The sequence below is a fragment of the Canis lupus genome, chromosome 7, assembly GCF_003254725.2.
Source record: "Canis lupus dingo isolate Sandy chromosome 7, ASM325472v2, whole genome shotgun sequence".
Taxonomy (NCBI): domain Eukaryota; kingdom Metazoa; phylum Chordata; class Mammalia; order Carnivora; family Canidae; genus Canis; species Canis lupus.
Window position 1 is genome coordinate 14,195,647 of NC_064249.1, and position 71,350 is coordinate 14,266,996.

The following is a 71,350-nucleotide window of genomic DNA, read 5'->3' on the forward strand; positions in this document are numbered from 1 at the left end:
TCAAGCACACACACCTTTCACAGATTCTGGGCTGGACGTAAGTTAGATTTCAGCTCTGCTCCCTTTTCACCAGCCTGCACTTTCTGGAAAGTAGTTTTTAAAAGTAGAAATTCCGGGCGACATAGATTCATATTCATTTCAGCACATTTCAAAGCAGAGAAGTAAAATGCGCTGCCAACAACTTAATTCACAAATATTTACAAAGCTCCTACCATGTGCCAAGCTCCCTGCGGTAGGCCTTGGCAGGAACCACAAAGGAAATAAGCAAAATCCTCAGGTGCCTTAAGATGGGGAAGGGAGTAGCAGGTAAGCATAGAGAATAGAAGGGAGAATATGATAACTATTGATTTGGGGATAGTATTTGTACTACTGCTTCAATCTCTGGCTCTTATTTTTATAAGAACCAGCACTTTTATGATGACAGACTCTTATGCCCAACTTAAGAGGCTTCTACTGTGTTGCTTCCTCATCCCAAGCCTCATTCCCCACCCCCCCAGCCCCAGGAAGAAAAAGGGGAAGGAAAAAGCTGAAAGCAATGAAAAGGGGCCTTGGAGCTTCTGCTCTGCCCAGGCCCAGGGAAAGCTAGACTCCCTCGTGCTCAGCGCTGCAGCTGACATGCAGGATACCGCTCCAGGGAGGGGCCCGCGGGCTGTGCCTACTCTGAAGGCTGCCAAGCTGCCCCCACCCTGGCTCCAGCAGCAGGGAGAAAGGAGAGGACAAGTCTGTTTTAAGGGAACTGGCTCAATCAGGCGGAAGGGACCCTGGCAGACCCAGTTCAGTCTCAGGGTATCCTGTCTTCCCTTATAGTTAAGGTAATGATATCTAGTTCTAAAAGACAGTCTACATGTTTTCAGAAACAGTTTTAGGAAAAAGGAAAGTATAGATAGACTTGCAGGCACCAAAGCCGACCCAGCAGTTTTGTGAGATGATTTTTTTTAATTTGATATTTTTTTCTTAAATAGATATTTATAAATAAGGAGGAAGAAGTAAACCTCATGTATAGTATTCAGCATGGGGAATGGGAGCCTGGCATGGTCCAGGGTTCCCTGAAGTGGCAAGGGCCACATGGGAAGAAGATCTGAGGGCCAGGGGAGTTCACAAATGGACAAAAGCATTTAGCTGGGCAATCTGGAAACACTGTGGAGAGGTGGTGTCTAGTACAGTCCTTAGGCAAGAGAAGTCTCTGGATATGGATGTGGCCTCACAGGTTAGAAAGCCCCACTCATCCACAGTCTTCCCCCACAGAGCAAAGAAAAGCACTGTGCTTTTTTTTTTTTAAGATATTTATTTATTTATTTATTTATTTATTTATTTATTTATTTATTTATTTATTTATTTATTTATATTCGAGAGAGGCAAAGACGTAGGCAGAGGGAGAAGCAGGCTCCCTGCAGGGAACCTCATGCAGGACTCGATCTCAGGACCTGAGCCGAAGGCAGATAATCAACCACTGAGCCACCCAGGTGCCCTAGCACTGTGCCTTTAAGGCACTCTTTCTCAGGAAGCCTGAGTCCTGATATGGATTCTCTGATTGATCTGGTGTGTGTGTGTGTTGCGTGTGTACCTGCACATGCACACTCATGGGTAGGGTGGGAGCCCTCATTTATCCACTTAGAACCTTCATTCATGAAACAAGTGGGTGGGTTATCAGGACTTGCAAGCCCTCAGACAGCAATCCCACAGGAATGAGTGGTCCCAGGCCCATCCCCCAAAGTCCAGAGCAGGGCTCTCTGCTTCATTTACAAATTGAGATTACCTATAAAATTTCATCCAAAGGCTTCCAAACCAGGACAAAAAAAAAAAAAAAAAGGCTACAGTCTTGGGCTGGAGCTCTTAGGTCCTTTCCAGGCTCCAGTTCCTGGGGTTCTGTGACTATGTAAAACGAAATAGCAGCTAGGTCCCAAGAGGAATGTAGCTGACCACGGAGCACTGCTGTAGGTCGGGATTGTCTGTGAATATAAATGTCTTCCTTCTTTGCCTCCCTCCCAGGGACCCACTCTCTGACGTATTTTTTCCTGGGCATTTCAGATCCCAGCCATGGACTCACAGAATTTTTTTCTCATCCCATCATTATATATACGTGTTGTTGGCAGAAAGAGCTGTGGGCTCTGTGGATGGTGGAGAACTCCATGCCTGGGCACTGGGAGAGGTACACTCAGAGCCGAGGGGCTGAAGCTGGAGCACCTGCAGAATTATCTCGACCACTCAGGTGGTGAAGGCAGCACTAGCCTCCATTCCTGCAGAGAGCTCCTGGGCTGACAGTGAACATGAGCAGTTGCTGAGCTGAACTCTTTTTTGGCAAAGCCTGAACAATCTGGTTGATGGCGTTCGGTGCCTGCCATCTGCCTGAAGCATCTCTAAATTATTTCTTCCTCAGGATCCCTTTGTCCTTTGCCCCCCATAACCCCTATGCCACTCTCATACAGGCTTCTTTTCTTTTTATTTATTTATTCATGAGAGATACAGAGAGAGGGGCAGAGACATAGGCAGAGGGAGAAGCAGGCTCCCCGTGGGGAGCCCAATGCACAACTCTGTCCCAGGACCCCAGGATCATGCCCTGAGCCGAAGGTAGATGCTCAACCACTGAGCCACCCAGGTGCCCCCCTCATCCGCCACTATCCAGGCTTCTAATCTGTACCTTCTCCTTTCTCGTTTTACATTTGGCCATTCTGTGTCTCATTTCCTAGTGGCCAGGCTTTGTGAGCCACTTGCTTATGCACAATGACTCACTACATTAACTTTCCCAGGATATTTCTGGCTCTCGCTTATCTTTCTCTCCTTTATTGCATTATAAAGTTTATCAATTGATCATTCTCATTATAGGATAATTCCCCAAGGCAAAAATTAACATGTTCCTATGGCATGCAGTTCCTATGGCATATTCCTACAAATATCTGTTGATAGGTGGGTTGTGTCCTAGGAACTTCCTGGAGGCACGCCTGTGGGGTGATGTATTCAGGAGCAGATGATGTTTCCATCCATACCCCCAGTCATCAACTGGATGATGATGTTTAGACAGGGACCTCCATGTGTGTGCCAGGGTTTCACACTTACCAGAGGATGGTTGGCTAGGGGTCGCTGGAGGACAGAAGCACCATATTTCTCCAGCATGCATATGATGGACAAGATTTCATTATCCTCAATAAAGATCTCTTTTTCTGGATGGCTACAGATAATATGGCTCGAATCACCAAGTGGGCACAGGAGGCCAATTGGCATGAGTTATAATATCAAAAGAACTGGCTGGAAGAACATATTACCTCATTAAAGAAGTTCCTGGAGCTTAGGGAAGATATTTACAAAGGGCAGGTAAAGTGAAGAGAGAACACCAGGTTCCCAGAGTCCTTGGTTTTATATAGAACTTTCTCTAATCTAGGTTATAGTCACTCTATTCTGAAATCTATCTTGTTAGTTGGACTACGGTGATCTGTAACTCCCTGTGAAAACTTCCCTTTGTTACTTTTTATCGGCATCTAGACAAGATTTAGCAATTTCTGCTTGTCTTGACAGTGGAGCACCTCCAGGGACACCTCTTTTTTGGCATATTCAGTGACACAAATCCTTACGTCTCCTTTCAGTGAAAAGCTGGGAAATACATTGGGAGGCGGAGCAATCCTTATTAGTTGTTTGTTAACCAAGCGCTCATACAATACCAGTATGGGTGAAAATATCTTCTTATGGGGACGCCTGGGTGGCTCAGTGGTTGGGCACCTGCCTTTGGTTCAGGTCTGGTCCCAGGATGCGGGATAGTGTCCCACACCAGGCTCCCTGCAAGGAGCCTGCTTCTCCCTCTGCCTGTGTCTCTGCCTCTCTCCCTCAGTCTGTGTCTGTCATGAATAAATAAATAAATCTTTAAAAAAAAAAAAAAAGAAAATGTCTTCTTACAAAGAAGACAAATGGAGGGGCTTTGCTTTACTAAAGGATTTATGTTAAGATTTCCTTCAGTAAAAAGCTCCTCTTATATATTAAAGATGTGACTCAATTGGTCAACTTCTGGTTAACGGAGACTTTTCACTTATAATCTTGATATTTAAGAGATCTTACTATGTAAAATGCATTTATGCCTGTATCATGCTATAGGTAACGCCTGGACACAATATGCCTTTTGCCACGGGAGTTATCTTTACTGGTGGGATGTTCCAGAGCAGCAGTGGGCCTTGGGGAGACATCTGGGTCACAGTTAGGAATATAGACTATCTGTTTAATGGGAGTATTGGCTTTGGAAGCATATGACTAGACTTTGAACTTCAACCCTTCCCCTTGTTAGGCTGAATAGCCATCTGGATTGCAATGGTCGCAGGTGACAGAAACCTACTCAAATTGGCTTAGACACAAAGAAGGAAGTTCTTTGAAAGGCAGGAGTCAGGGCAGTGTGAGGACCCAAGGAATTAAAACCAAGATTCAATGGGGATGTGGCAGCCAGCATAAAGCTCAGAGATACCCTCATCGCTTCACCATTCCCAAAGAATGGGCTTCTCTCTCCCAGCTCTAGTTACAAAATTTTTTTCACAGAACTGTGATTGGTATGAATTGGATAGTGTACCACCCTTTGGGCTAATTGTTGTGACCATCAGGATGAGTTTCTAAGACTAACAGAATCCTGGTAAGAAATAAATGGCACGCTCAAAGTGATTTAGCCGAGGAGAACTCAATCGTGGGACTATTCATAGAGGTACAATCGGGATTGAGGAAACCAGAAGTGAAGTACCCAGAGACTCACAGCAGAGGAAAGCCGTTACATCCCCAAATCTGAAGGGACAAGTAAAGGCTGGTGGCCTGGAAGAAGCACCTTCTAGCAAGTCCTGTGCCTCTGAAGAAACACGGTTGCTGGCAGACTGCAGTGAGGTGGTTGGAGAAGAGGGGCCTGAGAACCCCAATCTCTCTATCCTCTGACTCTCTGACATTTGCTGAGGATGTTCCTCCTAGCGGCCAAACCCACCCAGGCAAAGGAGCCCCGAGGGGCAGTCTGATGAGCCTAATGTCCCCGGGCACAAAGCAAAGCAGAGACTGGATCTGGGGGCTGGCAAAGATAGCAACAAGTATGCTGTGAGCTATGTTTGGGTGGCAGGATTAAGATCAGTACTTCTTAACAGAAGCACACATTGGAGTCAGGAGAATTAAATTTCCGATATATGATATGTGTTTGTCCGGAGCACAGGTTCTTATTATCAGAAAAAAATGGAGCTAATAAATGCTAAGCTGGCAGGGCAATAATCTTGAGTAAAATAAACAGTTGTGATGATGCCTACATCGCAGACATTGGTGAGAAAAATGTACATAAAAGCACTTTGTACACGGTAGTTCTCTGCTTACACATTACATAGATGCCATTATTGTTGCCAGGCCGAAGAACGTCTGATACCTTAGGATCTGGCTGAAATCTACGGCCAACTGGGGGTGGTACTGGACCTTTAATTACCGAGACATTGCAGGCCAAGTCTAGGCAGGTATGAAGAGGGGCCCTAGGAGTCTCCACTCCCACATTGTGATGAGTGTCATAGCCTTTGACTGCAAACAAGGAGAACTCTTAGTTTCCCAGCCTCCTGTTCTTGGTAAAGGGAGGCAAACAGGGGAGATGGTAGGAAAACTGGAACAAAGCTGCCATCAGTTGGGATTTGAGGGTTAAGACTAATCCTGTTGATTCTCTCTGGGATGAGGAGCTCTTTGGAAAGACAGGAGAGACCCTGGACTCCTGGGCTGTGTGGAAAGAGTATGGGAAGTATGGCTTCAGTATATCTGTTCCCCCTCCAAACCTCCTCTCTATCCTAATAGGTTCTCAACCCTTTGGTCAAAACTCACTCCCTGAAAAGTATCTGGGAACAATTTCTTACAGCCAATGTCAAAAAGCAGTATCTTTCCTTGTGGCATATATACTTTATTTTTAATATTAGGAAGCTTTTTTCTCCTACTAAATCTCATGCCTCAGGAAAAATAGAAAGAAGATAATTGTTGAGGTAAGTCTTCCCTGTATCAGAGTACCAGATAGCAAGGGGGGAGGTAGTGAAAAGATGAGGCCTACAGACAAGCAGGAGGCAGCCCTGCCAGGATGCTGTCAGGCTCTGTATGGCTCACATCTGGATGGGACCCAATTCAGTGGGAACATTCAGGACAGCACCATCTGGAAAATTAGCAGAATAGTCAAGAGGAAGCGAGGCCACAAATGGACAGTTTTTTGTTGTTACTACTGGAGCCCCTTTGTGATATGAATTTCTGTAGTGCCTTCGATGGCATAACCATGACACAAGCTACTTATTACATATGTTTGTTTCTGGTGACAGTCACCGTTTAAGTCTGTATTTGGCTGTATAACAAAACACCATAGGCTGGGTAACTTATAAAAATAGGAATGTACCTCTCATAGCTCTGGAGGCTCCAAGGCTGAGATCAGGATGTCAGTATGGTCAAAGGAGGGCCCTGTCCTTAGGTGTAGACTGTGGGCTTCTCCTTGCATCCTAGAATTGGGCCAGAGATCTCTCAGAGCCTCTTATAAGGCACTAATCCCATTCATGAGGGTTCCACTGCCATGACTTAAGCACCTCCCAAAGGCCCCTCCTACTAGTATCCATCACCCTTGCTGTTAGGGTTTCAACATGTGAAACCGAGAGGTGCGGGGGGAGGGGAGGAGTACAAACATTCACACCATAGCAATCACGAAAGTGCCAGCCCAAGGACACAAGGATATTCAGTGCCAAAGCAGAGCTGAGGTGGCTGTGATATCTCTTTGCACCAGTACAGAATTGAGAAAAAGGAAGGCTGAGTTCTAGTCTCCCGTCTTTTGCTGAATTCCTCATCACCAATAGTCACACATTTTGTAACTCAGTTTTCCTTTTCTGTGACTCATAAAAGTATTTCAAAGGTTAACAGTAAATGATCCTGACACACTTTCCAAACACTCAAAGCTATGAGGCTCCCCCCGCCCACCCCCTGCCTTAGAGGACAGAACATGGCTCAGCTCCACATTCGTCATTCCTCCAGCACGCTGCCCTAGTAGGAGGTACAAATAAATAAGTTTGTTGTTGATGGACCTGGGCTCTGGGTCATTCTTGGTTTTAGAAGTTTCCTGCAATGAAGAAATTAAATTGGGAGACCCAGTTGCCAAGTTCTAATACCGCATGCTCTGTACCTACGATACTTCTGCTTTATTTCTCCTTTCTACAGCCCCCATGGGATGGAGTAAATCACTTTTCCAAGGATAACAACTCCTTTCTGCAGAATTCATGGCTTTTACCCCCCAGGAATTTGCATGATCTGGTTGAAAAATGGGGAAGAAATTGTCCAAGAAATAGGTAAAGGAGACATTCTTCCCAAGGGGGATGGAAGCTATTGGACATGGGGATCCATTGAGCTGGATCCTCAGAGCGGCGACCTTTACTCCTGCCCCTGTAGACTGTGGCCTCTGTGTGGTTCCTTAGGTCCCCCGGGGTTAAGACGGGTTGTGGCCGTGGCTGTCTGCCAGAGTGAGGAAAAGGCAGAGCAGGAAACGTGGCATACTTTTCAAAATCAGTGGTTCTCTCACTCTTTGGCCTCACAGCTCCTTTATCCTTAAAAATTACAAGCTGCCAAGGATCTTTTTTGTTTATGTGGGTTATATCTATTGCGATTTACTACATTATATATTAAAAGTTAAAAAGATTTTAAGTACAACAGAACACAAGCACATATCTATTAGCCATCAGAGAGGTGATGTCATTGTGTTCTCCAGAGAACTCCATTGTGTACATGTGAGAGATAGAGATTTAAAAAGAAAAAAGGGGGGGGGTGGAAATCATGACTTAGACCTCATGGATTCAATGAAAGGGTCTTGAGGCCCCTGGAGCATTCAGATCACACTTAAAGAACTGCTGTGCCTCTGTTTTCATGTATTACCCTACCCAGAGCTGTGGAAAAGTGACACAGTAAGAAAAGTAGTTTTGGGCTTCCTGCTGATCACGGGGACAAAAGTCCCCAAAAGTTAACAGTAGAAAGGGAAGAGGACTTGTGGATCTTTCCTTACTTGTTTGCTTTCAGAACCAGAAACTAAAAAAAAAAAAAAAAGAACCAGAAACTAGCCCTCTGAGGGTCCACTGCGGGAGGGGCTGGAGTTGGTGTCCTAGCCTCGAGCAGAAGGCTTCAGCTGGGAGGCAGGTGGAGGGCGGGATTCTAGGGGCCCCACAGCCTACCACTCCTACAGCTCCACACAGTTTCATTTTCTGCACCCGCCACTCCAAGCTCCGTTTACAGATGGGTTGGGTCTCCCTTTCCGATCACAGGAGGACCAGGAACACCTCTCCCATGTTATAGGAAACACACACTATGGGTATCGCTTACAAAGAGAGTGGTCTATTTCATAGGTGATGCCGGACACCTGACATCAATGAAGAAGCACAGCTCCTGTCCCTGTGAACTGTCCTAGAAGTTCAGTCAGAGAAGATAGGATGATCTCGATTTGTCTTTTGCCAAACTACATTCTTATGATTAATTAGTATAAACTTTTGAGGGAATTTTGACCTTTGTTTCAAGACTGCAGTGAGTTTTCCCATGTTGACACTTTTATCTCTCAGTCATGTGAAAATCTTTTTCCTCCTATTTTAAAAAATTTTTTTTAATTCAAGGAACCTCCTTTTCCTTCTAAAATCATCTTTTAACACATGAAATGTTGAAGAGCAGATACCTTTGGAAAATGGGATTCCAGGTAAGGAAAAGGAAAAGGGCGAAATGGAAAATATATATGCTCTTGATACTTTGGGGGAAATTAATTTGTTGGATAAGCATGTATTTAATACCTACTGTGTTCTAGGCATACACTATTAGGATGCTGGGATATAGCAGTGCAAAGGACAGACGTGATTCCTGCTGTAAGAGTGTTTACAGACTAGTGTTATAAAGTCATTCCCTGGGTTCTGGCGTCTTTAGGTACACAAGTTGATCACAGCATAATATTGATGAGACCTGGATTATGGGTTTGAACCCACTGTGGGCTAGGAGGGCTTTGCTTCATAACCACAGACTTTAATCTCAATTCAGATGATACTGTACAAAGCATGTTATTAGATCAAAGTAAAACCAGCCCCCCTACTAGAAAATCAGCTCAGGAGTTACTGAGTCATTGATGTTGTCTTTATAAAGTAGAGCACTAATCCCAATCCAATAAGAAATAGCTGTTAAAGCAAAAAAAAATTAAAAAACAGTGACGCACCCCTTTCAAGAATGATACACACTGTGAGTTCCTTCTTATCTTATCTTGTGGAGTTTGTGAATTCGAGTTAAAATTTGTCAAGTACTAAGAGAATCTTGACAAAGCAGGCTAAAAATGTCAATGCTGGTTTCATGGATTTTGCTGAACATCGTGTAATTTTGTTTTGAGGAAAAATTGCATATATCTCACTAAAAACTTTTCCTTTCAAAGCAAAATGGAGTCATCAACCTTTTTACACCAGATCCATGACTGGAGATAGCTCTTTTCCAGTTGTTTTCCCTCAAGGAAGCGTGGTCCCCCTCTGCCCTATGGGCTCGGGTCCAGTGCTCAAAATTCTTGACTCCATGCACGATATATATGGATATCATAAGTTTGAGCATTTATGGCAGAAAGATAGGGAATCGTGACCTTTTTGTGAGATTAGAGAGTCTCAGAGCTGGAAGGAGCCTTCTGATCCAGGGCAGAAAATGCCTTCTACAGTGCCTCTGACTTGAGCATCCAATCTCCGCTGGAATACCACCAGAGCAGCTCACTACATCATAACATGGTCTTTCTCTTCTTTCACAAGAATGTTTATTATGTAAGTAAGCGCTTTGAACATCACAGGTGCCTTTGCTGTGACCCTGCAGACGGGGTTGGATCAGCCCATGAAATCAGCCAGTGAGTTTCTACAATGGCCTGTGAATGGCTGGATCATTTTACACATTTCTTGGCCTGAGAGAAAGTGAAAGTGCCCTGTTCTTATGGCAAATCTGCCTGATAGCTTGGAATCTTGGAAGTATGCCTGGTCGGATCTGTGGAAGTGATCTCATTCTTTCTGATGTTTGTGGGAAAGTAAGAACACTAATTATCAGACATTTTACCACCCTCGGTGGCACTACGGTGACCTGGACCCAACTGCAATCCTTAATGCAGAAATCAAAGTATGTCTCAGTCTCAGGAGGGGCTTCAATTCTTCCTCTATTGGCTTCTTGTAGATGGGCCTGACTCACCTTTATACATATGCTTATTCTTTTTTTTTTAATTTAATTTTTTTTATTTCAAAGGGAGAGAGAGGGCATAAGCATGAGCAGGATGGGGGTGGGGGGCGCAGAGGGAGAAATAGACTCCCCCTGAGCAGCAAGCCAGATGCGGGGCTCCATCCCAGGACCCTGGGATCATGACCTGAGCCTAAGGCACATGCTTAACTGACTGAGACATCCAGGCGCCCCTGGGAATAAATAAAAGCCTCACAGGGGGGATGAATATCCACTCCATCCTCCTTACTCCCCTAAAATTCTCATCACAAAAAAAAATAATAAAAAAATAAAAAAAATAAAATTCTCATCACTCTTTATGTCTTATCCTGCCAGATTGCTGGTCCTAGGATTGCCATCAGCTACATTCATCTGACCCTGTCTGACCACACACCTTAGCCCTGATACTTACTTTAGTGGCCCCAACTTTGACTACTGGCTCTGAACATGTACCTCAGGCTTGGCCTTTCCTCTCCTTGATCATGACATTTGCTCTCTGGCTTTAATATCACAACCACACAGAAAGACATTCTCAGTGTGCCATGCCTTAAAAAACCCACCTGCCAGGGCTACTTCTTGCTTTACTGCACCCACCTACTTCCAAGGATGAAGCTCCTACTGGATGCTTCTCTTCTGGTTCAGCCAGCTGAACTACAGAAGAGTACCATTGTGCCCGCTTATTTTGTTTTTAGAGTTGTCATGGGAAGTTTCTATGCCATTTTCTGAGCAGTGCTGCACTGTGAAGAGAGCAGCTTTATTTTGGGAATGGTTTCTCACAATTAAACTAGTCAGGACTTAATATATTTCTGATTGGACATGTCAGTGATACAGGTGATACGGCTATGTAAACGTCTTATCTCTCCCTCCAACTGCGTGGTCTCCTCAGAGGTCTGAATGATCAAAACCTCCTTGTGCCCCCACGGCTTTACCCTGTACTTCACACAAAATGAAAATGTCCAAATGGATAAAGAGGAAGAGGCAGAGGCAAGGTCAAAGATGTGGCGATAAGACCTCCTATAATGTGCTTCCTGCATTTCTGTTTCTCCTTTGGGCATTTTCTAATTTAAGAGTCCTATAAATGTAATATAAAGGGGTGCTTTTAAATAATACCTCACATTTTTAAAAAATATTTTATTTATTTATTGATGAGAGACACACACAGAGAGAGGCAGAGATACAGGCAGAGGGAGAAGCAGGCCCCATGCAGGGAGCCCGACGTGGGACTCAATCCCGGGTCTCCAGGATCACGCCCGGGCTGAAGGCAGGCGCCAAACCACTAAGCCACCCAGGCTGCCCAATACCTAACATTTTGTAACCTTTGTTTTTTTAGTTATTCAAAGTTTCATTATTTCTTAATAATTATAGACCCGAAATGGCTCTATTAAGTCATGTTTGCTAATGACAGATGCTCAGTAAGTGGAATCTATGAAATATTTGATGACATAATCTAAATACCAAACCCAACAAACTGTGCTGTCACCAGAATCATGTTTGGACTTTGGGTTGTCTTTACTTAATATTTGGGTTAAGGACACTGGACAAGAAATCAGCTCGACTCTTGTCACCTCTTTCTCTTCCCTCGTCCTTCCTTGTCCTCCTCTTCCTCCCCTCCCTCCCTCTGTCCTCCTCCCTCCTTGTCACCCTACTTCTTCCTCTGCTCCATCTATTATCTGTTTTCTTTTTAAGCGCATACAGACCAAGATGTAGTTGGTTTCCATGGCAGTGCAACAGGGAGGGAAGGAAAGCAGCTTGGCGAGCGGTGTGAAGGTCAGGCAAGGTTTTCCCGGGCCAGACTGCTCTGCCACAGGGGTCCTGAGCTGTCCTGTCAGAGGGCCGGCCTCCCTCTTCTTGCTCCCATTATTTCTGAGTTTTTCTGAGCCTTCCCTTATTTCTGAGAAGATGCTTGGTTTTCCCTTTTCTGTCTATTTTTGGCCTGAGCCTGTTTGTGCAGTTGCAGCCATAAGGAATCGTCCTCTACTAGGGAGGTGGGTGATCACTGTCTGGCAGGGTCCCTCAGCGTGGTCACATCTTATTTTGATCACCCACGTCTGGGGGCTTTGTCTTCACAGGTGCAGGTCAAGTGTCCCCACGCGCTGATCAGATGAGCGCATCAACACCAAGGCCCATGGATTAATTTACTGTGAGAAACACATTTGCCAAATGGGTCAGATATTTGTCTCAGCTGGTCAGCACATTTTCTGGCAGCAGAGTCTACGTGAGAACAACCAATCAGGATCAGAAGAGTGCTTGGTGGCCCCAGAATTGGGAAAGGGGAGACATTCTTGCTTTTTAGCTTTTTAGCTCCTCCTTTAAAAAAAAAAAAAAAAAGGGTGACAAAACATGAGAGACACCTAACTCTGGGAAATGAACAAGGGGTAGTGGAAGGGGTGGGTGGGTGGGGGGTTGGGTGACTGGGTGATGGGCACTGAGGGGGGCACTTGATGGGATGAGCACTGGGTGTTATGCTATATGTTGGCAAATTGAACTAGAATAAAATAAATAAATAAATAAATAAAATTTTAAAAATGTTTATTTATTTCAGAGAGGGAGCATGAAAGAGAGCACGAGTGCATGAGCAGGGGGGAGGGGCAGAAGGAGAAGCAGACTCCCCGCTGTGCAGGGAGCCCAATGTGGGGGACCCTGGGATCATGACCTGAGCCAAAGGTCGACACTTAATTGCTGAACTGACTGAGCCACCCAGGCGCCCCACTTTAGCTCCTCCTTTCACACACAATTTATCAGTTCACAGAGCTTTCTCCAGGGAGGAGGAGGCACTTGCTCGAAGACTCAGCAAGCAGCAGTGCTAGAAGGGAGGGCAAGTCTCCTAGCCTGGGTGTTTTCCACTTGACTGAGGAAGAGTCCCTCACCACCCTTTCTGAATGCCTTCACTACCTCTCTTTCTTTGGACATTTGCCATCTTTTAGCCTTTTATCTCTCTGGGACATCTCTGCATCGCCCTTTCCCACTGGGCTGTTTTTCTCTGCTGTCCTTTTGGCTTCTGGTTGCCCCAAACCCTGCAGGCTGTGTAACAAATCCCAACTCTAGTGGCTTAAAACAGCAGCAATCATTTTATTATCTTGTGTAGTCTGTGTGAGTCAGGAGTTTAGGTAGGGCTTGGCTAGGCTTTTCCAGCTTGGGCCTATAGTCAAATACTGGCTAGAATTGAAGTCATGCAGGACTGGAGGAGCTGGGGGCAGGGGACAGGCATCTCTTGCTCCTGGTAGACTCAGGGACTCTTCATGTGGTTTCTGTATAGATGAGATTGGGCTTCCTCACAGCATGGTGGCCTCAGGGCAGCAAGTCGGCTCATGGCAGCTTCCCTCAGTGAGTAACCCAAGAGATCAAGGTAGAGGTGCATAGTATTTCCATGACCTAGCCTTGGGAGTCACATAGTGTGACTTCTGCCATTCTCTAAGTCAAGAAAGTTACTCAGTTTCAAAGGGAGGGGACATAGACCCCAACACTCAATGAGAAGATTGTTAAAGTCACATAAGAAGAACATATGGAAGGACACCTGGGTGGTTCAGTGGTTGAGTGTCTGCCTTCAGCTCAGGGAGTGATCCCAGGATCCAGAAGAAAGTCCAACTCTCCCTCTGCCTGTGTCTCTGCCTCTCTCTCTGTGTCTTTCATGAAAAAATAAATAAATCTTAAAAAAAAAAAAGAACAAATGTAGAGGAGATACTGTGGTCACCTTTGGAAAGATACAATCTATCACAAGCACCATGCCCTACCATCCTCTCCCCATTCCACCCTGTATTGGTTTCTTAGGGTTGCCATGACATTGTAAGACAAACGGGATGGCTTCTAAAACAACAGAAATTTGTCCAAAATCAAGGTGTTGGCAAGGCCATGCTCCTTCTGAAGGCACCAGGGAAAGAATTGTTCCAGGCTTCTCTCCTAGCTTCCAGTAATTCCTTGGCTTGGGACTATATAACTTCAATCTTCACATGGTATTCTATGTGTGTGTGTGTGTATCTCTGTGTCTGAATTTCCCTTTTTAAATAAGGACACCAGTCATACTGGATTAGGAGTCTATGCTACTCCAGTGTGACCTCATCTTAACTAATTTATATTTGCAACAACTATGTTTCCAAATAAGGTCATATTCATAAGTACTAGGGGTTAGGACTTAAACATGAATTTTTGGGTGGACGCAATTCAACCCATAGCACATCTTTATCAAACCTCTGTGGGATTCCATCAGTGCAGCAAAGTTCCTTTTGCTCCAGCATATCAGCTAGCAGTTAGGAAAATAAAGCAATGAGATGAATTCATCCTGTAATGAGATTGACTAGTAGTGTATCTTACCTTAACTCTCCATGAAGAGTTAAGTCAAATGAATCTGGTGGAAGTTTGGATGGTTCTGGAGAAATCTGAGGAACAGTAACTTTTCAAATCATTCACTTACTTTTCTTCTATCTATAAGGCTTACCACCCAACCCCTGCTGGACTGGGAAAGGTGTTCTTGGTATCTTAATGGTGAAAGGAGTTGCTCATTGGTGCACTTGCCCAACAGCTTCTCCTCTTGAGGCAGAGGCTTCTGTTGCCTGCCATCTTTGATTAATGGTACGAAGGTCTCGTTTTACCAGAGGGGGACGCTTATATCTTTCAGTAAGTTAAATATAAGTTCAGACCCCAGGACCCTAGACTCCCCTGGACATAAGATTTCTGGAGACATTCAGAGCATGGGGACCCCCCTGCTGAGGAGGAACACCCACCCACACACATACTCCAACTGTTGCTCTGGGGGAATGCACCAAAGCTTTCACTGTGGCTTCCTTCTTCAATAAGTTTCCTTCTTGCTTTCCCACGTTTGCTTGGGTGAGTAAAAACAAACAAACAAACACCTCAGCAAATACGCAGCTTATATGAGTGACTTATCACATAGCAAGATAAATACCATCTACATCATCAAATGTATCTTTGTTGTAAATCTCTTTTTGATAAACTCTATAAACTCAGCAAACTCTGCCCCTGTATTCTATTTCTAGCTCATGAACCAACTAAGGACATGAGCAGGGCCACAGCCAACCCATATAGGACATTCACGAAAATTAGTACAATTGTTGTTTCTCTGGTAGACACTGACCCAGGCCAGGTCATGGCTTAGCCCAGCAGAACATATAGAGCGGATTTCTATCCTATTTGCCCTCTTGGTGGGGTATTCTTGTCCAGGGCTCAACCTTCCATGGCAGCTCTGGTCATACCATTAGAAAATAGGTGGAAATTGGCTGTAGACTCAGATATTTATTGCTTTGGAAGGGAAGAGTGATGGTAGAAAAAAATAGGTCAGTTCATTCAAAACAGTAGAACTAGAAGCCCTGTTTGTATAATCAGAATGGCTAAAATTATCCAAAAGGTTTTACATAATCCTATCATGGAGTTTATTTATGGCAATCTATTTTTAAAATTTTATGTCATATCACACAGTCTGTTTGCACAATGCCTTGTATGTATTAGCGACTCAGTGAATGCTTCTAGAATGAACCAGTACAGTATTTTAATTAGCTAGTCCTCATATACTGGCACAAAAGAACAGTGTCATCTTACAACTGAAGTCACAGAGGGTAAATATCCCACCCAAGAGGGTGTGACATTCCAGGGGCCCCAGAATGAACACTCCAAAGGCTTGCCTGAGTTCTTCAAAAGTTTTAGCAGCATTAACATTCTTTATTTAATACTTCATCTTGTTATTGCCTTGTCTGTGAGATGAGTGATCCCAAACATTCTAACTTACACATCCTCCTCCCCACACTCATGTCAGGGACAAAAATGGAATTCAGAGGTTCTTCCACAAGGCACGGTTTTTCTTGAAGGTTCTGACAAGGGGTCCCAAGAAATAAATCCCCAGCCATCCTGGGGGCCCCCAAATCTGAAACCTAATATACATCTTTTATTCTTCAGACCAGTAGAGCTGTACATAATCTGAATTTTCCTTTGTGTTGTTACATGGATATTTAGTTAACGAAAGTTCTTGAAATACAAATTTCATCAATTCATCTCAGTGACCTGGGAAACGTGTACGTGAAAGGGTTCTTTCTGAGCAGAACCACTCACGTATGACTTTCCCTTTCCTCTTTCCTCCCTTCCAAGTAGCTGAACCCAGCAGGAACTTCTGCATTTGTCCTGGGTGGGGGTGGGGTGTGAGAGAATGTTTGAGACCAGAAGGTTCTGAGTCGGTTGGAGCTGGACAGTTGGAGCTGAAGAATGGTGGAGTGGCAGCCGGAGAGCTGGGTTGGCCTGGAGCCCTGGCAAGCCCGGACTGGGGCTGAGGCGAGTCCCGTGGCAGCAGCCAGACCTCTGAAGGAGCAAAACATGGGCCGGAGAGTGGAGACAACCAAGGAGAAAAACAGCTTCTCAAATGGAAAATACATTCAGGGAACAGGAGGCTACAGACGAAATGGGAAGCCACTCAAATGGAAAGGAAGTGAAACCAAGGGAGAAATGAGACATTCACCCCAAGCTCAGGCAGTCTTTGCTTTTTTTCCCTTTTGAGGTATCAGTAGGGATTCTAAGGTGAATCGGTTATCTGAACTGAGTAAAAGCTCTATTTTTTTTTTTTTCTGAGCAATGCGACAGTGGCATAAATAGGGAATTGTGGGAACACACCAAGGAGATGCAAACTCTAAAAGGTGACAACTCCTGGGGAATTTGAAAGGTTGAAATATAAAAAGTAAAATATTTGGACCCCATCAGCTGCTAAAATACAACCCCTTGATGCACTTTAAAAGACCTACAAGCATGTGTTCTGCATATTACTCACAAAATGGCTACAAATACGTGGTCTGTGCATTACACATGACAGGAAGTTGCCAAACCAGATGCAACCCCCAGAGGCTGAGTACTTGGGCTACCTTCCACCTTACTTTTAAAAGACTGAATTAGTTATTGATCCCTGAGGATCAAGGAGGGTTGAAGAGGAAGGCAAGCTACTCTAACCCAATTTAGGCCCTTGCAACTGAAATTGAGATCAAATTTCAAAGATCTGTAAACTTGCCCAGCTTCACAGATTTGAAATCATTCCACAGGATGACTTGTTTATAGCCCCCATGATGTAATGTTCATGGATTGTCCCCTGCCAAAAGAAATTAGCAGTTTATCTGCGTGGCACTACATACGCTGTATTTTCATGAAAGCCACGAATTTTATTAACTCTAATTTCTTACCAATAATCTGCCATGGATATTGACATTCAAGTTAAATCCTTATGGCCTTCATAAGTTAATCAGCTATTCATAGAATGTATGTCCTATGAGGCCTGAGACACCAGTACCCGGCACATGGTAGGCACTCAATATATATATGCATACAGACTAAAAGAATTCCCACAATGCCTACTAGGAACCAGACTATACACACAATGGAGTCCAATGACATTTTAAAAATTAGCAAGTGCAGAAATGGCTCAGACATAACGCTTATAAGCAATTTAAGCTCACATCACAGTAAAGGATTTTGGAGAAGTTAATCTAGAATGAATTTCTATAACATAGACCCTAGGCTTTATGTTAATAGAAGAAATACAACCTTGACAGTGACTCTTTATGGTCATGCTGAACGATACAGGTTGGATAAAACTTTAGAGTGAAATAGGAGGGCCTGCATATCAATATTCCATTAATGAAGGGGAGGAGGGAAAGAGGGATGGATTGGAAGAGCCAAGAGCTGTCTCCCTCCCTGAAGCAGCTGTGCTGGGCTTCCAGGGCCAACAGGCGGTTGTGACTGTGACATCTAGGAACTCAGAGATGTCTGGTGACGAAGAGTAAGTTCTAATCCGTTAGGTTCCTTTTGCCTCCCCCATTCCCCAACCCGTCAATCCTCAGAATTAACTCCCTCTCTAAACTTCTAAATGCTTTTTGGCTCTGCCACTCCACTGACACTTGCTACCCTGTGTTGGTATTTACGTGTTTCTACACAGCATATCACTCCAGCTAGACCCTCGCTAGCTTCCAGCTTAACTGCTTAAGAACACGGTTTGCTTTATGTGGAGAAAAAAACAAAACAAAACACAGTTTGAATTCCACCTCCTTCACTTAAAATCAGGGTGATATTAAATTGTTTAATGCCTGGCTCCCAGTGTTGTGGTAGGAACTGAATGAGATGTGTGAGTTTGTTAAGGCACAGAGCAGAGGGCATGCCACATGCTGCATCTCTCTTTGTCCAGGAGTGACTCCTCCCGCCCCACATAATCAGAGCAACCATTCATCGAATGCTAACTGTGAACCGGGCACTTTGCATATATGATCTCTGTGTTTCGTAGCAGCTTTGGCAACAGTTGTTATGTCCATTTTGCTGAAGTTCAGATGAGTTATGTTTCTTTACAAGGTCAGTTACTAAGTGGCAAAGGCATGATTCAAAAATCAAGTCCTTCTCCACATACAGCTTGTGCTCTTTCCCTTACACCACCCTATCTGTGCACACGAGGCACTCAAGCAACGCATCATGAAAATTGTATAAGCTATGCAAAATCATGTTCTATAATGAACCATGGGAACAAACTGAAAACATCCTTACAATGAGTCAGAAAACTAATAAAGTCCCTTATAAATTTGTGAAAGTGTGAATCTTTCTGCTTAGCTTTTGATAACGCGACTTAAATGCTGAATGAGGTCCATAGGGCCAAATGAAGCATGCAGGGGGTTGTCAATGAAGGCCACGGATAACATTTGTTACTTGTCAATGCACGGCAGATACGAACAGGGGAGGCACAAAGAGAAAATTAAAAGCTCCTTACCTTGCAAACAAGCTCACCCAGGGTAGAGTCAGTGGTGCACAGAATTGTAGAGTTGGAGGGTTATATAGATAAATTCTTTTATTTTACAAATGAGAATATTGAGGCTTGGAGGGAGTAAAATGGTTTGCCAAAAGAAACTCTGAAACCAATTATAAACCTCAGGTGTTTACATAAATATGTTCAACATCATTAGTCATTAGGGAAATGCAAATCAAAACTACACATCTATGAGAGCAGCTAAAACAAAAACGTAGTGACAATACCAAATGCTGGAAAGGGTGTGGAGAAACTGGATCACTCACCCATTGTTGGTGGGAACATAGAATGGTACAAGTACTCTGGAAAATCATTTGGCCATTTTTGAAAAACTAAAGATATGCTTATCTGGCAACTGCACTCCCGGCAACTTACCCCAGATGAATGAAAATTTATGTCCACATAAAAAACTATGCACAGTGTTCATAGCAGCTTTATGTATAATAGCCTGAATTTGGAAACAAAAGTGTCCTCCATAAATGAATTGTTAAACAATGGTATATCCATGCTATGGAATACTAGTCAGCAATAAAAAAGGAATGAACTATGTATATATGCAACAATTTAGGTGAATCTCAAGGGCATCATGCTGAGTGAAAAAAGCCAATCTCAAAAGTCACATACTATTTAATTTATACTGCATAATTTCTATAGTATTCTCAAAAAAATGACAAAATTATAGAGATGGACATGGACAACAGGTTGGTGGTTGCCAGGGTTAGGGCTGGTTGCACGGAGAGGGGAAGGCGTGACAATAAAAAGGCAGCATGACAGATTTTTGCTGTGCCGGTAGCCCTGTATCTCTGATTGCAGTAGTGGTTGTACGGATCTACACGCGTGGATAAAATGACATAAAATGAATGAATGTGAATGAATGAGATAGAACAATACACATATATGGGGCATCTGGGTGGCTTAGTCAGTTAAAGGGCTGCCTTGGGCTCAGGTCATGATCTCAGAGTCCTGGGATCGAGCCCTATTTGGGCTCTCTACTCCAAGGGGAGCATGCTTCTCCCTCTCCCTGTGCCTCCCACTCCTCCTGTTTGTGCTCTCTCTATCTCTCTCTGTCAAATAAATAAATCTTGAAAAAAAAGAATAATACACAAATATTGTCTCAGCTTCTTGGTTTTGGTAGTATATCATGATACAAGGTATAACCATGGAGAAAATTTGGTGAGAGTACATGGAATCTCTGTACTATCTTCGTACTTTCCTGTGAATTTATAATTATTTCATAACACAGTATCTTTTAAAGATTGAAGGACAGTGCAGCTACTTGGTTCAGTTAAGATACAATGATCTGGCTTACATGAAACTAGTTCCATGCAGAGATTAGACAAATAGTGGAATTGACAGTTTTAGCTTGTTAAAGTGATCAGTACCTATTATGACAATAACTACCCAAATACTCTTTTTTCGAAGAATCCCATTTAGTTTGCAATCAGTAGACTATAAATTAAGATAGTAAAGGGGACCCATTAACAGTGGAGTAATCAGAAAAGTCTGTATTATTAGAATTTGGTAATTTCATTACATTAAAAGTAATTCCTTTGGGGAGTATTGGGAGCATTTCCACTGCTTTAAAACCCCATAGAAGAAAAAGTGCAAGGCATTTGGTGCCTGGATCTTGCTGCTTTCATAATTTGAAGATGCCTCCCATCTGAGGTTAGCATCACCTGCCTATGTGACCAAAAATCTCATCACTTGGTGGTGAGCAGCTCAAGATGATTTGAACTTTAAGTTTCTTTTTGCACAGGCAGGAGGACCACATTTAAGACCAACTACCCTTCAGCCATCTGATCGTTGGGTTCTTTTTTTTTTTTTTTTAAATGTTTTGACTTCAGATGACAAGATCCTTGGATTTTTATTTATTTATTTATTTATTATTTATTTATTTATTTATTTATTTATTTATTTATTTATGAGAGACACACACACAGAGAGAGAGAGAGAGAGAGAGAGACACGCAGAGACACAGGCAGAGAGAGAAGCAGGCTCCACGAAGGGAGCCTGACGTGGGACTCGATCCTAGGTCTCCAGGATCATGCCCTGGGCTGAAGGTGGCGCTAAACCACTAAGCCACCTGGGCTGCCCTGATCGTTGGGTTCTTGAGTGGGTTTCCTTGCAGTAACTGTTTCCTAAAAGGTCAGAGCTGTGCCTGTGTCTATAGATAAATCACCCATTTTCTGGGGCTTTTAGTGACCCAAGCGGAATGACTAATCCTTCCCACTGTGACTATACTGGCCAATCTAATGCGTAAACTCCAGCTAACTGTTTATTTCCTTAAGGACAGTTCTTCATGGAATTTATCCATGTATTCGGTTAGGCAAGACAGCCATAATCTCAACTCACTTGGCATGTATCTGTAAATGTAACTTTGGTCATTTTTGTCTACAACACTTATTCTAGACTTTCTTCGCTTCTTCAGGCTCCCTGCTTGACCTCACCCCATTTGCCTCCCAATTCACAGAGAAAGCCAACGTTCTCAGAGGCTCCTTAGCCCCCCAGCCACATGTGGCCCTCAAGCCATCTCCCCCTCACCTTCTTCCCTTTGGCCTCGGTGGAGGTATTCTACTTTGTTCTGGGCTGGTCCCCCACCAAGGCTCTAGATTCCTTCCTTTACTGACCTCTCAAGACTTTCTCCCCCAATTATCCTTTTCCCTGCTACAGCTTTAGCTTCCTAGACTGATGCAGATGCGTAGAGAAAAGAGCAGAGATTTCATAGCCAGCCTGATAAGGGTTTGAATACCACCTCCTTCATTTACTAGCTGTGGGATCCTAAGCACTTTTTTCTTTTTAGATTTTTTTTTTTATTTGAGAGAGAGCACAAGCAGTGAGAGGGACAGAGGCAGAAGGAGAGGGAGCAGCAGACTCCCTGCTGAGTGCAGAGCAATCCCAGGGCCCCCGAGATCACGACCTGAGCCCAAGTTGGACGCTTAACCAACTGAGTCACCCAGGCACCCCTTAAGCAAGTTTTAAAAAAAACAATTCCAAACTCCAGTTTCCTCAGGGTTGTCAGGAGGGTGACATACATGGGAACTTAACATTGGTTAGGTCCTCTTCTACTCTTGACTGTTCCCTGGATTCAGAAACCCTCCCAAGTTCCTGGATGTCTGTCTCTCCTAAGACCTTCCCTTATCTTCACAATCAGAGTTCTTGTATGAACAAGCTATGGGCAAGCTGTCTCCACTCCTCACTTCCTTGTCCCTCTTCCTGCTCTGCAGAAGGACTTGTATATGTCACTACCCCTTCAGTCAGGCTATTGCTGGGGAAGTCACTGGAAACTCCCAACTGTCCAATCTACTTCTTGGTCTAATTTCACTTTTCCATTCCACACTATCTGACATGATTTAAACATCACCAAAGGTACTTTCACTGTTGAAAGCTCCTTCCTTGGCTTCTGTGATAGTACTGTGTAGCCATCTGAACTAGTCAGAAAGGTACTTGGGAATAAAATGAACAGAAATTGAATGTATTGTTTTATTATTATTATTAAGTAAACTCTATGCCCAACAGGGGGCTCACACTCATGACCAAAAGTTGCATGTTCTACTGACTGAGCCAGCCAGGCACCCCTAATGTATTTATTCATTCAACACTTATTTTGTGACTACACTATGTGCCAGCTACTTTCCTAGGTTCTAGAGACAACTCATTGAACCACACAAATGTGGTGCCCATCGTGCTTCCATCTGCTGATGCTACTTTATTAAGGACTGGTTGGTGACTGGAGCTCCCCCAACCCACTCCCATTTTTTTGTACATAATTCACTTCTGCAACTAGAAGAAAAGGTAGTTCAAGCCTCTTTCTCTGACACCATGAGCCTCAGCCCCCAGCTCCCACCTTGCCTCCTTGACCTGCATTACAGGAGAGTCACCATGCCCCCTTTTGATCCCACCCTTGTCCTTGCACATAGTCCTATTGTAGGACTGATCCTGGTGACATTCTATTAATGATGATGATGACTCTATTGTGATGATGATTTCTGTTATAGATGACTTCCTATTCTCACCTGCCTGTCGTCCCTGTAAGGAAGTGAACTGCATGAAGGCAGAGCTGGATGGAGCCATACTCATCCTGGTGTTCCCAGGGCCTTACATATAATACCTGGCACATAGTAGACAATTAGTGAATGTTTGCTACATGAAATTGAATAATTCTTTTTTTAAATGTTAACTAGAAGATTATGATGGCTCTTCTGTCCTCTTATATTTTGTTGGTTTAGAACCTGAACTGTAGGGATTTTAATAAACCCAGAAACATTTAGGAAACATCTCAACCCCTTTTTCCTTTAAATATTCCTCCACTGTTACTACTGTGGCAAATAAAGTGGGACTGCTCAATGTCTTTCTCACTCTTCTTTTCCAAGAGCATTGGACCTAGAAGGGACCTTAGATGACCCTCATCATTTCACAGATTAGGATCCCAAGGACCATGAAGTACCATGGCTTGCACATGGTCACCCAACTGGCTAGTGGCTGGGATAAATGTGGTACCCTTTGGGAGAGCGGTCATGGGTTTGTGGAGGTGGGGGGGCATCTAATCCTTCACTGGGCCCACAGACCACTTCCAGCCCAGCTGCTCATCTCTCACCGTGTGCTTGCTTCACAAGAGCAGCGAGGAACCATGATGATGCCCAGACCAACCACGGGTTTTTTGAGCAGAGAAGAAAGAACCAGGCTCGGTATTTCAGGCACATATTTACAACCTTATCTTTTCTTACTCTAAAATGTTCCTGAATAAGAGCTTTTGAGCCAAGAGTCTTAGTTTGCAATTCTAGTCAATACAACTTGATTTTGTAAAACAACCTCCAGAAATGCCCAGGATATTAAGTGATACAGGACTGCAGAGAATAGTCAGTAGAATTAATGTGCTAATGAGGTAGTAACACAGCTTTGCTCAGGATTAACACGTTCAGGAGCCAACCAATTAACTACCCTTTCTAATACCTCCCAGGCATATTCTGTGTTCAGAATTTGGTAAAGCTCCTGGCCTCTGTCAATCTCAGCTCTTCTGTGCTTTTTGTTGTTTTCGTTGGGGGGTGGGGGGCTGAAGGGCTTTGGGGAATGGGGGAGGAGTTGGATAAATGAATGGCCTCAAGCTAGCTGATTGCCAAATCCCAGAGTGAGCCATCTCATTGTGATACTAAATATCGGTTATGTACCTGCGTTGTCACATACTTGCTGAGCATTATCCCAGCCTTTCTGGCACCCCAGTTTGAGTCGGAGCAGAAGCTGTGCTCTCTGGGCTGTAAGTATCCTATTTTGCCTACCGTCCTGGTGTTGACCTTGCTTCCAGAACTGCTTTCCCTCTATCATGCAGAGTCCTCGCCAAAGTAAAAAGAATGTAAGTATCCCTAGATCCAAATGTTTAACATTTGAGTCAGCCACAAATACTTTTGAAAGAGGGTCCTTTGGAAATAGCACAGCACATATATACTCCCAGTCCTCTTTCCTTAAGAAGCCCTTCTATGGTCTCCAAAACACCCCTTCTCATCATGAGGTTGTTTCTTAAGATTATTTCATAGAGCCAAGGTTGGGAAGATATGCCTAAAATGCTTTATATTGGAATCGCTATATACTGCTCCTCCATTCTCTTTCCTGGAAACCTCTTCCTCAAGGGAGAAGAGCTATGTTTCTCCTCTTAATCATTAATTTAGCAAAGGTGGGCTGAGTGTAACCCTGTGTGTGCCATGTCCAGTGTTGTGTTGAAGAGGATATTTGATGTCATATTACTTCTCTATTTTGTCTATCTGTCAGAAGGAAGTTTGCCAATCATCGACTCCCTTTTCTGGAGTATCAGGAGAAAAAGAGAAAACTTATGAGTATTCCAGGTGTTTTGCTCTACTACCGTCCATCCACTTACCCCAACACTCCAAGAGTCCTCCCAACATTGGAGGGCCTCCTTCTAGACCATGCGCTGTGCTAAATACTGAGAGTCTACACTGGAGACTGCCCACTACCCTCAGGGAGGTACCAGTTCAGAGGCACGTGGTCTTATGATCAGACTCTGAACTAAAATGTCACTGTTAGACTGGAAGCATGTACAGAATGCAAAACGGACCAAGCCCATGGTTTCTAGTAGCCGAGGTTGATTGTGAGTTAATTTACCAACAGGTTTGTTTTTGATAGCTGCTTGAATTCCCTCTAGGTATATTTTCCAGGAAATGTTAAAACCAGCAAAATCTAGAATCCAATTTAATACGTAAACCCTTTTAATTCTTTGAGGGCATATTGGTTCCTTCAATTTCTCTGTCTTCCTCCTCTATCTTCAAGCTTCCCACCTTCTTGAAGGCATGTTGCTGGTCTGTTCCTTTTGTTTAGCGCATCGTGTGCTTTTCCTTCCCAACCACATCCCCACTTATGACAGGAGACATTTCAGGACCCCAGAGAGCCTGGGCTGGCAGAGCAAATTGACATGTGGGAGTGTGAGAGGCAGGCTTTCAGAGAAAAGGAAGAGAGAGAGGTAAAAATGGCAGGCTGTGGGAGCAGAAAAGGGGAAAAAGAAATAAGAATGTAAGAGGACAAGACAGAGAAGGAAGAAGAAGAAAAAGGGAAAAAAGAGCAACATGACCCCAATCAGATCTCCCCAGACCTGGCCTTGGGCAGTTTCTGCAACAGGGAATCCAGTTCAGAGGGCTGGCTGGAACAGTCCTTCCAAATATGGGGGCGAGGTGGAGCAGACTTGCAGGAATACCAGAAGACCTGACTCATTCACTGAACTGCATCTTAAAGGGCGATTTGGCTTTAATTATTGAACTGGGGGAAATTATGAAATTATGAACCCGGGCACAGGCGGGGGGGCAGGAGGGGGGAGGATGTAGAAAATCTCGGCATCTATCATGTGTTGCTTTTGAAAATTATTATTTTGGAGCACAAGCTGTTTCCTGTCTTAAAAGCCTATTATCTATCTCCCTTCCAGGTGGAGTCTGGGCTGCCTGCTAATTTAATCCCTTGGGTTTCCCCCTCTGCCTTCAAGATCTCACAGAGATGCAGGCTTTAAAAAGAGGGCACCTTTGTGTCTTCCTCCCCTTAAGGCCTCCATCTACCCTGGCAGCCAAGGAGATGCTATTTTGGGAAACAGCAGCTGAGTGGGGAGGATTGTTAATTGTTTGTCAAATCCTTCTAGTCTAGTTAGATCTCATGATAAAAGAGAGAGAGAGAGAGAGAGAGGAGTCATACCCTTTCCCTTCATTCTATTTTCCCCTCGCATCTGTGAGATGGAGGGGGATAAAAAAGCTTTTCCTCTAGAGCACAGGCACAACCTAATATTTAAAAAAAAAAAAAAAAAAACTAATTCTTCTACCCAATTGGAAACCCACAAACAAATATTGGCCCGAGGACCAATCAAAGTAGTTTAAATTTCATTTATAAGCCTCAAAACAAACCAACCCACCCCAACCCCCAAACAAACATAAAGTCTCCTGCCTTAACGGAAAAGACTTCAGGAGCTCTTGCCCTCCTTTGGGACCGGATCTGCATTTATTCAAACCACTGCGGCCAAAATTGAGCAGATTCCCCCCTCCCCGCCCCAACCCCCACTGACACGCTGGAAAACAATCCTACCCAGGCACACTGATCGGAACATCCACGCTCACACGCACTCATTCCATCACCGCGTGGACAAATTCAAAATCAAACAGAAAAAGACCCAGACGCAGAAAAGGGTCCCCCGGACTCTGACCTCAGGAGCCCCCACGTGACTCTGAAACTTCCTAAGCATTACGTCAGCCTGCGAGGGAACCGGGATAAAAAAGACTGGGAACCAAATGCTTACGCTTCTTAAAAGGGCAATGCCCCAAAACATTTTTTGCAACTAGTTTTCCTTCTTTCACCAGTTCTCCAAATGGCAGGATCCTAGTCCTACTTGACTTTCAAAGGACACCTTTCCCTGCCTCCCCCACAGTGACCTTTTGATATTTTTCAGGGAGTGCCAAAAGGAATGATCTTTTTATTAAGAGAGGAGTTGGACTCAGAGAACTTTGTAAGTTATAATGATGCAGGGAAGGATATGAGCGTGCTGCCGATTTTAAAATCATTTTTCCTCAAAAGAGCTCAGACTGCTTTATAAACATAAATCTGCTAATCCACACACCAGCTCCTGGTTAGACAGCAGATCTGAAACTTCCTTTTACACTGCAGGATGTGTCTGTATAAATACTTACTCAGAATTTGCTTAGTCAAAATGAACATGAGATGGGTTAGTGATTTGGGGTTTTCAAACTGAATGAGCATTCATGTTAGCATTTAGATCAGCTGTGTTGATCTGAAATGGGCTTGACTGATGAATTAGAATTCGCGCTATTAGCTACAGGGATTAGAATGGGAGTGGGGAGAAGAGGCAAGACTTTCTTACTGGCTGGAGATATATAGGTTGCCCCTAGAGGAGGTGCTGACACCCAGCGGGGTTTTCAGGACGTCATTAATCCGTAATAAATGTTTAATCAGAACAGAGTAGGCAAGCAATTACTTTCTCATTAATAAAATCACACATTTGTAAATAGCATGGCAGGAAAAGCAAAACTATCAAAAATCAACTTATTGTATGTGAAAAGATAGCTTTTATAGGGAAATGGTGGAGCTTAGGGTCGTGAATAATAATGAGCTGGGATAAGATAGAACGTATTTAATGTGATAGTTTGGTTAATATGCCACTAGAGTAATATATAGAGAGTACTCTCTTTTTTTGCCCTCCGGTTGGCTGTGTTTGAATAAATTAACCTCAGATTTTGGGAGCCCATGAATAACTTGTTGATCAACTAGTTGTTTATCTCTCTATATATACATAGTTATATTCAAGCTTCTGGGTGCAGAGGAGGCAGGAGGCAAAGAAAGTATAATGTAGCATCTCCCAGCACTTGAATGTTATTGGGAAATGAGAAATGTCCATACAAAAGTTAAATAAATACTATGCAAGTAAATAAAGCACAAAACAGAAGAACAAAGGTTATCCTAGGTAACAAGTGGTTGTAAGTAACTGATGACTATTAGAGTATGTGTGTTCAAGTGAGAACACTGTAAACACCAGTGCATGAAGGTTTCCTGTAGGAAGTCGTGGTGCAGAATTTGGGCAGGAAAGGAGAGGGCATTCTGTTGAGGAAGTAGAGGATAGATACATACTTTTAATTAGACTTATCGAGCTGGGAAAGAGATGGGGCAGGTTTATGTTGCTCAGGGTACTAGAAAAGTTGAAATGGTTTGCCTGGATCAATAAAATCACAGAATTCTAGACCTGCAATGATCCTAAAACAATCATCTTGTCTGTTGGTTCTCAAACATGACTGCACATTGTAATCACCAATGGAGTTTTTAAAAATTCCAGTGCCTGGATCTCACCCCAGAGTTTTCAATCTCAGTCATATGTGGTGAGGTCCAGGCAGCTCCATATTTAAAGGCTCTGCAGGTGATTCTACTGCACAGCCATAGTTTGAGGGCCACTGATTCAGTTCAACGCCCAAATTTTATAAGAGAAAGGCCATGCACAGCTGGTGAAAAGCCAGGCTCTATTCACCATTCTGGGCTGTTTGTCTTTGACAATGTATTGTGTGGTACTCTGGAGACCAGGCCAGAGGGTTGGATTTTTGCCATAAAGGTCATGGGGAGCCACTGAAGATTTTTGTGCGGGAAAATGGCACATTGAAAACAAATGGTCCTGCAGCTTCCAGGTGGACATCAGAATTTGAAAAGGATAAATGCATTCTAACAATGCACGAGCATGATGGTATCCAAGTAAGTTTCTGAAATTTATTTATATGTTTGTATTTTTAAATATTGTGAATTTTACAATGATATTGTGATTTTAAGTAATGTGAATTTTTAAAGAATTTTCAGTTTGAATTTTAAAATATTTGAAAATTTGAATTTTAAATATCGAATATGAAAATATTGAATTTGAAAATAGTATTTAAATATTTGAAATTTTAAAATATTTTGAATTTGAAAATAATATTGAATTTTTAAATTATACTGTGATAAAATTGTGCTAGTCTACCTGTGTGGCTACTTCTCGGTTCTAGAAAGACTTTTGTCTGGCTGATTGGCTCTCTTTTTTACCTTTTTCTTAGATTTCCTCAGAAACTAAGTGTTTTAGCAACTATCTAAGTGTCTTATGGTTTACTTCCTTTTTACTTTATCTGCCCTCTCCTTTCCCTTTTCTCCAATCAAGGACATTTGTTAATTGCTCACAATATGTTCATGCATATTTATATGTCCACACCACCCTATCCCTTTATTACCATTAGGGCACTGTTGCCCAATAGAAATATAATTTGAGCCACACATGTAAAAAGAAACAGGTCACATTAATTTTAATAGCATATTTTATTTAAGATGATATATCCAAAATTTTGTCATTTTAACATGTAACCATTCTAAAAATATGAGTGAGACATTTTGTTCTCTTTTTGATACTAAGCCTTTGAAATCTGCTGTATTTTACAATTGCAGCATTAATTCGGATGCTAGATTTTCAATCTTCAAAAATGTTACATCATAAAGTTGGGTTTCAAAAAAAGGATTTTATCCTGTTTCAGTTTTTAGATTTGAAGTAAAACAAATTGAAAATTCAATTCCTCAATCATCTTAGCTCCATTGGCCCTATAGCTACTATATTGAACAGTGCAAGCCTAGGGTTTTATATGGTGGTGGCTTCTCATTCTGTGGCTTGAGAGGCTGGTAGGGTCATTTTAATGAATTTGAGTACTCTATTCATGGAGGAATCTGTTCTTTAGGAGTAGTAAAGGAGGCAAGGTATGACAAAGATAATTATAAAAATAACCTAAGTTTCTCTGAGCCAAGGTATAAAATTTAGGACAAGAAGGAGGGCTAGTTTAGGAAAGGAAATGGGAAGGAGGAGAAAAAGGCAGATTTTGGTGCCCACTCCTGGTCAAATGTTATTTGAAAATAAATAAATTCTATAGTAGTCAAGAAGCCAAAAGAGAAAAAAAAATGTAAAATATGCCAGACGAGTAGGAGAGAAAAAGCTGAATTAAAAAGTGGCTTTGGGTGACTCAGTCAGTTAAGCATCTGACTCTTGATTTCCGCCCAGGTTATGATATCAGGGTTGTGAGATTGAGCCCCAAGTGAGGCTCTACACTCAGCTTAAGATTCTCTCTAGATAGATAGATAGATAGATAGATAGATAGATAGAGTGGTTTTGTCCTCAGAAAAGCAAGAGGGGTAATGCCTACATAAAGCACTAATAATGTATTTTTGTAGAGCTTTTCCCTAAAAAACTCAGGATTTCATATAAATTACTATTCCCTTACATAAGCAACTGTGACCCCGACAATTTCCAAGTGTGGAAATTGCAAGGTGGGCTCTGTGCAAAGACCTTATTTCACCCACATCTTCTCACTCCTGGTTACTTTTCACAGAGCTAGCCATTTAGCATGTTTGCATTGTTCTTATACAGACTAGACTTAATTTAAGACAATATAAGCTCTATGATCATCTGATAGGAATCCTTAGCCTTCAATTTGTCATGCAAGAAATAAAGTCAACAGCAGTGGGCACGCATGCTCTGCTCTTAGAGGAATCCTTCAGTAAGAGCCCAGAGAAGGCCCGAGTGGAAAGAGGTGCATGCTAACCTGCTTGGGTGTGTCCAGAGGAGAGGATGGGGGTGGAGGGATGGACAGTCTCCATGGACACACCCTGGCCACTTCTTTGAAGAGCAGTTGCTTCCTCTGTCCTTATACCACTAGTTTTTCTCATCCTACTACCACCTTTTTTTTTTTTTTTTTTTTTTTTAACTGAGTGTCTCAACGATTGATAATGGCAAATTCGAACTCAGTTACCTGCTTTCTAAAGCTTAGGAGAAGTTGTTCTGGAGCTCTCTTTTGGTAGGTGGAAGTAAAGCTTGCTGAGCATAAGAGATGAATTCTCAAGGTTCCATTTTGGTGTCTCAGGATTAGAGGAAGTCCTGATGATTGTAATGATCATGCTCAGTTTCAAGTCAGTAATCATTTCCTGAGCAGCTATTACATGGAGTTGTAGAAAAAAACATGTACCATTCAACAAGTGCTAACCATGTGCTCGGGACTAATATGGTCATTGGTATGAGAAGAACAGTAACAGTAAATAGACTTAGTAAGTGCTTTAGATGGTGCCGGGAGCTGTACTCAGCCCCTTAGGTATTGTTATTTCCATTTTACACAGTAGGCGACCGAGGCAGAGACAGGTTGAATAACTTGCTCATGTTACAGAACTAAGGCATGACTTTCTCATTTCACTTAGATGTGACATAACTTTCCAAAGGTCCCACAGCAAGTAAGAGGTGAGACAAGGTAACCTGGCCCCAGAACTTGGCACTCAAGCTTTACTTCTGTGGGTTTGGAGTTAAATCTCACCTTCTCCACCTGTAGCTGAGTGACTTAGGGGAAATTACTTGACCTTTCAGAGTCCTAGCTTCCTGATCTGCTTGCAGAACTTTATAAGGATGATAAATAATGACTGGAAAGTAACTAGCACAGTGTCACGATAGACAATATCATTATTAGAAATCCATCAAGCTAAGTGCATAATCACTCTGTATACACTGGTATGACCACGCCAGTTGTTAAAATACTGAAATGGTTTCATGCCAGTTGGCAGGATCTCTGCCCCTGGCCCCTGAGTACACCCCTTGCTGGTCACTTGGCCTCTCCTGCAGGAATCTGCCCTATACCCTGGCACCACAAGGGCCTCCAGGACACTGTTCTGGTGGTTAGTGCCTGTGTTGCACATTTGTTAAATATTCTCATTATCCTCTGGCTACAAATATGAGATGAGCTCCTGCCTTCGATGACAGCACAATTCGAGAGAGGCTTGACATAACAGGAGCAAGTGACAAGAGCGGTGCTGAGGGGCAATGAATGCAGGGCAGTTGGTGAAATTCCCAGCTCACATGGGTCAGCTTCACCTAATGCCATATTTCCTAACATATACTGATAGCTTCTTATATGCCAGGCTGTTCTAAGAGCTTCACAGGTGTTACCTTGTTTTATCCTCACAAAAACTCTAAGAGGTGGTGACTATTATTATCTCTATTTTAAGATGGAAAAGATGAAGGCACAGAGAGGTAAAATAACTTTCGAAAGGTCACACAGTAAGTAAAAAATCGAGCTGGGATTCCAACTCAGGAAGCTTCCCTTCAAAGTCTGTACTCGTAATCAGTGTTTTATAGTGATTAATAACTCTCAGAGAGAGAGAAAATAGAAGAAAAAATGTTCATGCTATTACTCAAAATATGTGTATTTGTACACATATTTTTGTAATTATTCATGTTACTATTTTATCTCCTTTATGCAAGCTGAAAATTCCTAGAGGGGAGGAACTCTGGGTCTCAGAGCTTGATGTCTCAATTACCATTAATAAGTTGTAGCATAGGTAATGTTACTGAGTCATCACATCCTTTGGAGGCCTCTTGACTGTGAATTGGCTACTATCAAGCCCACTTTTCACTATTTCTCCTAACCAAATATCCCCCTTGGCCAAACCCTGGTGCAGGATCAGGCCAACTATTGCACCTGGATTCCAAGAAAACTATGCTTAGTTTCAGGATTCAGATTGTGGCTGAGAGTCGTCATTTTTAAAAATTTTAATTCCAATATAGTCAACATACGTTATATTAGTTTCAGGTGTACAATATAGGTATTCAACACTTGCATCCATCACCTGGTACTTATCACAACAAATGCCCTCATTTAAAAAAATTTTTTTTATTTGAGAGAGTGTGTATGCAGGTGAGGAGTAGGGGAGGGGCAGAGGGAGAGGGAGAAGCTGACTACATGCTGAGTGGGAAGCCCAAGGTGGGCTTGAGAGAATATGACCCTGAGATCATGACCCATCCCCTACTCTGGCAACCATCACTTTGTTCTCTATAGTTAAGAGTCTGTTTCTTGGTTTGTCTTTTTGCTTTGTTTTGTTTCTTAAATTCCACATATTAGTGAAATCATGTGGTATGAAATCATAAATCTTTCTCTGATTTATTTTGATTAGCATTACACTCCCTAGCTGCGTCCATGTCATTGCAAATGGCAAGATTTCATTGTTTTAATGGCCGAATAATATTCCATTGTGTGTGTCACATCTTTATCCATTTATCTATGGACGGCGAGAGTTGTCACTTAATTTGCATAATAGAACAGGTGTGTATGTGACTTCTCCCTTTTAAAGCCGGAGAAGCAGGCAACCCCGGATGGCTCAGGGGTTTAGTGCCGCCTTCAGCCTAAGGCCTGATCCTGGAGACCCGGGATAGAGTCCCACTTTGGGCTCCCTGCATGGAGCCTGCTTCTTCTCCCTCTGCCTATGTCTCTGCCCCTCGCTCTCTAGGTCTCTCATGAATAAATAAAGTCTTAAAAAAAAAAAATAAAGCTGGAGAGAAGTGAAAGTGTCCTGAGGTTCTTTGCCCAGAATCATCAAGCAGAGGTCTGCGGTGGAGCTTGGGTGGAGCTTGGGTGGCCTAACTCAGACTCTCCAGGAGCCCAATCCAGGACTCTGGACAACCCTGTTGTGATTCTGCCCTAATGCCACATACGAAGGATCAGTAGATGGACTAAGTTGTTGACTGACCAGAAAAGTCTGGAACACTCTTCCCCTTATATTTTTACCTTGACACAAAATAAAATTATGACATCATGATGGGAACACAGGACTTCTCTACTTGTATTTTTAGAACTCGCTAGATTCTTCCAAGGGTGAACTGGTCAGTCCTTACGTTGAAGAAAAATCCTTGGGGAGAACCTGTACCACCTTTCATTGCAACCTATGTGACAAGCCTGTTCGTTCTAGAATCTAGAGAGCAAAGTGACCCAGGATGGCTTTAGTAGAGAACCGGTAATTTCGTACCCAATCAACACCATTCCTTAAGAAGCAGCCGAAAACTTGGGAAATTTTAGAAACCACCCCCTCTCCCCCCCCCCCCCCCTTTTTTTATCTTTCTTCGGGGTTAGAACTGACAAGATGCCAAGAGTGTGTTGAGCCTCTAGGAAGGCCAGGCCCTCATCCAAAATCAGTATCTGCTAAATGTGGTCATGCTATTTATTATCCGGGGCTGAAAGTTCGAGTGGTTCAGCGCGCTCGGGTCCCGGCAAGCCAGCGCGCAAGCCAGCGTCCCTGCAGCAAGCCTCACTGCGGCGCCGCCGCCCCGGCACCCGCCCGCGGAGCGCAAGCCCCGACCCGTCCGGCCGCCGCCGCGCGCCGTCGCCCCCTTTAAGAGCCTGCTCCGCGGGACTAACGTTCGAATAGCCCAGGCGCCCCTCCTCGGCCTCCGATTGGCCGCGCGCGGCGCACGAGGGCGCGCCGCCCGGCCCCGGAACGGTTGGCGGCCCCTCGCGATTGGCGCTCGAGCGGCCTATATAAGGCGCCGCGCGTCCGGGCCGCCCCCAGTTAGCGACCGAACCTGGGAGCGGGCGGCTGTCGGCGGCGGCCCGGAGCACGGCACACGGCGCCGGAGTCGTTCTCGCTCCAGCCTTCGAGTATCGAGGGTCCCGCCGCGGACCGGACTCGCGGACGCCTCCCGTCCCCGGTCCGCCTCCGAACGCGAGCCGGAGAGCGCCCCCCGCCCCTCACCTCGGCGCCAGCCCTGCGGACGGGAGGCGCGATGGAGTTCAAGCTGGAGGCGCACCGCATCGTCAGCATCTCCCTGGGCAAGATCTACAACTCGCGGGTCCAGCGCGGCGGCATCAAGCTGCACAAGAACCTGCTGGTCTCGCTCGTGCTGCGCAGCGCCCGCCAGGTCTACCTGAGTGACCCGTGCCCGGGCCTCTACCTGGCCGGCCCCGCGGGGAGCCCGGCGATGCCGCCGCCGCCGCCGCAGCAGCAGCAGCCCGGGGAGCCGGCGGCCGGGCCGCCCGCGGGCTGGGGGGAGCCGCCGCCGCCGCCGCCGCCCGCCCGAGCCGCCTGGCCCGAGCCCGAGCCGCAGCCGGAGCGCCCCGCGGCCCCCGTCACGGGCGCCGGGGACGCTCCTCGGGGCGGAGAGGTGGAGGCGGCGGAAGCTGCCTGGCGCCGCGTGGAGGGAGCGCGCGAGGCGGCGGAGGGAGGAGCCGCGGGCCCCGCCGGAGGCTCGGACGGCTTCCCCGAGGGGCCCCGGGGGACGCGCCGCCAGTGCGGCTGCCCCCCGGGAGCGGAGGACAGGCCCGGGGCGCCGGGCGCGTGCCCCCGACTGGCCTGCTGCTGCGCGCCGCGGCCCGCCGAGGACGAGCCCCCAGCGCCGCCCGCCGTCGGCCCCCGGAAGCGAGGCGCGGCGGGCGTGGGTGGCGGCCCCGCGGGCGGCCCGGCGTCCGGCTCCAGCCCGCTGAAGAAGCCCCGCCGGAACTCGGAGGAGCAGCCGGGTGGGGCGGCGGCGGCGGCGGCGGAGGAGGAGATGGAGACCGGTAACGTGGCTAACCTCATTAGCATCTTCGGTTCCAGCTTCTCGGGACTGTTGCGGAAAAGCCCCGGGGGCGGCCGCGAGGAAGCCGAGGGAGAGGAGAGCGGGGCGGAAGCCGCGGAGCCCGGGCAGATCTGCTGCGATAAGCCGGTGCTGAGAGACATGAACCCTTGGAGCACAGCCATCGTGGCCTTCTGAGCCCCGGGCGCCCCCTTCGGAAGGAGGCTGAGCCGCGGGGTGGCCCCGACGCGAGGCTGCGAGGGCGGCCGCGGGACCGTAGGCGCTGGGCGCGCGGCGGAGACTGTGGGCGCTGCCGGCAGCACGGACTCGCCCCTGGGCTCGGCGGCCCTGCAGGGCCGAGCCTCCCCGCCGTCGCCTCGGGGGACCTGGGGGCGTGAGGCTCGTCGGAAGAGGACGCTCGTTCACTTTTGTGTAGTGTTCTGTCTGTGTACGTACGTGTGTCTTGTTGAATTAAGACCCTTCTGTCCTTCTGGAATGCATCCCCCCTTTCCCAGGGCTTAGGAGATTGGGGGCAGACAGGGACTTTCCTCTGCCGGCAGCACCGAGAAGGAAGCGGCGCGGGGGGCCGGGGCCGGGGAGTTCCCCTTTCGTACTCGGGGGAGGAAGGGACTTTACACACACCCCTCACATGAAAGCTAGCACCGCACCAGTGCCAGGAGTGGCATTTCCTCACAGGATTTCCTAAGACTAGAGGGATTTAGTCTGGGGTAGAGACTTGTATTATTTCTCCCTCCCCGCCCCACCCCCCCCCTTCTATCACCGAAAAACGTTTATACCCTGTGATTACTCTGGGAAAAGGGAATATGAGCGGCCCTTGTCTTCCCCACAGGGAAAGAAGAAGGAAAAAAAAAAAAAAAAAGCTTGATGAACTTCACAGAAGAGTTCGAGCTTGGAAATATGGAGTTTATAGAGAATAGATATATTTTTAAAAGCTCTAGATCAGAACTACTACACAGTGCTTTTAAAAAGTGTTTAATGAAACAAAGTTTACAGACAGAAGCCCTAAGTGGAAAGACCTTATGGTTTTGTAGATACGGTGACTCCAGTCTTTGTTGTATAAAGGTTGGGGGAGCTGACAAGGTTTTTGTACAGTATTTTCTCCTCCGTTGTATTGATTTTTGTATAAAAATGTAACTTTACGTGTCTAACACGTATTAAATATTTTGAAGCAACTTAATTGCCTCCTTGTCTGTAATCACCTGTCTGGATTGGGAGAGAAGTGGGAGGAGGGGAACTGTGGTCAAGTGTGGTTCTTAATATCAGTCGAGCACAGACCGGGGACATTGTTTGCTGGCTTCACTAAGTATCAAGAGAGACACGTTTAAGGTTTCTCCCCTAGATGGGAGGATAGCTATTAGATACTAATATCAGTGCCCAGCTGGTTTCTTGAAACCTGTCACTACAACTGCCTTTTCTAAAGTCAGTTTAGCCCAATTTGATTTTCTACAGCCCAATCTGATGGTGTCTGATATTAAATAACTTTAGTGCTAGCTTTTGAAGCCCTTCCCAAATGCAAAAATGTTATCACAAAAGCTTCCTTTTATTACTCTGTTAAACTGTATAACATGGGTCATCTTTCAGCTTTGTTGTTGAAGGAAAAAAAAATGAGAGGGAGGCTTAATGAGACTAACTTGCCCAGTTAGATCCACCTCTGCAGTCCAGTGGATGTCAGGATGGAATTTTCAGTGCTATTTCTTAATTTTATCTGTGGAAAGTAAATGCATTAGTGAAAGGAAATTGCTTGTGTCAAACTAGATAAGGAAGGAGGGCTAGGCAAATTCAGCTTAGCAAAACTTCCTGATCTGCTCAGTGTTTGGGTCGTGGTAAACACTTAGGTGATGACAGCCAAGTTATCAGTTGATTTTACTATAACCACTACATTTAAGAGCTTTTTGTCTAAGGCAAATATTCAGTGTTCTAAAGGTATTCATTAATCTATTTCAAAAACAAATCAGAATGATAAAATAGCCTTGCTGGTACTTTACAAGTTGGTATTGGCCTATAGCAGCTTATAAATAGGGTGTTTAATAAGAGATGGGACAAATTGAGGTTCAACAAAGCTTTAGGTAAGGTTATGGCCATTGTACAGAAGGAGCAAATGAAATGGTGCTTTGGTATTCCTAAAGTCTTGATTGTGTGAACTTCTGTCATAGCTAAACTAAGCAGGCCAGTGCCTTAATTTTTTTTTTGATCCATCTATTAGTGATTCATTAAGCATAAGGAAATTTCTTCTTTATTCTCTATCACCGTAATATGTTAATAGAATTAAACCTCTAGTAAGGTTCTTATTTATTAAAATTGATGTTTTTCTTTCAGAGATTAGCTACTTGAGTTCTGTTCTAGGCATAAGAGCTCCATTGAGTGCTAACTGCTTAAACTGAAGAAGGGGTCCAGGGCCTTAATTTTGTAAACATTTCCTGTTGCTAGAAAGCAATTAAGCTTTAACAGCTATCTCAGTGCATTTTTATATTTGAAAGGGGGTAACATTTGGTGTGTTTAATAAGAATTGATATATTTTGGATAAAACCAAAGTTCTGTTGATTGTTGTTTTCACATTAAGATGAGCCATGAGACCACGTTCTCTTTAGAGAATGTAATTGGACAGACTTGATAGGGAGACATAGCTTTGTAGGAAATCTGAAAAGATCATTGTTTTTGTTGCAGAAGGAGTATAGTGCAATGGTTAGAGGATGGGCTCTGGAGCCAGGCTTCCTGGGTTTGCATCTTGGCTTTGCTACTTAGTAACTGAGGAACTCTAGACAGATTACTTCCTTTCTCTCTGCCTCAGTTTTATCAAATGTGAAATTGAGATAATTTTATCTTGTAGGGTTGTGAAAATGAGTTAATGCCCCTTAAGTTCTTAGAAAAGTGAGCATACGTATTGAGTGCTCAGTTGTTATCATTGTTAACTTAGAAGTGAATTTTGTGTAAGTCAGATATATTCTTGTCAAAGAATTGTGTATATTTGTAAGAAAGGTGAGTAAGGGAGAATCTATTTTAAACCTGGCCTCTCTCTGAATGCTGGATTCTTTTATTCTTTGAACACTTGGCAGTTAGAAAGCTTAGTTGCATCAGCATGGTTTTGCTGTTCTGTATGCCTCACACCGACTCCGACTTTCCTGATTGTATCAAACAACTCTATTTTCAGAAGAGTAAGCAGGAGTGAAAACACTCAAGGAGCAAAGATCTTGTTGACATACAAACGCTTTCTGTGGATGAGTAAAGAAAAAAAATAGCCCACAGAGTTATTTTTAGCCTGAATTGCTTGGGCATAGAGTGTTTCTTAAGCCATGTTAATTGATAGGTCCTGGAAAAGAGCCTTCCCAGTGCCAGGATGGGGTTATCACACACAACTAAATCAGACTCACTGTGACTAGAAATGAAGCTATAGTTTTAGTACCTAATCACTTCTTGACCACTTTGGGAGGGACCTCTCTTGATCAAATTAACGGTAGTTGTAGTCTGGGGGGAAAAATTTTGTCACGTAAAAACTAGTTATTTGAAGTGCATTTTGATGAGTACTCCAAGAAGATCACATTTGATAGTGAATAAAGGTGATAGGTCTTAGTACAGTACTTCTTAACCATGTCACTTTAAAACCTGCCTGCCTTCTCAGAAACCACTGATTGTATTTGGGGAAAGCAATTAATGATAGAAAACTTGAACTGCCCCTCCAGAATGACTGGGTTTTCTCTAAGGCACCTAGTAGAGTAATAATAACCCTTCTATCTGTATCATTCATCACTGATTGGATTTGGGGATGAAAAGTGAAAAGGAATGGGCTATTTAGCAACATTGGCAGAATGCTTCTCAAACTAAAGAAATAGTAAATATTGGGAATGGAACTAATAATGACAAAACTCCATTTAATCACTGGATTAGTCCGAGTCTCTTGCTAGGCATGACAACTCAGAGCCTGTGAGATGCAGTCGAAAGGCTAATACCCACTGCGACATGGAGTTTGATGGACATTTATTTTCTTACACTTTTTTAAAAAGTAAAGTTAGTTCAGTTCACTGAATAACCAAAGAACTTCTGATCTCTTGCCCTAAATATTCTTGTCCTGTTTGTGAATTTTTTATTCTTCTAGGCTTGCTTTTATCCCAGCAGTTACTGAAAGAAGACAAGAATGAAAAGAAACAGTGATCCAACCCTCCCGTGACTATGAAAGAAGCCATTACTATTAGGTGCAGAACTCCGGTGGGAGTGAGGTCTGCTTCCCAGGATTTCTGGCACTCTTTCCAGTAATGAGCAGTTTGTTTCTCAGCCTTTGAACCATTATTCACATTTAAAATTCTACCCAGTGGAAAGCCTTGGGAGGAAAAATATAGTAGAAGTAGAATTGATGTTAGGAATCATTGTGATCTTAACTCATGTCCTTGGAGTTTTTCAGTAACTATTCTTGAGGGTAGAGAATATGTGAGAGCAGAAACTGTAAAAGAATACACACATCTAGTAGAATGCCTCCTTCCTGATCCAAACAGTTTTTCCCAATGCCTGCCCCCACTCTACGCACACACACCCCCCAGCAGGAACGAGGGTTTTAAAAATAAAACCCTTCTCTAGCTCTCAGAGGAATATAGCCTAAAGCATCTTTGCTGGACTTTATCCTGGGGTTTATCTCAGACATTTGGAATCTTACAAGCAGGGAGGGAGAAGCCTCCTGGGACTACATTCCTAAAAGGGCCTCTCCCTCTCCCCAGCTCTCCAGTTCAGCAGCATCCTCCACCACTGGATACTGCCCACTTATGGGCAGGTGAGAGCGTATTGGCTGATTATCAGCCTTTGAAAATTGCAGGAAGAGCTGATCTCCGTCACTATCACTGAGCATTTTCAGCAGGTGATTCTCTTAAGGGTCTAGCAGAGAGTAGGCCTATGATATTTCTTGATAAACCTATTTTATAAAAGTAAGTTTTCTGGGACCTGGTCACAAGAAGCTCCTATGCCTGTATGATAAGCCACATCCCTAACTTGGAGAATTAGAGTAAGACTCCGCTTCCCCCTTTTCTACCCATTTAGCACCAAGTCAGCCCTCTGCTTTCTCCCTATGAACTGGGCCTCTGCCAGGCTGCCCCAGCCCATCATTCCACTAGATGCCAAGGCAAGGCTCCTTTCAGTTTTTCTAGAACTCAGCAATGTGCCAAACACCATGTGTTCCCACCTGCTCATTTTTCGATCCATTCAATCTCTCAAGGCTTGGGGCAGGGCAGCTGCTGGAAACTGGCTTTCTCTGAGGTAAAAGAAAACCATCCTATTGCCTCTGCTCAAAGCACTGAGGTGGTCTCTGAGAGGCAGGATTTCCTTTGGCTACTCTCCATATTTGATTCTTTCCTGGATCATGTTCGAGATTTTCTCCAGGTTGATCCACAACTACGGGGCTATTTCTAGCCAGTCACAGCATCACCCTGCTCTCTGTGGCATAGATACTTCCTTCAGTGCTGTAGCTGTTTTGTCTTTACTATCTGTCTGGGTCCTCCTCTTCCCTTTCTCCACTCTCTCTTGACGATCCTCACGCTCATTCTTTACCTGAGGAAGAGTCTGAGTGCCCAGGGAAGAGCTGTGATTGGGAATGCTACCGCCGGCTAAGATGGAGTGGAGTTGGATTTCTTGACCTTGAGACGTGGAGAGTCTCCGAAGACTCTACGCTCCCAGAGATCAAGCCACAGCTGTGGTAGCTGGTCGCCCAATCCCGGTGCCTCGCCAGACCCCCAATTCCATCATAATAGCAGGAGGCGGGTATGGGAGTATCCATCTAGAAACAGGAGCAGCTGCTGAAAAACAGCCTGGCTTGTGGCCAGATGGAGGGAAGGAGAGTCAAAGCCAGGGGAGCCCAAACTTGGGCTACATAGCATTTCCGCTCCCCCTTTCCTGGAACTGCATGTGCCGCTTTTTAGAACAGATAATGAATCACAGAGCTGCCCTGATGAAGAAATCCAAAAGTGCCTCTTTGCCTTGTCTCCCCCATCTAGGCTTTGATTGATTAATAGAAAGTTTTTACAATGAGTTACCAGAGATGGGAGTGGGGGAATAGTTATAACCCCCCTGGAATCATGCAACAGAGGTGACCAATAGGAAGTGAGCTAGACTGTGTGAAGAGAGAGTGCGGGGTGCGGCGGGGGAGGGGGGGCAGTCATGGGGAGGAACTGCCACGGAGTCAAGTTCTCCTGCTCAAGAGGTCTGCTGTGGGCCAAGTGAATCCAGGGCAGGAGCACCCCACCCGCTTTTTTCTCCTCAGCTTTTCTCAAGCTGCACCCATTTTCCTCAGACAATTTCCAAGTACTATTTTTGGTTTGGAGAAGGGTGAAAGTGCCTTGGCATCTGCATTTATCAGCTTGCTCTCTCTGTGACCTACTTTAGAGACTGGAGTTGCTTTTATTTTTTTATGGCTACGAGAGAAATCCCTGAAAGCAAAAAAAATCCAGCTTCAGAAGCTGAACTTAAGGTCCATGGGACACTGGCGTTGAGCTGGTTCTTATTCTATGATTTCTGTGGTTTCTCTCGCCGTTCCCCCACCCCACTTCCTCCTCACTGTGTCTTTTTTAAAAAGGTGCTCCTAATCTGCTAAGAACAGTTGTAAAGCTGCCGTGCGGGGGCGATTCTGGCTTGTGAGCTGGCCCAGCTGTCTGCCTCCCAACCTTTGAGTCACCTCAGCATCAGGCATCTGGCCTCCTAACATGGAACCCGCAGCTCCTTAATGCTCCTGATCTTGCCTATGAGAGAAGGAGACAGAGAGGGGAGAGTCGCCTACTTCGCAGTCAGGAAAGAGTAAATGAGGTCCAGAAAATGAGTAGGTCATCTTGAGCAGTCAGGTGAGAATCCAAGCAGGGGCGGTGTTAAAATCCACCCTGGACCAGTCCTTGGGACCCCTCTGAGCGAGGAACTTTGCGGACCACTCATTACTTGGAAAATCATTCACTTTTCTTGGTTTCTATTTATAGCCCCCCCCCCCCCAAAAAAAAGTATCCACTGGCCTCACGATTGTGATATGAAGCTAAATTAGTGTTTGTAAAGCAAAGTTAGAAGATATTCAGCCCTGGGGTCTATCAATTCAGTATTTATAGGAACACCCAGAAGGAACTCATCAATGAGGAAGCACAGATGCAAACAATAGCATCCTGGTTCTTAAATTGGATTAGGTTCCAGATGAACTATAAAAACAACACAGAAAACCCCCCCAGAAAACCTGACACTAGTTAAGTATGACCTAGCCCCTTGCTTCTCAAAGTAGGGTCTACGGACCAGCAACATGGGTGCCATCTGGGTGTTTACCAGAAATGCAGAATCTCAGGCCCTTCCCGAGACCTACTGAATCTGCATGTTATTTAACAGGGTCCCCAGGTGATTTGTCTGCACATTAAAGTCTAAAAAGCAGACATTGCCACTGATCTCAGGGTCAAGTGTAAACTTCTCAGCTTGAGGTCACTCAAAGCCTAGATTCCCCAAGCAATTCCTTCCCTCTTGATGCCTCCTGCCATAGAGCGTGGCCTACAGGGTTACGGGGGAGGGGAGCTTTTCATATGCTGCTCCCCAGGGGGGCATGGCCAAATTTAGAGATGATCCTTAAAGCTGAATGCCTAAAGGAATGCTCCAAGCCGCAGGGCAGGGCAGTAGCAGTAACACGGAAGCCTGGAAGTAGGGCTGGAGTGGGAAGAGGGCGCTGCTAGCAGGAACGGTGTGGAGAGGTGGGGGTAGAGCCAGGCTACTACGGAGGGAGATTGACCCCAGCACAGTCAGGGAAAACAAGAACAAAGAAAATGTCATTGAACTAAAGATGGTTACCGGTGAATTTTGAGAGGTTCTGGTAGAACACGGGAGGAAAAATCCAATTATAAACTTGTGGGGGGAAGGATGTGGAGGCTCTGACTTCCCCCAAGAACTCTGGCATAAAAGGCAAAAGAGAACCAGGATGATAGCTAGAGAGGTCAATTGAAAGGGCCTGTGCCTGTCTTCAGACAGAACCAACCAGAGACAACCAAATTGAGGTGAATGGGGTTTGAATATGTAAACTACTAAATGTACGCATCTCTTATCAGCAGGAATAAACACTTTCTTTTCCTTCTCCTGTCAAATAAAAGGAGACTGGAGACACTAATAAATGACTCCAGGGACCTTGTTAGGATCAGCAGCCCGCCTTCTCTTCCTCATTCTCAGCCCACGAAGACTCTTTGCAGCTTCAACTCCAGCGTACCAGTTGGCAAGGTAACAAACTGCGAGGGGATCCTGGAGAAGAAAGGATCACTCTCCCGAACCCCAGTGCCACCAGCTACTGATCTAAGATCTAAGGATCTGTATTTCTGGTGCTTCGTCCTCTTTACATAGTAGGAGTTCAAAACATCAGAATGCAGGCATGTGTTGGGAGGAAAGCAGAAGTTGGGGTTCTTGACAGCAGAAACACACACACACACACACACACACACACACGCACACACATGCACACGCACACCACTGTAATCTGCTCTCATTTGGAAAGCCAGTTATGAATGAGCGTGGTTTCCTGGGTAAGAAATGTTCTCTTACCAAGCAAGTCTGACCTCATCTGTCATTTTCAGTGTTATGGAGGATTAGTCTGAGGCTGAGAACAGGTTGAGACGTGCCCAACAAAGAGGCTCCGGATACCCCGAGACGCGGGGAGGGAAGCTGAGCAGTTTTAGGTCTCCCAAGGCAATGGTGAGGATAGGAGTGGGAGAGAGGGGTGGACGGATGGGGAAGGCAAGAGACAGATGTCTGTGGTGATTTCAAAAGAAACACAAGGCTAAAATAAACTCAGAGTCAGAAAACAGGAAGAAGGCGACAAGGCGAAAAGGTAATGGACTGAGGACCGCGGCGTGTTTGATACAACATGGCCCCATCCAGATGGAGAAACAGCAGGATCCCCCAACAAAGTCTTCTGGAACTCCGGGCGGGGCAGGGGGGTGGTTTGCAAAAGGAGTAATAGCTCTGCTTCATGGTGGGATCACGTGATGCAAATGCTATAGAAGTCACGAAGCAACATTGTTGTTGGCCCTACATCCCAATTTTCTGAAAGGATAAGACAAGGCCCTCACTTGTAAGTCTTTGCCTGCCGAGACCACCCAGAGATCAAATTCAACCCAGAACTCAACATTCCTTCTGTCTCTTTGCTCTCTGTCCTCATTAGCTGAAGCTCTTTCTAAAAACAAACAGATCCTCTCCTCTCACAGATTCCCTGGCGGCCTTCTCCCCACTGCTACCTGCACCCAGGGGCCTTCTCCTGACTCCTGTGTGCTGCTTCCCAGGCGCCAGGGCTACAGACCTTCGCTCCGCCTCCCTCTTTTGCACACACATCCCAACTCTTGCTGAAGCTTCCAGCGTTATCTCCAAAGCCAAGCTCATTTCCATGCCTGCTTCTCACTGTCACCTGCTTCCTTCTTTCCTTCAAACCCTTTATTACTTCCATCTCTTTATTCCCTTTTCCCCAACACTTCCTCCCCGCCCCCCCCCCAGCCGGTAACTAGTAATTACTCGTCTGACAATATAGTTTTTGTGCTATCAGTCTCTGACTCAAAAGTCTCTAATGACTTTCCATGTTCTCCATGAACTCCTCTGCCTGCCATTCAGCATTTCATCCAACCATCATTTATTGTCTTCCCAGCACCAGACACTGGGTACAAAGTTGAGTTAAGGAACTTGATGTCTCGTGAGGGGAGAACGGTTAGAAAAGTCATGACAATCCAGGCTTGATACTGTGTGTTGCAGGGATATTGAAGAGGGGTGCTTAATCCAGACGGAGGGTCAGGGGAGGAGTCCTGGGAAGAGGAGGTTATTTCTGTGCTGAGTTCCAAAAGGCTAGTTGGGGTTAGCCAAATGGGAAGAGGAAAAACATTCCAGCCAGACTGAGCTGCAAGTGCAAAGGCCCTGAGGCCAGAGAGCTGGTAGTAACTGGATATCACAAATGCTTAATTCTGGTTGGAACACAGGTGTAGAGTGGGATAGGGTCCCAAGGATTAGTAGAGATCAGATTACAAAAGGCTAAACCATGGAAGGAGTTTGGTTTCCTCTGGAAAGATAGGGGGGAGTAGAAGGAGGCTTTTAAGCAGATTTACATGTAGATCCATCATTGGCTATAGGGTGGAGATGGGACTGGGTGTGGAAGAGGAAAGACTAGAGGCAGGCTGAGGGATGGGCCATGTAGAGGGCTGTCCAGTGATCCAGGTGGGGAATCACTGGGCTAACGGCAGCAATGGCAATTCTCCTGGCACTCATTATACGTTGTAATACGCATGTTTTTTAATTTCCCCAAATTCCTTACCTCTCCTTTCCTCACTGGGTTGTAAATTCTTGGAAGGTAAATTCTGGACCTTAATGGATCTTAATCTTACCCATGTAGAGGCCTATCTGCACTGATATCACTGAACCAGAGAAAGTTAAGAAAAAGTGTGTGTGGTGGGGGTGAGGACTAGCCTAGAAGCCGTAGGCAGGAGAGAGCTCACAGCCAAAAGAGAGAAAGGAATGTGAGGTTTCTTTTGCTACGACCCCACACTTCCTGCAGCCCAGCTGGGTTCCCACTCCAGTCTCTGAGAAGCAAATTCTGAATCACCTCTTTCTCCTTAACTTCTCTTCCCCCAAAGGATTCAAAGGCTTTGGGGGTGTTGGACAAGGGAGGGTAGACGTACCACCTGACGCTTTCCCCTTCTCAAGTGTGGACAAAGAGAGGTGATGGTGTCAATGGCCAAGCTGGAAAGAATGTAGCCAGAACAGAGCCTTCTGCCTCTCAGCCCTGGAACCTCACTGCTGAGTAAGGGTGGAATTTCACAGAGAGGGTGGTGAAATTAGTCTTGAGAAGCTGGGTGGGAGGGAGCTTGAGGGAAGGTGGGGTCCTCTTAGGCAGTGAGCAGAATCAAATCATTTAAGCCACTTTCTGGTTACCGGCTGTCCTGTAGGTAATTGCTTGTTTACTCCCTCCCAGTTCTTAGAGGCTGTTGGACTCCTGCTGCTCCGGGAGCTGTGGGTTTACCCACCCCTCCCTTTATCCTTACCTTCTCCACTGCACTGAGCCTACTGGGAAGGAACCAAGACCATAGTTCAAGTTCTAATGAGGTCTCCAGTGAGGTAGAGGTGATAGTCTTCATTTGGTCCCAGGCAGAGAGAGAGGTATTGAAATCCCAGAACCAGCCCTTAAATTAGCTGTTGGCCTGGTGCTCGGAATGAGTACCCCAGGGAGGTGGGCAGGCCTGGTTACTGGTTTCTTGGAGAGAAGTTTGAAGTGCAAGTAGTCCTTCCTACTGGGCTCATTTCTTCCCCAACCTGTAGTCCCTCCCCCAGGGAGGGCACTTGAGTGCTGTGATTTAATAAATCCCTTGAAAGTCAGAGTGGATTAAAGACATGATAAACATAAGTATGCAATCATACTCATAAAGACAACAGAAGATAAGTGACCCCTTGTATCTAACTATATCTGTAAGAATTTGGACTCATGTTCCCAGAAGGGGACAGAGACACATTAGTCCCCTTCAGTAACTAGGGTCCTTATCTGCATTTCCACTGTGAGGGATGATCCTGAACCAGTTTAAGTAAGACTTTGAGCCTCTGGAGACCTGTGATTCCGTGAAATCATTGGCACCTTGCTAGTAAAAGCCATAGGTATGCAATTCATATCTTCTCCTAATTAAAATACATTATCACTTATTTACAAATGGTTAGGGCTACAATAAACTAACCCTGAGGAGACTGCAGGGCAAACAAACACACAAACAAAGATAATTTACTATAGAATGTCAATAGGAACCTAACTGAAGAGTTAATCATTGCTTCTCTTTAGGGTTATTAGGTCCTTAAGGACTCTTCCGCATTGATCTCTATTTCAGTTGGTTCTCCCCTTTGGTCAGGGCTCCAGGGAGGCAATCAGAGTCCTTAGGTAGGAGGAAGAAGCACAGTACGTCCAGCGGCATCTGGGGCATCTCTGCCCCTTCCTTCCCTCCAGGATACCCTGTTCTCAGCAATACTTGCGGCTCGCCCAGCAGCCGGTGTTTCACCAAGTTTCCGCTGCCTGGACCACTTTCCCCAAATACCTGGGGGGCAAATCATCTTTGCAGACCCTTCTCCTTGCTGTAATTATTTGTTCACTTGTTTTTCTTCTTGACCGGACTGGGCCCTCCCCACCTCAAAATCACATTCATCTTTCTAGACCTAGCACAGTGGTGAGTCCTGAGCATGGGTTGACTGGATGCTGCCTGGGGAGCCTCCCTCCCATCTTGGTTCGGCCACTCACATCCTGCATGACTTTCAGCAAGTCACTTCATCTGAGTTTCAGCTTCTTCATTTTAAAATAAATCCTGCCAATTCCAACTCACACGGTTACGAATTAAAAATGAGACAAGTGTGGAAGTGCTGAACAAAACGCCAGGTGGTGGAGGTGGTAGGAGGGGCGCTCAGCTCCAAGGGAACACATACTTGTCTTAGTCTGCTCAGGCTGCCATAACAAAATACCACAGACCGGGTGGCTTCAACAAAAGAAATTTATTTTCTCACAGTTTTGGAGGATGGAAGTCTGAGATCAGGGTGCCAGCATGGTTGGGTTCTAGTGAGGGCTCTCTTCCTGGCTTGCAGATGGCTGCTTTCTCATTGTGTCCTCACGTGGTAGTGGTGGTGATAGATCTCTCTTTTCCTCTTCTAGGACTACGGTCCTTATGAACTCGCTTACCTTGAATCACCTCTCCTCATGACCTTGTCTCCAGGTATAGACACATTGGGAGTTAGGGCTTCAGCATATACAAGGGGGAAATGCCACGGGGGACACAATTCAGCCCATAGTAATACTGAAGGAGACTCAACAGCACACAGGACCCTTCAGTCCTGCCTCCATGACCCCCCAACTGGCAGATCTGACACCCTCCAGAGTCCAGGCACCCCGCTGTCTTGCTCCCTGGATGATAGACGATCTGTTTATTGTCTTTTTAGTCCAGTATCAACATTTATTCTTTTACAATTCCTTGTCTCTTATTGGGGCTGCTCTTCTGGGCTTGAGTTTTGGCTCTTACACCGGGAGTGTACAGTAGTGGAAGCTGTCTTTTAGGCTAAGACCTAAAAAGGAAGTCCTCTGGTGCTTGCCAAATTAAGTCCAGGACCCGGGAGTCATCTTGTAAAAACAGCTGAGTTTCTCTCTGACTGAATTTCATGCCCTATTCAGAGGAGACTGGAAGGGGGTAGTCTGTATCTTACTAGGGTATTTGGAGAAATCACCAGCAAAATCTTGGGAAAGCACTTTGCAGCTACAGAATGTGAACATGACTTGTATACCGATTTATAGATGTCCCAATAACTGAAAGGGGTGTGTGGCATATCCTGTGGCTTCTGAAGAATACCTCCTACATTGCCTCATTCTATCTTCACAACAACCATTTCACAGATGAGGAGACAGGCCAAACAGGTGCCTAGGTCCTCGGATTGTTCACCCCCAAACTCTTCCCACCGCACAAGGTAACCTCCATGTCACTTCAAAGAAAACACAGGGCTCTAAGGAGGAGCACAGTCTACCTCTTTAGCTCCTCTGCTAGGATGGAAGATAGCCTAGACTCGTGTTTTATCTGCTCTATAGGAGTCCTTCTTGTTCTGGAATTTTATGGAGTTTGAAGTAGAATATATGGAATGAGGTGACATTCTTAGAGCAAGGGACTTTACAAATGCAAAGTTATTATTTTATTATGTTCGACTGAGACCAAATTTCAAGGGACCTCGACTGCTTACTTAGTGTGTTTCCTTGAGATGCCCTGCCCATTTAGAACAATGAATGAGGGAGGCACTATCTGGTTTTAACCACATCCATTCACCAAGCATTAATTTAGTGCAGAACGTTCTGTGAGCCAGGGGCTCTACCCTGCGGGAGCCCACATTCCAAGTAAGCCGGGGGTAGACTCTACGTCGTAAGAGGGACCGTGTCAATGAAACTCTCTGTGGTCAGGCCCTTTCCTCTCGCCGCTGTCAGGTCGCTCCGAATGTCTCAGTTCTGCCCCAATCACCCTGGAAGCTGGAGACAGACACTCTTGGGGGATCTGCAACACTCCCTTCTCACCACGCCAACAAACAGGATGCACGAGGGTCCCGCACGGTGCAGATCTTCGGGGGGTGGGGGTGGGGGGCCATCCCTTGCGTCTTTTTTCTTTTCCACGAGGTGCGGTGGTGCACCTGGGGCGGAGCTGCCTGGGAGGCACGACCCGGCTCCCGACGGCGAGAGCCGCTCCGGCCCTAGCCTCCAGCCCGGCGCCCCGCGGGCCCGCACTTCCCGGTGTCTCCGACCCCCGCCCTCGGCTCCCCCTTCCCTCCGCCGAGGCCTCCCCGCGTCCCAGGAGGCCGGGCGGGGAGATCCGGGGAGGATTCCGAGGGGCCGGGAGGTCAGGCGGGGCCGGGGCGGGGGGAGGACAGGGTGCCCCCTGCCGGGGCGCTCCCGCAGCCCGCCCCGCCGCGGAGCTTCCTCCCCTGCTCCCGCCTTTCCGGGCCGGGCGGGCCGAGGGGAGGGGAGGCTTCCTGCGCGGGCTCCCGCGGCGCCTGCCGCCCGCCCCCCCCCCCCCGAGCCCCCCCACCCCCCCGCGCCGGGGCCGGGGCCCGAGCCCGAGCCTGAGCCGGAGCCGGAGCCGCAGCGGGGCCGAGGCCGGGGCGGGGGCCGAGCGCGGGGCGCCGCGGGCGGGGAGGGGGCGGGGCCGGCTCCGCTCCGAGGCCCCTCCCGCCCGCCGCGGCCGCCGTTGCCAGGGTAACCGGGGGCGCAGGGGCGGCCGCCGCGGCGGGCTGGGCGGGGAGGGCCCGGGGCGGGGGCGGGGGCGGGGGCGGAGTCGCCGCCTGTCGCCATGGGAACGGCGCAGCTATTTCCAGCCCCGGGCGGCGCCGGTGGCGGCGTGCCAGGGCGCGAGGGTACGGCAGGACAGCGGCAATCTGCCGCGGCCGCGGACCTAACAATGCGCCCCTTCTGCAGCGCGGGGCCCGCGGCGAGAGGCCCGGCCGAGCGGAGGGGCCCGCGCGCTCCCGCTGCACGTGCTGCCCCCGCCGCCGCCCTCGCCAGACAAAGCGGGGCGCCCCCCCTCGCTCGAGGGACCCTTTGATTTGTGCCCACTCTCGCCTCCGTCTCTCGCCCCGCCCCTCGCCACGGCCTCCTGGAGGGCCGTCTCTTTTGTGCTCGCCACCTTCGGCTTGGCCCTCGCTCCGAAGCTCTGCCCGGAAAAGGCCGCCGCGGTTTGACCTTGCCCCTCTGCCACTCTGTCATCAGCTCTGGGAGCGCAACACCTTTGTTCAAGGGCGGCCGCCCCCCTCCGCCTCCTGTGTTTCAGCCTCGCGGTACCTTTTCTATTGTCCGCTCCGCTGCCTATCAGAACCCGACTTTCTGGCTTCAGCCTTTTCAAGACTTCCAGAAACGCTCTTTTGCTTCTTTCCCGGTTTCCTTGCCACTTCCCCCCCGCCCCCACCGGGAGAAGAGAGGTTGCAATTGGCTACCTAGGGTGAGCCCCCTTTGTATTTGGCTGACACCGCGCTTTTTTCTGCTACTCTGCAATCTATCTGGGTGCCGTGCGTGGGGCTGTAGCCGGGAGTGTAGGAGTTCTGTTGCTCCCGCCATTCGCAGTCTCGGGGCTTGTAAGCTCAAGGAGGGGAAACTTATCCGTGCATCTCTGCTTCGTCACTCTTTAGTTGGTGCACCACCTGCCTCTTCTCACCTCTAAGACCCCCTTCACCCCTGCCCCCCTCAACGTCACATTATTCATCCCTTTGGCACCGGCTCCAGGAGAGGAAAGGGCAGGTCCTCCTCCCCAGGAAGGAAGGTGGGGCAGAGCAGCTCCCGCAGGAAGGGAAGGAAAAAGGAGGGAAGGAAGGAAGTGGCCAACAGAAGAAGTGGAATCCGGTGGGAGGGCTTTGCATTGTTTTAGCTTCTTTCCTTTTTAGCTAGGCAAAGCCAAGCCCAAGGCCATCGCGGAGCCAAGGTTATGCTGCCATCTCTGGGAACACCCCCCCTCCCCACCCCGGGGACTGCCTGCCTTCGCCTGGAGGGGACGGTCTCAGGTTTTTGGTGGACATATTTAAGAGAGGTGGGCAGAGTTCAATGTATGCTGCAGATTGGAAGCACTTACACTGTTGATGTATCCATTTCCTTTTGTTTCTTTCTGTCCAACAAAGTCAGCTTTTATTTTATTATGTATTTCCATAAAAAGCCCCCCGGGGTAGAACTATGCCTCAGGTAAGGAAAATGTAACGAACACTTCCCCGGGATCTTCTAAGCATAAATCTGCTCTTAGAGTCTATAAGACTTCATGTTTGCATAGGGCTTTATAGTTTGTAAAGATCTGCCACTTAACGCTATCTCAACTCAATCATTATTACCCCTGCTTGCTCCTTTTCCAGCCCCTTACTTTAAAACTCAGTCTCTCGGGGAATAAATAGTCATCAGTATTGCTCTCCACTTCCTCTATTCTTTTTCCGGGCTTGGCCCAAATTGTAGGTCTCCGGAACACAGGCCTGGAAGTGTTTTGGTCCATTAGAGGCCTGTGGGTCTTACTCAGTTATAGGCTGCTTGGTTATAGACTAAAAGAGGTTTGTCCTGTGACTGTTATTTGCATAGTGTATCTTTGTGTCTCCATTCACTTAATATCCAAATCCCTAGAAAACCACCAGCTGGGTTTCTGGCTGTATAGGTGGTGTCTTGTTCTTTGGAAGCCTCAGAATGAAAAAAAAAAAAATTGATTTGTGCTTTGGAAGGGCATGTCTGAAATGTAGGCCAAAGTTAACCTGCTGTTTGTCTTCCCGTCTTCTGGATTAGTTAAGAGTGTCCTGAACACTGGGCCTGGGGCAGAGGGAGTAGGTTTTCATTTTTCTCAGCTAATGGAAGCTCATCCTTGCTCTCTCTGTGAGCCTGCCTTCTGATAGGAAAGGGCTATCAGCCACACTGTGATGGCCCTGGCCTGGGACTGGGGTGAGGGTCATTGGGCCCCCAACTCAGGTCATGATCCCCGGGGTCCTGGGATGGAGTCCTGCATCAGGCTCCTCATGGGGAGCCTACTTCTCCCTCTGCCTATACCTCTGTCTCTCTCTGTGTCTCTCATAAATAAATAAATAAAATCCTTAAAAAAAAAAGTGGGGGGAAGGGACCTAAGAACTAGGATCCTTTTGCATTTCTTTTGGTTTTAAGTTGCTGTCTCTTTGGTGGAGGAAGGTTTGAAGGGGAGGAGACCTGACTCTGCGGACCTGGGACAAGTGTGGGCAGAGCTGTGGGGCCTGGCTTCTTTTCCTTCTTACTCACCCAGTGCTCTAGAGGGAATTTGCTACCACCATCAATTAGCAAGCCAATCTGCAACCCATTTTGCCTTGGACACCCACTTGGGGCACTGAATTAGTGCCTCAGGGAACTTTCAATCTCCCAGAAAACAAGCCCTATTAGTTTTGCAGTCATTGAGTGGAGGGGTAAGGGGTGCAGCGGTGAGGAGGGCAGATTCTGGCAAACAGTAGAGAGGATCTCTCATAACCAGAGACGTCAACTATGACAGGGACTGGGCTTCCTCAGACATTCATGGTCATGGATGTCCAGGCTAGATGTCCATCTGTCAGAAATCCTGCAGCACCTGCCCCTCTGCTGGGGTGCGGGGCGGGGGGCGGGGCGGTGAACCGATAGCCCCCATGGTCCTTTCTAACTCCAAGAGCTTGCATTTTTGGAATATACTAATGATCCTAGGCAGTGTTCAATGAATGACTCAAGCTTTATAGGGATTCTGTTCATCGATTATTTATCAAGTGTGTACTTTGATAAACACACTGCTGCCCTGCTAGATGCTGTGGGAGACTCAGAGATGCGAACGGTGGGGTTTAATATCTTTGCGGAGGCCACCAACGCTCAACGCAAACCGAGGCAGGAAGAGTTCCAGGCCAGAGTGAGAGGTCCTGTCCCCCATTACCTCTCAGGTCAGCATCCTCTTACACCATTGCCCTGTGGTTTGTTTCTTCTTAAGACACTGGATTGAAAGATATCCCTGGCTTTGATCTGTAGGAGAGGGACAGAAGAGAGCAGCCTTATTAATGCAGAGAAGTACTGAGGGTGGGGCAGCATCTGTAAGGGTGAAAGCAGAGTGAGGATTGAGCCCACCTGTCTGGATACGCTAGGCTGGGGACCGGAATGGAACCAGGAGGAAGATGTGGTGGAGATGAATGGGCCCCTGTAGGAGGAGGTAATGAGGTGAATCAGAAAAATCTGTCACTGAGATCCAAGAAGACCCTGGGAGGTTTAATCTCTCTTGGTCTTTTTAAAAGATGAGGCATGTCAGTTGGAGGGCCCAGCCTTATAAAGACAGATCTGTTTTGTTGGCTCCGACCAGGAGCCTGGGGATGGAGTAGGTGGGGGCTTGCTGTGGCTGCTGTGAAAGATGACGACCATATCCTAGCACTGGGGCAGCCTGCTGGATTCAGCTCTGGGGCCCATCCTTCTTTTCCCATCTTCGGCAAGAGGAGTCCTGCTGAGTGCCAAGAACTTCCCTGGCTTGTGCTCAGCAGCACCCCGCCCCTCTGACCCCCAGCAGAGTCTCTGTACCTGTAGGACTCTCCCTACAACCTCTAAGCCAGGGAGAATGGCAGGGCAGGGTGGGGGTGACACTACAGGATGGTGAATGGAGGAGGGGAGGGGTCTCGAGGATTCTGATTTGCTTCTCTGTTCAGGGGAGCATCCTAGGAGTCTGTTTAGAGTTCTTGACACCCTTGAGGATGGAAACCTCTCTTTGCTGGCTTAGGTTTGTGTGTGTCCTGGAATAGCCTCCCCCTTCCACAACTGTGGCCACTCAGAGAATCCTGTGCCCATAATGTCACTCAGGGGGCTGTGTCTTGTATCTCTGGAAGAACCTGACTGTGATTTGAGGCTCCTTGCAGGGAGGGGCGGGGCACCCACTCGCCCCCTAACCAGGACTCCTCCTAGCCTGAAGCTTCTGGACAAATGCTCTCTGTGGGGATGATGCAGCTGTGGATTATCATCTGCCATAAGGAGTAGACCGGCAGGCCCAGGAAAGGGTCACCCAGTGCAGACCAAGAGCCTGAAGGAAGGGGATTAGGGGCCAGGCGGTAGGGACAAGTCATGGGAGAAAAATCCAAACACCAGGGCTGGGATTAGGAGCTGCTCTTGCTGTCTTTACGTACCCCTGGGAGCTGATGGACTCTGAGGCTGGGCTTGGGGCCGGACTGTGGCCTGGGACATCTCAGGGCCTCTCTGGGATTGGAGGGTGCTGGGAAGGGATTTCATTTTTTCTGTTCTGAATTTGAGGACAGGAAGGCTGCTGCTGGGAGTTTTGCTCATGTCTACATTCAGATCATCACAGCGTTCTTTGCTTTGAAGAATGAACGGAAGCCAGGGGCTCAGTTTGACAAGGGCTCTGCAGGGGAATTGCGGGATGCCATTGTGGGCTGCAGGAAGCTCTTCTGCCCGGATGATGGATGTGATGGGCCTCTGTGAGGGATGTGGCCAGATGCCGGTTGCTTTTCTGGTTTTAGCTCTCAGTGGTGGGGTTCAGCTGGGAAGCCCTGGTAAGTATTTCATGCAAACCAAAGTAGGGCCAGAGGCACCTCACCTAAAGTCAGGGTCCTTAATGTCACAGACCCCTGGAATTCTGGCCTGTAAGAGGCGAGGCTGGGGAGGGAGGGGCCGAGCTGGAACCTGATAGAGATGGGGTCCAGGGTGGACTCTGTGGCCTCAGAGGAATGGGCCTGGAGCCTGGGGCACTGTCAGAGTGATCAAGAGTGAGCCCACTGTGCCTCATCCAGCGTCGAGAGCTGAGCTGTTGTTGCCACGTGACCCGGGCAGCTCAGATCCAGACATTCTTGGATACTCCAAGGCCATTCCACCTGTCTCTGTGTTGGCTATTTGGTTTGATCTCCAGGATTGACTGAGACTTTCAAGAGCTAATTGGGCTTAGGGGGCAAACAGAGGCTTGCCTTCCCTTTCCGAATTCAATCCAAATGCTTCAGTGTTAGGTACTCAAGAATCCGTGGTCCGTTTCCTGCCTCCCTTCCCTGCCTCATCTTTTGACACCACCCTGCGTATATGGCACCCTCCAGTCACACCAAATGATTCGTTGTTTTCTTGAGCATGGTATACTCTCATTCCGGTCTTTACCCGTGCTGGTCCCTCTTCCTGGAGCACACTGTTCCCTCCCCCCACTTCAGAGATGCCGTCAAAAGAGCTTGTGTCTCATCCTTTCCAGAAAACCTTTCCTGATGCCCTCCACTCCCCAGTCTGGAGTAAAATACCCCTTCCCTGCATTCTGAATGAGAGTACGCGGACCCTAACCACAGCAGTTACCATATTATTATTTTCTTAAGATTTTATTCATCTATTCATGAGAGACGGAGAGAGAAAGAGAGGCAGAGACACAGCAGAGGGAGAAGCAGGCTCCCTTCAGGGAGCCCGATGCGGGACTCCATCCCAGGACCCCAGGATCATGACCTGAGCCAAAGGCGACGCTCAACCACTGAGCCAGTCAGGCGCCCCAACAGTTACCATATTAGATTGTGGTACTTTGCTCCTGTGTCTCCCTAACAAGAACACTTTTCCTTCTGGGGTCTCCTGATGCTCAGCTCAGGTCCTGATATCTGATCGGCGCTTGTTTGTTTAGTTGCTGTGTGTTTCCTCCCACCACCCCACCCCCATCAGAATTTAAGACCCATAAGAGCAAGGATCCTGTCTTTCTTGCTCACTGCTAAACCCCAGTGTGTGGCACATAGTGGGCCTGTAATAAATATTTGTTGGATGAATGGTTAGAAGTCATGCACTGTGATTCACATTTCGGCCCTTCCCCCGAGTGCCCCAGTGACCATGTCATGTATACGTTACTCATCATATCTAGGATGGTGGTGTGGTGGCATGGGGGGACTTATGTCCCCAGCACTGCCCTTGGCCACCACAACCAGTCTTCGCTGCCCGGAATCTACTTCCAGCCTCTGCTGCTCTGGCCAGTTCTGTGCAGCGTTCCCAGGCTCGTGTATGCGCAAATCAGAGATACAGAAGAGCCCGGGGCAGCCCAGGTGGCTCAGTGGTTTAGCACCGCCTTCAGTCCAGGGCCTGATCCTGGAGACCCGGGATCGAGTCCCATGTCGGGCTCCCTGCATGGAGCCTGCTTCCCCCTCTGCCTGTGTCTCTCGTGCATAAATAAATAAAATCTCAAAAAAAAAAAAAAAAAAAAAGAGCCGGTGTTGTGGGCCAACTCTCGGTGAGTGGGGAACTGCGGCCAATGGTTAAATGCTCTCTCCCTTTCTTCCTCATGAATGATCTTGAGATGTTTCAAAGTATCCTCAGATGGCTCCATAGTACTGGTCAACCAGCTGACCTTCATGGGCAGTTTCATTGCTCAGTGCTGTGCAGGCTCTCTCTCCTTCCCTCGTTCTGCCTTTCTGGGTCACATACTCAAGTGAGTATGTACTCAAGTTTTAAGTAAACTCTACCCCTAATGTGGGGCTCGAACCCATGACCCCGAGATCAAGAGTTGTACACTCTAGTGACTGAGCCAGCTGGTGCTCCTCAGGCTCTGCTTTTTAGGGAACCCAGGTAAAGACAACCAGGTTCCCCTCCTGGCTCTGCTACTAACTAACTCTGTCTTTGGGTCAGTTTGACCTCTCTGCTTCTGCTACCTCAGCTGGAAAATGGGTATAAAGGCACACATACGTCCTGTGACATTTGATAATGTAATGTATGTGACAGTATATCTACTCCAGTCCTTTATATATTAGGGACTTACTAAGAGTTTCTCTTCCTACCTCCCATTTCTGTAAAAAGGCAGGTCTAGGGAGCTTGCTTGGCTTCGTAGTTGGTGAGCCCTTGTGAAGAAACATTGCAAGTATGACCTCCACTCTGGTGGGAAGGCTGGACCACAGGAGCAAAGGGTGACTAGGCCAGATGACTCAGGAATTTGGCAACTGGGTCATTCTTCTTTGGAGCATTTGTAAACATTGGTCAAGGGAGTCTTGCAACATGCCTGACAGGTGGGAGGCGGGAAGAGGCGAGGGTGTGGATGCAGGGAGGAGGCCAAACATATTGCTCACAGGGCCAAGGGTGGCATGTCTGAGATGCTCCTCTGGCACAAGTATGAGGCCACATGTGCAGGGCCTCCTCATGGGGGGCAGGGTTGGGTAGGGACTTCTCAAGTTCTCTTTCTGTCCCCTACTTGTTTTTCTTTTTTTTAAAAATTTTATTTATTTATTCATGATAGTCACACAGAGAGAGACAGAGAGGCAGAGACACAGGCAGAGGGAGAAGCAGGCTCCATGCAGGGAGCCCGACGTGGGATTCGATCCCGGGTCTCCAGGATCGCGCCCCGGGCCAAAGGCAGGCGCCAAACCGCTGCGCCACCCAGGGATCCCCCTACTAGTTTTCTTATCCACTCCACACCTTCTCGCAGATGGCATCCTTTTGCTGCAAAGAAGAATCCCAGAGTTTTTATGTTCCTGGCCCTATCCCCACCATGCTTCCCCTTCAAAATAGCTTAAGTCCCAAAGCAATGAAAACTAATTTCTGGCCTACTGTTGGTGATGAGAGAGAGATCGGGGGTGGGGTGGGGTGGGGGTAATCTGCCTGGCTCCCCCTTAAATTATACTATATGCCTTTTTTTTTTCAGCCTACAGATAAGGTAGGCTCTGGGTACAGTAAACCCATTGACTACTGGGAAGCTCTTTGGGAAATGACTCAGGAGGGCTAGGTCAGCTTTCTTGGCATTTAATCATTATTTCTTTGAGCTGTAAGGCCCCTGCTTTCCACCATTCCTGGCAATCTTATGCTCCTAGCATCCATGCGCTCCCAATAATGCAGAGGGAGTATTTTTCTCTCTTCTCCCAGCTTCCTGGCCCCAAGAGACCAGGGGAGATAGGAAGCTGGGGCCGGGATGAAAAGTCTGAACCCCATCACATATGTGGCCCCTTCTCCCAGAGCCACTCTGCCCGCCCCCCCCCCCCCCCCCCCCCCCGCCTCCCAAGGGGGTAGACTCCTGCCCTCTTAGAAATCTGGCAAACCTCTGGCCCTGACTGGGCCTGCTGAGGGAGCCTAGGAGGGAGGGGCAGTCATGCATAGATGGCAGCAGTGGCTGGGCTGGGCTGCCCCCGCCTTCTCCCTGTCCCTACCAGGCACCTTCCTCATCAGCGGTCTACCAGGGTCCTGTTCCCATGTGGCCAAGCAAGTGGCCAGTCCCTGCTCTCTGAGCTCTCCGCGCCCCACCCTGAGGTCTCTGTGCTGGGAAGACAGGTGCACCTAGAGACCCAGGCTTTGCCCTCTGCCTTGCTTGTGAGGTAGCCGCAGGCCAAAGTTCAGGGAACTTTCTCTGAAGGGAAGCAGCTGAGAGTGGAGGGGGGGAGGGGCAGTGAAAATAGTGAGAACATCATCCACTGAGTTCCCAGAGCCTTTCATCTCGGGCTCCCATCCCACATTGCCGCATTCATCTGGGGACAAGCATCTAAGTAATCACACATGTGTACACCACTTGCCCATGCTGAATGTCAGCGCAGGTGGCTGGTCTTCAGGGAGACTCCTTCCCAGCCCCAACCTTCCTTTCCATGCTCTTGGGTCCTCCCCACATCCCAGGCCTGTGTAGCTGACCACAGATTGCATGGGGTCGTGTCCTTTATCACAGTGGTTCTCAAAGTGAGCATCACTTGGGACCTTGAAATTCAGATGCACAGACTCCCCTACACCTACTGAATCAGAAATTCTCAGGATGGGGCTCAGCAATCTTTGCTTATCTATCCCCTACACCCCTCCAAACACACACACGTATACAACCCAGTGATTTTGATTCTTTCTGAAGTTTGGGCACCACTGCCTTATCACAAGGTCTGCAAGAGTCTGAGCAGAGAAACTCTCGTCCTGAGCAGGGAGGCCGAGGCAGGAGCCCATAACCGCCCTAACAAGCTGGGCTTCCTGGTGAGCATCCCACAGCTTGCAAAAGGCGCCGGAGGCCACCACCCACGGACACCCCGGCAGAGGCATGTGTGGGTGCTGAGCGGGCTCTTCTCACTGCCATGTTCCCACCGGGAGTGGGGATCAGAGTGGAGGTGCTCTTCTCCCAAGGGCTCGAGGAAGCTGGGAGGGAAAGATGGTTTCTCCTCAAGGACGACTTTCAGGGAACCAGTGATTTACGGAGGAAGCGTGTTAGTTCAGAATTAAAATGCTGTGCTGGTTCGAGCTGTGTGGCCCTTCTTCTCTGGAAGGGGCCCCGTGACAGTTTCATCTGGTTTGATTAGTTGAGTGACAGCGCCTCGTTGATGGAGGCATGGGGTGCAGTGGAAAGAGCACTGCACAAAGTCAGGAAACGTGAACTCTTCTTCCCCACTTTGGCACATCCCTGTTGTGTCTCAGGGCAACTCTTTCTGGCCTCCGTTTTTGGAAACTGTCTGCAAACCATACTCTCATCTACACGATGAGAGTAGCATTATCAACTTCGTTTACCTGAAAATAATGCTTTGGGGCTGGGATAAGACCCTTGGAAAAATTTTTTTGAAAAGCTCCAAGTGTGTGGTATCTTAACCCTACCATGCTAGGTTTTTGTTCATTTTTTAAAATCTGGGTTTCTGTGATCTGAAGCCCAAGTGCAAACAGAATGGAGGAAGGGGGAGGGTGGATTGGTGTGCTGGAAAGAATGATTGAATAGAAGTCTGGAGGTTTGGACTCCAGTTTCAGTATTGCCGCTCCCCAGCAGTGTGTCCCTAGGTCTCAGTTTCCTCATCTGTAAAATGGGAACATTAGATTCAAGTAGATCTAATGTCATGCCAAAATGTAACAGTCTAAGATTCCAGGACTTTGATTTGTTGGCCCTCATCATCTTCGCTCTCAGGTAGGCTCCATGGTGCTCGGGCTTTTGCCTCACAGAAAGAAACCAAAGAGGTGGGGCACATCAGGTTACGATCACCAGAGCCAGAATCGAGGACCCAGGGCATGGAGGATGCAGACAGAAGGCAGAGTTGGAAGGCTTTCTGGAAGGGTGACATATCATTCTCAGAGAGAAAATTTGCTGAAAGTCAGGGTGGTTTTTTTCAACCATGAAGCTTAGGCTGGCAGCTCATAAACAAGGGAGTGCCCGAGAGAGAGAAGACTGTGGGCTGGCTTTATAGACTTCTGTCCTCCTTCCTCATTGGCATCACCACACTGGATGGAATTCGCTCTTACTCTTTCCCACCACAATGGACAAAGCTGGAGGAGACGCAAAGACAAGAAGGGGCCGGCGGTGGGGGGCGGAGGGCAGGCTTAACATTCTCAACTCCACATCTCTTCCTCATGCTTAGCTGGCCTTCAGGGGGCCACTCGGAAAGGAAGGCAGAGAGCAGACCCCGGCCTTCAGAAGGAAAACGAGCCCAGCATTCCCTTAACAAGACCAGCGCCCCCTTGTATCCCAAACACCATCCCTGGTTCTCTTGGCTCTAGATGCTCCCTGCCCCCGCGCAGGTCAAGGGTGTGTGCCCAGAACCTCACTCACATCCTTCCTCTGGCTTCTTTGGGGGCCACTCACAGCTTTGGGGAGCAGCTTAAGCGGCAGAACCGGTGTCAGAACGCCCTGGGGCGCTCCGAAGCTGTGGCTTCTCCTCCTGGGAACGGCCTGAGGCTATTTCTACTCCCTTAGTCAGCAAGGGGCGGGAAGGGTGAGGGCCTGGGAAAGGCCAGTGGTGTGAGCTTCTGTAGCAATTGCTCCTTGGTAAACACAGTAATAATAGCAGGTCTGGGATTATGGTTGTTACCCCCTGATAATTATCAGCTGCGGCACATTCCCTCCCCGAGGTGGGCCACACCGAGCTCATCACAGCACAGGGGGCTGTGGATTAAGCTCCAGATTTCCCAGATCTCGTCCTCCAGTTGCTAGGCAACTAGGAGTCTGTGCTGGAAGTGGTGGTGGTGGGGGATCTCATTTAGGAAAATCTCCCCAGGTCTCCCAAACCTCTGCAATCTAAGTGGATTGTTCTCCAAGTGAAGGCCTTGGATCACTGACTGCTCGTGGGGTGGGGGTGGGGGTGGGGGGGGTGCGGTCAGGCGCTGGTCATGGAGTGAGATTGCAGCCAGCCTGGGGGGATCACAGGGAGGGAGGGCTGGTCTGGGAGCAACCCCTTTGCTGAAACACCCAGAGCTGCTGTTATGGGGCTGAGTTAGCACGTGTCATGGCCCTAGTTAGTTGGAGTGAGCGGCAGCTGTGGTTGTCTGCATTGTACTGGTCAGAGAGGGTGCAGGTGTGACCCAGCAAAGAGAAGATGTAGGGGAGGAAGGTGAGTGTGCGTTTATTGGCTCGTTTTTTAGTGGCGTGCCCCCACGGGAGTGTCAGGGAGCAGGCCTTAGCGTCTTGTGTTCTACTCCAGTGCTCCATAGACCAGTGTTTGAGTTGCCGGAGTAGGAGAAATTTCTTGGAGCTGCCTCAATTTCCTGCTCCAGATGATGTAATTTGGGGACAGGTGAACTGAATTGTATCTACTGAGGGACCTAATGCATTGTCTCAGGCATGACTCAGGATTCTACTCCAGAGACCCTTAGCACCACAGGCTGGGCAGGTGCAGAGTCGGGAAGGGGAGGAGGAAACAGCAGGACCTGTTGGCTCTGGACCCTGTTAACCTTGACCCAGCACGAATGACATTTCTCTGTTGAGTTTTGAGGAGTGTCTAACTGCTCACCTCAGGCAGAAAAGCAGAAACCAAACACAAAGGAATTAAAATTCAAGAAACCTTCCTTGACCATATACTCAGATGGGCATGGTGCTTTGGTGCCAGGAGGAAAGGGGGACACGAGGGACCCAGTTCCTACCTTCAAGGAGCTCGCAGTCTAGCCAGGAAGATGTCACATGCACTCCTACAGGTGGAGGTCATTTTTCTCCCTGGGAATGAGCCTCTCATGGCAGCCAGAGGTTGAGGCTTTGTCCTAAGGTAGAGGTAATAAAAACCTGTTTATCTTCCCAGAGCAAGACTTGCCTCAGGGCCTGCATGTCAGAAACCAGCCCTCAGTTTGCCTGAGTCAGGCTGGAGAGCACCTCCTTGTCTCTGGAATCCTGTCGGGGCAGGGAGGCTGAGGGGGAGTGGGAAGAGGCAAGGCACATCCCTGGCGTGGGAGCGGACGAGGTGGCCACGGAGAGCCCCCTCCTCAGTGGCTGGTCCCCTGGCAACCTCCACCACAATCCGCTCCCTCTAGCTTAACGTGACTCGAAGAGACCATGATGAAAAGAACCAGCTGCCCCCACACTCGGGGGATGGTGATGGCATGCCAATAAAGAGACCTCGATGGTCACGATCACCTTCAGGTTCAAGAAATATGGAATTCCCACCATGTGCCAGCCATGGGGCTGGGTGCCTTCCCACGGCCGTCTTGGTTGGTGTACATTCTTTCCAGAATTCTATGACGTGGGGGTCAGCCTCGCTGGGCAGATGAGGAAACAGGACCTTGAGAGCCGGGGAGTCCGCAGGGACAACCCGCCGACTCAGCACTGGGCTCTGTGCTGCTTGCGAGCACCCCTGGGAGCACCCCCCGCGTCCTTCAGCTGTTTCAAAGTCAGTTTATCTAAAACCGAGTTGACTCTGATTGACTCCTTCTGGGTTCCCTGTCCAGCCGTTCGTCTGGATGCCTGAAACGTGGAAGTTATCTTCGATGCCCCCCTTTTGCTCATCCCTACTTTCTCTATTTGCCGTTCTTACCAACCACACATCGCTTGAATCCACTTCCTGATCCCTTTTCTGATCCCAGGCCATAGGTCCTAACGTGGGCTCTAATGATTTGTGGGCCTCCGTCATCCCAGGGGCCTTGCCTGGAACCCTCTCCACCCTCTCCCACCCAGCCTGCTGCTGGAGGGTGCTTCTCTCTGACATCTGGGACCAATGCAAACTCATTATTTTGAATACAAGTTCTTTTTGGACTGGACCTTGATTATTGGTGGTGCTGCATCTCCTCTCACCTCTCCAGCACAGGGCCCATGGGCGGTCCCCCTCCTCGCCGCCGCACCGGGTGTCACCTGCTGTCCCCCCTTGAATATCTTGCTCATGCTGGTCTTCCTTTCTGGACTGCCCTTCGACTCAGCCACCTCCCTTCACTTCCTGTCTCCCACCGAAGTCTTCCAACCCAACCCAGGCTTCCCTCTTTTTCTTAGCATTTCCAGATGCCCAGGTGGAGGTAGTTGCCCTTGTGCCACCTGTCTCCAGAAAGGAGCATGGATTGCTGCTGGGGAGAAGTGGAATGATCTGCTGCTTGACAACTCTAGTGGGTATTGACAAACAGTCAACCTCAGACAATAGTTTTTTAAGTGGGGGAGTCACTGCAACGTGTCAATTACAAAAGGAACTTTTTAAAATCTGTATGGGTATATCCGTCCATTATTCAAGGGAAAGGAGTTGGCATTGTTGAAGTTTACCTAGGACCAGGCCTTTGCATGTGTCATGTCATGTCATTAGCAATGTTGGGACTGGGGCACAGCGATTCTAGACGGCACAACCATGGTCACTCTGCAGTTACCTGCCACCCTTGAGGTTCAAATCCATGCAAATTCTCTGCTATTTCCATGGCCTCCTGTGTCCCCTCCTTTATGGAAGCTGGTTTCCCAGTGTGGGGATTCTCCTTTGGCCATTCTGGGGCCTATCAGGACTTTACAAGGGAGGGGTCAGGGGATAGAGGACCAGAGATGAGAGAATCACTGATTCAGTGATGCCCAAGGTACCATAACTCAACCTCCTGAGCTTTCTTGTCTATTTTCATCACATCTCGCTGTGTCTCTCCTGAAGCACAAGCCTGACAGTCAGCTTGTCACAAGGAGGCCTGAAGGCTGAGATCACCACAACTCAGTATGTCAGCATCAGGCACATAGGGCCCATAATCAGAATGGTGAGAAACAGAAACTGCTGGGTCCATGGTGGCCTCCAGGGAGTCCTTGGAGGAGGGCCCTGCCCACCCACCTCTGTCCTGGACTCCGGCAGAGGGCTTGGTGCTAATGGTGCTCAGGATTGCTGCATGAACGAAGCAATGATGGAGAGAGTTCTAGGATACTGTGTTTGTCAGAAAGGAGGGGAAAGGGGTGTTTTGCTCTTTCTTGGTGGGGGGTCTGTCCTTCTGGTCAAGGGCATTTCTACCATAAGCCAACCAGGTACTTCCTCTACTCTGCCCTTCTCCCCTTCTTCCTTCCTCACCTCTTTTCCAGGCTATCACTCCACCTGGATGATTAGCACAGGCTTCTGGGTCTCCTGGAAAATGACTCATTCAGCATCTATTCACCATTCATTGGGCTCCTTCCCTGTGCTCAGCAAGCACGAGGCTCTACATACAGGAGAAAAAAGGATGATATGCCAAGCAGGGAGCCAGACAGGTCAATAGACGGTTATAGTGGAGTTTGATAGGATATAAGAGCCATCAGAGACATCAAGCAGACTTGGATGAATGAGTTTAGGGGAGGGCTTCTTGGAGGAGATGATGTCTAGGCTGAGCCCTGACCACTCGCGTGACTCTAAGAGCCTCCTTACATTTTGTGCCCTGAAAGTCTACTTTGCTTCACTTTAGTCCCAGCCCTGTCCCTGAGGATGTGCAGGAGTTGGTAAGAAACGGCGGGGGGGGGGGGGGGGGGGGGGGGCGGGGTACAGTGAGAGTGGGTAGCCAAGAAGTGCCTTGCAGGTAAGGGATGTCTGGAGCATGGGCAGAGCCCTGAGGTGAGAGCCCCTCACAGGCTTCATTCCCACCTCTCTGGAGGGGGCTGGGGGAAAGCTGCTGGTGCCTGTACCTCATCAGTCGTGTCTGGGAGCCAGACACCGTTACCAGTGCTCTTGTTGGGGAGAAAAGGTGGTTCAAGGTGGCGTGGGATTGAGGATCGAGGGCTCAACCACCAGAACAATAAAATAGCCAACACTTACTTGTGCTTTTATGTGTACTTTACACAGGTGTCTGCTGAGGCAAGTGTTATGAATGCTGGCTCATTATCACAGATGGGGAAACCGAGGCACAGAGGGGTTGAATAACTTGTTATTCACACTCAGGGAGTCAGGTGCCAGAGCCCTTGCATCTGGCCTAGTGATGCCTGTGAGCGACAGGAGAGAGGCAATATTTCCTGGGCTGTTCATAAAGACTACTATGGGTACAGGATTTCTGAACTACTCCTATTTCACCTTAGAAATTCACATACATCATGCATCTATTATGAAAGAAGTCCCTATATGTTTAATCGAAACAATTCTTGCACCGAATGATCCAGTAAAGTCGGTGCTGCAGAGGGATGAGCCACGTTGCTGCCGAGGCCCCCGGAGCATCCCAGACACGTGGTCTGTGGCAGGGGAGGTACAGCCAAGCACAGCCCCCAGCCGGAGGAGCCCGGGCTGGCCATTTCACCGGGTGCTGCCTTGCTTTCCCCCTCCCGCCTCTCACCCTGACTGCACTGGTGACCCTCTCGAATCGGGGTGTGCGCTGTGGCTTCCCCAGGTGACCTTCACCGTGAAGGTCATCTGGAAACTGGCTGCTCCTGCTTTGTGGTGGCCGGGCTGCTTTGTTTGTGATTGCTGCTGCTCCTCCTCCTCCGCCTCCTCCTCCCCATTCCTCCTCCCTTTCTCATCTTCCTCCTCCTCCTCCCCTTTTTTCCCCTCCTCATCCTTCTCACTCTTCGCTCTTTCTCCTAATCATCCCCTTCCTCCCCTTTCTCCACGGCCCTCCTCCCCTGTTCCTCTTCATCCTTCTCCTCATCCCTCTCCCTTTCTTCTCCTCCCCCTCCCTCTACTTCTCCTCCTCCTCTCCCTCCTCTTTCCCACTTCTCCTCCCTTCCCCTCCCCCTCTTTCTCCTCATCCTTCTCCTAATTCCCCTGTCCTTCCTCCGCTCCCATTCCTCCTCCTCCCCCTTTTCTTCTTCCTCTCCCCTTCCTCCTCCCTCCTTTCTTCTCTCCCTCCTCTCCTTCTCCTCTCTCCCTCCTCATCCTTCTCCTTATCTACCCCTCCCCCTCTCCCCCTCTGTCCATCTCCCTTCCCCCTCCCTCTTCCTTTTTCTCTCCTCCCCTTCCTCCTCTCCCTTTCTCCCCTCCCCCTCCCTTTCTCTTTCCTCTCTTCCTCCCCTCCCCTCCCCTCATTCCTCCTCCCCCTCCTTTCCCTCCTCCTTCCCATCTTTCCGTCTTCTTCCTCATCCTTCTCCTCCCCCACCCCTTCTCATCTTCCTCTTCTCTCTCCTCTTCTTCCCCTCCTCCTTCATTCCTCCCCTGCTTCTCCTTCCTCCTTCTCCCTCTCCTCCTCCTCATTCTTCTTCTCCTTCTCCCTATTTCTCCTCTCTTCCTCCTCCCCCACCTCCCTCTTCCTCCCTTCCCCTCCTTTTTCTTCTCCTCTTCCCCCTCCTCCTTTTGTTTTCTTCTGGAAGAAGACTCTCTGAGCCTACCTAGGAGAGATCAAGCTCTGGGAGCCTCTTCCATTTTAGTCCACAACATTTAGTTCTCTCCTCTCTTCAAGTTCCTCTATTTTCTAGAGGCTTCATGTTGGTCATGTTAAGCCACTGCAGAAACCCCCTGAGAGGCCTTAAACAATCATAGCAAACAGCACAAACCCAGCATTTTTATTCTTTCTTTACCTCCTAGTTTCCAAATAGTCCTCCTTCCTTGGCCAGACAGTTGGCTGCCTTCATATGACTTCTTTATGTCTTTAAGTTTCAGAATTGATGTGCTTTCTTGAGTGGCTGCCTGGAGCTCTATTGAGCCATTTTGCTGTTGCAGGGGACATTGCCCCAGCTGCCCTACCTGTCAGCCCAACATCTCTGAGGTCTCCTTAGCCTTCATTTATTTGCTTAACAGATGATTATTGAGTACCTACTGTTGGTCAGGTGCTGTTCCAGGCACAAAGAATGCAGTTGGGTGCATGACCAAATTATCTTGTGAAGCTTACATTATGGGGAGGGACTGTAGTGGAGACAGACAGATGGCCCTTCCCCCAGAACAACAAAAACAACAAAACAACCCCCCCAAAACAAAAAAGAACCCTCAAGAAGTAGATAAATAATACAGTTTCGGGTAGTTATAAGAACTACAAAGCAAATAAATAGGATGGTACACATAGTGAAAAATAGAGAGAAGGAACATGTGCACAGCTTGGGCTAAGAGAATCTCAAGGAGTGGACAGGAGGCCAGAAAGGCTGGAATGCAGTGGCAGAGGGGAAGGGAAGTGCCAGGTGTGGAGGGAGAGGGAGCAGGGGCCAAATCACATGACATCTTATGTGCCATAGTAAGGAAGTAGGTTTTATTTTACATGCAGTGGGGGAGTAACATGATCACTTCTTGAAAAGGACCCCTCTGGCTGTTGTAGAAAACAGATTTTAGGCCCCATGAACAGGAACAAGGAAACTCACTGGGAGGCTCATATCGTGATCCAGGTGAGCAGTGATGGTGGATTCCACTGGGGGTAGTAAAGAGGGAGAGAGAAATACATTCAAGACAGACTGTAGAGGGGCAGCCAACGGTGGAGTGCAAAATGCTCTGATCTGGGACTCAGAAGGCCTGGCGTTGAATCCTCAGTCCACCGCCCACCAGCTGTGGGAACTTTTTTGAATGGCCCGACTTCTCAGTCGGGTCATCTATAAAATGAGGATAACGGCACCACCTGTGTTTCTTGGGGTGGGGGTGGGGAGGGTAAGAATGTGAATGTGCCCAGCAGGGTGCCTGTGTGACAGAGCCTCCACCCGTGTTCTTATGATACTGAATGTCGGGTGAGTATACTCTAGAGAGATCTCTCTGTTCCAGGGATGTCCCGTAACACACCTCTTCTTTATTACAAGGGTGAAGAGTCAAGATTCTCCTCTAGGCTTACCCTCAAGTCAAAGCTCACTCATTGTTGACAGCGAAGGGCACATTTGGGCGTCATTCCTTTCAAAGTAGGGAAGTGGGTTTGGGGCAGGGTTAGAAGATACCTAGGGCTGGTGGGAGAGAGTAGTAGCCTGTGGGGCTGATGGTGGCTGGACAGGCTTCCCCCCAGGGCAAGCCTGTCACTGTCCAGAGGGGCAGCTGGTAGAGGTGGCTCTGGACATATGTCTTTTGATGGATGAAGGCAGGCAGGCTAGGGAACAGTATGATGGACTGACAGGTTTCCAGAAAGTCTCAACCAGGCTGGGGTTTGACCTTTCATGGGTGGAGTAGGTCAGTTTCGATCCCTTTCCATGGAAGTTCTGAAAGCAGAGGGTCCACCCCTGGAAATCACCTATTCCAAGCTGTCTTGTTGTCATGTTTGTCCTGCAGCTCTGTGGGAGCCAGCTGACCCTGGGGCAAGGTGCATGGACTTTTATTAAGGCATGAATCAAAGGTCAGTGTAACGTGAGCAATATTCATGGGCTACACCCCTTTCTCTTTAGCTTTCTGAAGTCTGGACTCTGGAACCTCAGGTTTCTAAAGAGAAGTGGAAGGGAGATGACAACTGTTCACTTACGGTATGCCTGGCACCTTGCCATACAGTCCTCATAACGCAATGAAATAAACATTATTATCTCCATTTTTTTTTATACTAGGGAACTGGGGCTCTGAGAGATACAAACATCTTTTTTCAAAGTCACAGGACTTGTCATGGGTGCCTGGGTCTACCTACCCCAAGCCCCTGCTCCTACACAAGTATCTCCTGCACAGGCTAGGTATACATCAGAACCTCCAGAGGAGGGGTCTTGGGATCTTAATTTTTTAAAAAGTCCCTCAGGCTCCTTCGATGGCCAGCCAGGATTGGAAGCTTCTGCCCTGCACCGCGTGGCTTTCCTAAAGACTTCATGGGACATTTGAAGCAAAACGAGAGAATAGGAACCCACCCTTGGAACACGACCTTAGCGAGATTTATGGAGTATTACTTAGAAGCTCTGACTTGTGTTAAATGGCTTTCTGGCTGTGATGCAAGTCATTGAACTTCTCTGAGCCTCATTTCCTTGCCTGTACAATGGGGATCCAAATGCTTACCCTGCAGAACCATTACAGGGTTAGGGATACTACAGTAGATGACTTAGTGTACTGCACGGCTCACCTGGCCACTGAATACATGGCAGCCATTAACACGATTCCCTGCATCATCAAACCTTTTGTGGAGAGGAGTTGGGGGATAGTCAGCTTCTCTGTGGCCCATGTACCCATTGCTGAGCCCCCCCCCCACCCCGCCCTTGGCACAGCCCCTCCCATAGAAAGAGCAGACTGCCAGGCACTCTTCCTCCGGGGAAAGCTGGGTGTCCCCGCAGGCCACTGGGCCCTGGCCCCTGGTGCTTGCAGCTCTGGCATGCGGTGCCACTCTCTGCTTTTCAGCTGGCGAGCAGGCCCCCCTCCCAGACTGGCCGAGGGGCAGACCGGGCAGGGGGAGCTGGCAGGGAGAGCTGAGGAGGCTGGCCCTGTGCCCTGCTCCTCTGCCAGCTGGGTGGCTGGGCCCGGCAGCAGCTTGGACTAGCTCGAAGGCCCAGCAGGGGCCTCTGTGGGGCGGCAGCCTCCCCGAGCCCCTCAGCTAGCACCAGGCCATCTGGTGCCTCTGTCCCCTTTTGTGTGCCAGGGGGGAGGAGGGGCAAAGGGGGAGGAGACAGATTTCTCTGGCCAGCTCTTTTCTGAACTGAGCAGGAGAAGCTGGAGGTAGAGGGCACGGGGCCTGGGAATGAGGCGCAGGGCCCTCTGGGCTCGGGGATCCGCAAGAAGGGACGGGGGTCTGAGGCGTGGAAAGGGGCAGGCTCACAGGGAAGGAGGGAAGCTCAGAGGGAACAGGTGCCGTGTGCCAGGGGCCTTGGTAGGGAAGCTACAAGGGGAAGAGGCGAGGGAGCGAGACAGAGGGAGAGAGAGAGAGAGAAGGCGAGAGCGAGCTGGGTGAAGAGGAACCCGTGAGTGGTGCAGAAGAGGGAATAAAAATGTGCAGAAAAGAACCAAGTCCAGGTGTAGGAGAAGGTACGCAATAGATCTCCTCGGTGGGTGCGTGAAGCCGCTGCCGTATTTCTGTTCTAGGAAAGAGGAAGTGAGAGCGTGTGGGCCGCGGGCCCTTCCCTGGCGGCCCGTTAGGTGAGGGGGGGCTGGTGGAGCAGCCTGGCTTTCCGGTCAGAGCAGCCCCCGGGGTGGGGGTGGGGAGGCGGGCGGGGGGTGGGGGGGGAGCGGGGATAGGCCTGCCCAGCAGCTGCCCAGGTTGGGTCCCAGGCAGAACCGCCACCAGGCAGAGACTTTCGGGAGGCATGTGATGGCTGGGCTCTAGGGTGAGGCCTTGGCAATATGCCCTTTGACGTGGTTCACTTGGGGAGGAAAAATGTGCATTTCTGAGGCCATCGGAATGGATTTTAAAGAATTTCACATACGGGAACTTAGAGTGGCTTTGAGGGAGCTGTCCCGTGTCAGGGGCTGGAATATCCCTTCTCTTCCATGCAGGCCCCCAGGCATGAGTAAAGCACACACAGAAATCACAGGGGTGAGTGTGCGGCTTTGTGCTTCTCTGGTTCTGCCTTTGGGGGAAAAGTCAGGCAGGACACAGAAGGTGGTCCGTTTTCTCTGCCGGGGACAGGACAAACCAGCCTTGGGTTGGAAGCATCTTTCCCCCTGGCGCTTCTCCTGTCAGACTGCATCCCTGGACGGCTCTGAGAATTGCGCTTGCTTTCCCTCCTGGGGTTCTTCTAGGGTCACCCCTCCCTGGGCTCTCTGGCCCTGAGATGTGTGTTCACCCTCTTGCTTTCCCAGAAATCTGCCTTGTCATCTGCATAAGGCCTCATCAGCATCTGTCTTCTGGTCCCCTCTGGAGAGTAGGACTGAGTCACTATCACCTTCTTCTTCTTCTTTTTTTTTTTTTTAAGATTTTATTTATTTATGAGAGACACAGAGAGAGATAGACAGACAGACAGAGAGAGACAGAGACAGAGACACAGGCAGAGGGAGAAGCAGGCTCCACGCAGGGAGCCTGACGTGGGACTCGATCCCCAGTCTACAGGATCACGCCCTGGGCTGAAGGTGGCACTAAACCGCTGAGCCACCCGGGCTGCCCCACTATTACCTTCTTGAAGCAGAAAATCCGCACTGAACTAATTCTTGACTGAGGCACTAGGAGAACCCATACCGCTAATATGATTGATTTCAGGGCAAACTGGTCCATTTAGCACCCACCAACATGGGATTTCTCCCCCCATTAAAGTCACTTA

General features: G+C 47.8%; 2 protein-coding genes across 2 annotated transcripts; both read left to right on the forward strand.

Annotated features, from left to right (window-relative positions):
- Positions 1 to 287: 287 nt before the first annotated feature.
- LOC112647790 (major histocompatibility complex class I-related gene protein) lies at positions 288 to 9,839 on the forward strand. Its single transcript, XM_035719268.2, is given in 7 exon segments — positions 288 to 306; positions 1,990 to 2,167; positions 2,169 to 2,209; positions 3,041 to 3,292; positions 3,295 to 3,309; positions 7,236 to 7,382; positions 9,805 to 9,839. Coding segments are annotated over 7 exon segments (687 nt in total).
- A 24,487-nt stretch (positions 9,840 to 34,326) lies between these two features.
- Positions 34,327 to 36,502, forward strand: IER5 (immediate early response 5). The gene has a single exon (XM_025429969.3). It carries the CDS (start codon positions 34,542 to 34,544, stop codon positions 35,505 to 35,507), a length of 966 nt encoding a protein of 321 aa, XP_025285754.3. The 5' UTR covers positions 34,327 to 34,541; the 3' UTR covers positions 35,508 to 36,502.
- The last annotated feature ends 34,848 nt before the right edge of the window (positions 36,503 to 71,350 follow it).

Coding starts and splice junctions, on each gene's coding strand:
- IER5 (XM_025429969.3), top strand. CDS start 34,542: ATGGAGTTCAAGCTGGAGGCGCACCGCATCGTCAGCATCTCCCTGGGC.